The 72,089-nt window shown below is 30.5% G+C and overlaps 3 protein-coding genes and 3 non-coding genes across 10 annotated transcripts; 1 reads left to right on the plus strand and 5 right to left on the minus strand.

Moving 5' to 3' along the window:
* Positions 1-10,674: 10,674 nt before the first annotated feature.
* On the minus strand, positions 10,675-12,105 carry LOC124942440. Of its 3 annotated transcripts, none has more exons than XM_047482952.1 (2): positions 11,963-12,105; positions 10,675-11,327 (listed from the first exon to the last, which is right to left on the minus strand). In XM_047482952.1, the coding sequence occupies exon 2, from the start codon at positions 11,266-11,268 to the stop codon at positions 10,867-10,869; it is 402 nt and encodes a 133-aa protein (XP_047338908.1). In that variant the 5' UTR covers positions 11,269-11,327; positions 11,963-12,105; the 3' UTR covers positions 10,675-10,866. The 3 variants fall into 3 exon arrangements, with proteins under 3 accessions (XP_047338908.1, XP_047338910.1, XP_047338909.1); XM_047482954.1 differs by having other exon boundaries at positions 12,013-12,071; XM_047482953.1 differs by having other exon boundaries at positions 11,943-12,046.
* A 2,712-nt stretch (positions 12,106-14,817) lies between these two features.
* On the plus strand, positions 14,818-17,354 carry LOC124941442 (protein EMSY-LIKE 3-like). 3 transcript variants are annotated; one of them, XM_047481772.1, is made up of 9 exons: positions 14,818-15,018; positions 15,296-15,399; positions 15,466-15,575; positions 15,674-15,875; positions 15,947-16,036; positions 16,141-16,209; positions 16,763-16,918; positions 16,995-17,063; positions 17,140-17,354. In XM_047481772.1, the coding sequence occupies exons 2-9, from the start codon at positions 15,313-15,315 to the stop codon at positions 17,227-17,229; spliced, it is 873 nt and encodes a 290-aa protein (XP_047337728.1). In that variant the 5' UTR covers positions 14,818-15,018; positions 15,296-15,312; the 3' UTR covers positions 17,230-17,354. The 3 variants fall into 3 exon arrangements, with proteins under 3 accessions (XP_047337728.1, XP_047337726.1, XP_047337727.1); XM_047481770.1 differs by having other exon boundaries at positions 15,665-15,875; positions 17,140-17,351; XM_047481771.1 differs by lacking the exon at positions 14,818-15,018 and having other exon boundaries at positions 15,150-15,399; positions 15,665-15,875; positions 17,140-17,351.
* Positions 17,355-17,918: 564 nt separating this feature from the next.
* Positions 17,919-20,156, minus strand: LOC124941441. Its single transcript, XM_047481769.1, has 3 exons — positions 19,788-20,156; positions 19,088-19,667; positions 17,919-19,013 (listed from the first exon to the last, which is right to left on the minus strand). The coding sequence occupies exons 1-3, from the start codon at positions 20,114-20,116 to the stop codon at positions 18,078-18,080; spliced, it is 1,845 nt and encodes a 614-aa protein (XP_047337725.1). The 5' UTR covers positions 20,117-20,156; the 3' UTR covers positions 17,919-18,077.
* A 12,518-nt stretch (positions 20,157-32,674) lies between these two features.
* LOC124944226 lies at positions 32,675-32,790 on the minus strand. Its single transcript, XR_007099867.1, has one exon. It is a non-coding gene; the product is annotated as a U5 spliceosomal RNA (small nuclear RNA).
* A 1,755-nt stretch (positions 32,791-34,545) lies between these two features.
* Positions 34,546-34,661, minus strand: LOC124944225. The gene has a single exon (XR_007099866.1). It is a non-coding gene; the product is annotated as a U5 spliceosomal RNA (small nuclear RNA).
* Positions 34,662-36,417: 1,756 nt separating this feature from the next.
* LOC124944224 lies at positions 36,418-36,533 on the minus strand. The gene has a single exon (XR_007099865.1). It is a non-coding gene; the product is annotated as a U5 spliceosomal RNA (small nuclear RNA).
* Positions 36,534-72,089: the final 35,556 nt, after the last annotated feature.

Raw genomic sequence — 72,089 nt, forward strand, 5'->3', positions numbered from 1 at the left:
ATAAAAGGACAATGTATATATTCTTGTTGGGCACCAAACATCAACATGAATTAACTTGAAAAAAATTGAGTACTTGTTGAACTGTTTTGAAAAGGAAATTTGTGCATTTTAGATTTATTGCATACTTCACAGTGAATTAAACTAGAAATATAATCTAAAAATAAATGTTTTAGAACAATATCGGATGGATAACCAAACTTAGAATGCAATAATTCCTATTAAAATTTGCAGTACAAATTGTATTATTCATGTTATTGAAACTAATATTGTCAATATTACAAGAATCTAAAACATAGAGAGAATTCAAAATATATTAAATGCCTAAATTTTTCCATTTTCAAGATCCTGCATTTTGCAAGAAGTAGAATCAAATATACATTGTATTTTACTTGCTTTATCATTTTTGAAATTTATATTAAATTGTATTAGAATTTTGGTGAAAAAAATAGGTTCTGAGATAATTTTATGTGTTAAGTGAAATTAACATATACTCTCTAGTCTTGGTCTTATTTGGAAGATAAAAAGAATTTGATCCTTTAATGTTTTAATTTCAAGCATTTTTTCTTTTTAAAAACAAACATGATTGATTTCACCTGTACCGATAATCCATAACGGATTCTTTTTAAAACTTTGGTTAAACTTTTAACAATTATGTATATTAGAAAATAAGTTAAAACAGACTTATCAACGCGGTTTTTTCTAGAAGATGCTTCAAAAGAACTTTGATTGAACATAATGCTCAGCATCTGTATAGCTTCATCCGAGTATCTTTTTGTGAAATATTCTGCTTTTGATCTTCACAATTCATATAAAGAGGAGGAATGTCATGTTCATAGAGCTCTTTCCTTTTGAATCTCGATTACCCTTCCACCACCAATCCGGATACCCAATAAGTTTGAAACACCCTTCTTGGAGATGTACAGTACCCTTGCAGTTTAGACAATAAAGATTGGCTTTCGAACATGAATTTCCTCCCTTAGACTTTTTATCATTCCTTTTCTATATCCTCCTCCTGACTTAATAGACATATCAGCATGATCCACCTTTTCTTGTCCGACATTACTAATTTGTCTTTGTTTTTGAACAAACAAAAGTGAAGCATAAACTCTATCAATATCTGGTGGAAGTTCAAAAACCATAATTTGACTTTTCTCATAGTTAAAAGTAAAATAAAGTCCTATAAAAAATTTCCCTAATCTTCTTTGGACATCTTATTCTTCAACAGGATCTAAAATCTAGCAAAATTTGTTTACCCTTACTTTACAATCACATCTTGAAAGTGGATTAAGGGCATGTAACATATCTCATAATATGTTCATTTTAGAGTAATATGCCTCTAGTTCTTCAACATTATGTTTCATTGAATTGATTTTAGTTTGTAATTAAAATGAAGACTGCTCATTCTTAACTTGGTATCTTTTCTTGATACCCTCCCATAGTTCAAGAGTTGTCTCAGTATGTACCAAATCCTCTTTAATTTCAGAAATTAAAGAATTAAGCACCCAAGATGGAATCTACTTTAATCCATCTAGCATAATAAACATCATCTTTAGTACAAATGATTGAACTATCAACAAAACCTTGTTTCGATTTTGTTGTCAATGTTATCCTAATACTTCTACTCCAACTAATGTAGTTTTTTTAGAGAAAAGTGTTGTAAAAATAAACATACTAGGGTTATCATGATATGATACATGCAAAGGATCATCCACGCCTTACACCATTCTTCCTTTTGTAGTCGTTGTCGATTTCTCTCCACCTTCTTGCAAATTTATTACAGTTCTTGCCGGACATTTTTCAATTTCTTTTCTGGTCATTTGCGTTCGCCGAAATCTCTTCACCCATAATTAAATATCTTTCTTGATCTAATACCATGGAAAATCTTGAAGATATTTTAGTAGAAGAATAACTAGAAGCAAGCTAGAGAGAAATTAGGTTCGGATGAATTGAAAATTATCAAAAAAGTGACAGATCCTAAGACACTGTCTCCCTTATATATATATATATCAAAATATTACATTAGTCCCTATTATTTTAGATAATGTATAAACTAAATATATAATTAATATTTTTTTTATAACTTAGCAACAAACATTTACAATAATAATTTATAAATTATATTCAAACATAATTTAATTACAGACTCAATGAACATATGTATACCTATGGAAACATAAAATACATTTAACAATACATCAATCAATAAAATCAGAAATATCTGACTTTGAGTTGACGGAGAGAGTGTTCGGATGCTAGAAGCATGGGAAGTTATCGGTATGGGATCAGGTGTCCGACCCACACACTTTCGTGAGGATCTTCGAAGTGTCAACAATTCACAATGAGCCACTGATCGATTGTTTGAGGATAATCAAAGAATGGCGATGGAACTGGAGGAATTGAAAAAGAGGGATGAAGAAAAAACTCAAACGATTAATTAAATACAAGCGGAAAAGGTATAATTGATTTCAAGAATGGATAGGGAAAGTGCAAAACGGGAGAAGGAAATGTTAGAAATTAATGCAAGAATAGAGAGTTTTGAAATGTTTATGAGGCAATATCAACCACCCCTCATCCCCCACCATCTAATTCTAGTATGTTTCGACTGAAAATGGGTTTATGAATTGATTGAATATGTTTTAATTTTAATGTAAAACATGTTGTTTGGATGACTGGTTTGGTTGTGAATTTTGGAATGATCATTTGCTTTATGAATGTCATTTATTTTATGAATTGATATTGGTTTGGCTGAACAGGTTTCGGTTGAGAACATAACAATCGGGCTATTTTTTACATTTTATAGGGAAAAACCGAAAGTTAAATGGAATCTTTCGGTTTTTCTTGAAAAGGAAAAACCGAGAGTTCTTCATATACCTCTCGATTTATTTGAAAATGAAAAACCGAGAAATATGTGGAAAACTTTCGGTTTAGATACCCGAGAGAAAAAATGAAAGTTAATTAGTAAACTTTCGGTTTTTTTCTCTAAAGAAAAACCGAAAGTTACCTAACCGAAAGTTTTGCAATTAACTTTCGGTTTTTCTCTCGGGTATCTAAACCGAAAACTCTACGATAACTCTCAGTAAACGCCCAATTGTTTTTAACGAAAGAGTCAATGCCGAGGAATAGCAAGAGTCACTTACACTTTCGGTATTAGGTCTATACCGAAAGATATAGGGTCAAAACCGAGAGTTTTTACACTCGTTTTTTACCTCTTTTTCACCAGTGTAACGCATGGACTCTTCAATTAACTAGCATTGAATGTCTAACATTGTATTTTACCAAATTAACGCAACGATGTTAATTAGTTATGGACTAATTGATAAATTAATGAGCAATATTCATTGTTAATAATTGGATGGTTTTATTTGAAGATTTAATTATCATTAATATATACTCAATCTTTATTCATTTCACAAAACCACTTCATCCTTGATTATTTTCTCACTCTAGAATTCCAAAGGCCCTCTTCTTGTTTTGTGAGTGTTCTTCGAGGTCTTCGCTCAATATTTTCTGTTGAAACCCGGTGATAGTTCAGGTACTTTATCAAGTTGTTGCGTAGTGATTTTGGTGGTGAATCACTACTAGCAGATTCGTTGTACCTTAGGAGACAATCATCTGTGATAAGCTCCGGCACAAGGGGAGACGGTGGAACTATTTTAAGGGAAATGTGTTAAGCACGTGCCTCGAATCAACATTATATTTGGTGATTTCATTCTTCTTTATATTTTATTTATTTTATTTATTTGTAACGTCATTATATATATTTTCTCTTTATTTAAAGACAAGATTTCTAACAATCTTAAAACAGTTTCTTTGTGCTAAGCTATTTAAGAGCTTGCGCCATCGATTTTTTTTTTGTCTTTGATGTTTCAAAAATTCGAGTTACGGTGTTGCGAAAGAGATGATACTCATTTCGAAAATATGAAAATGATTCATTTTAAGTCTTTATTGTATATAAATATGTTGATTATTAACACATTTGTTTTTATGCTGCTAAAACTTAATTTTATAAGCTAATATATTTTGATATAAAAAAATTTCTCAAGAAACATTAATATGTATATTCATTATACAAATTATATAGAAAATAAATTAGAACACAATAATTTAATTTGTTCTAGTTTTAATTAAAGATTTATTTAGTTATTAAAATTATTAATAATTATGAATGAAAATAAGAAAATATTAGCTTCCAATTTTCAAAAAATTAATGATAATAAAATTAATTATAATTGAAACTTATGGTTTCAGTTTTAAAATAATTAATTATAATATATATATACATTCTTAAATTAATTAAGTTTGATAATTAAAAGAAGATAATATGTGATATTATGATTAATAACTAAGATAATATATTATATATTTATATATATATATTATCTTATATATTATATTTTGATTATGATGTTAAGTTATTATTTTAAATAATGTGCATATTATTTTAATTGTGCATATATTCATTTTGATTGGTAAAATATTTGTCATGTTTATTTTAATATTTTTATATTTAAAAAGATCAAAATTAAACACAAAAGTATAAATAAAAAATAAATTTCAAATAAATCCTTAAGGATTTAACAAAAATATATATTTGTGATCAAGTGGCCAAAACCAAAATAATTTGTTACAGCGCACGCAAGGACCATCGGATAAGCACTGGATTTTCATTCAGCGCCCAGGAGAGAGCAGCGTAGCCGGTTGTAGCCAAAGCAACGCGTGGCCGGGCAACAGCGGAACGGTTAATGCCTTGTTAGCCATGATGCTAACGAAACTCCCAGACGCAACGTCGCCTGGACAGAACGCCAAAGGAGCATTCCAACGCGCTCAAAACAACGTCGTTTAGAGCCCCACCTTCTTCTTCGTCATGACACCATCTGGATAAGGATGAAAAATTGTGGATGATTTCTCCAACTTGGAACTCATCCATTAGGCCACCATTTAGGCTCATTTAAAGCATCGAATGATCACCTTACGATGGTGATCATTTCTACCTAGGTTTTGGATTTTTCGAAAATTTGTTTGAGGCCTTAAATCTTGGATTTGTGCATTCAGAAAACTTCCCAAGGATCAAGGACTATTCTCCAATCCTTGATAAGGCTTCAATCACCCTATATTTTATATTATAGTTTGAATTTAAAAAAAAATTATATTTCAAATTTTATAAGCTTTTATGCTTGTTGTTTTTGGTGATTTATGGATACAAACCAATCTTATGATTATTTAGAAATTATTTGGATATGATAGAGCTGATCAATCGATTTAAACAACAAAACTCCAAATTTGAATTTTCAAAATTAAAAAAACGAGTGTGCTATTTTTTAGTTAATTTTGTTGAATCACAGTCTAAAAAGTTTGCCAACATGATTGTAATGATGTTGGGCAACTATTTGAATCATGTTTGATCCATCTCAATCATGTTTGATCAAAATTAAAATTTTCAAAATAAATTAAAATTTTTGAGTTCTTGAATTGGTCAAAACGAACAACAAGTAGTTTTGTTTTTGTACCAATCAAGTATATTGGATAACTCCTTACACTTTAAAATCAAAAACTCATTTTTTATCACAAACTGTTTTGAACAAATTGATCATCATCTAAGTCGATTGATACCTTGAGATGATCATCAACATATTCCTGAGTTAGATCAAAAAAATTGGAGTTAAAAAAATGAATTTAAAAAACCTACACTTGGTGTTCTTGAGGACCAAGGCTCGTTAGCTTAGGACCGAGAGATCCAACCAAGGATCCTCGGTCTAGACCGAGACAAAAGATTGATAAAATTGAACTTAGGACCGATGTTCTTGAGTTAGGACCGAGACCTAGGACTGATGTGCTTGAGCCAAGATCGAGAGATTCGGCTGAGGATTTTTACCTAGGACCAAGTGTCCTAACCTAAGGATCGAGAGTTTTAACCTTGGGACCGAGACTCCTTAACCTTAGAATCGAGAGTCCTTACCCTATGACCGAGAGTTCTAACTTTGGAACCAAGACTCCCTAACCCTAGGACTGAGAGTTCTAATATTTGGACCGCAAATCTTAAGCTTAGGACTGAAAGCTCCTTAACTAGGACCAATGAACTTAGCCCATAGCTAACCTAGGATCGAGAAGTTTATACACCTCGGCCGAGAAACTAAGCCCCAAGCTAATCCAAGACTAATAGGTTTATACACCTAGATCGGTAAGATCAACTAAGGACTGAGAGTCCTTAGTACCTCGACCAAGGGACTTCAGTCCTTAGACCGAAGATCCCGAACCTCGACCCGGACCGAGAGTTTTTGACCTTGACCGATAAAAACGAACCCCAGGCTTAGGAGTCCGGTCTTAAGGCTTGTTTGATTCCACTTTTAAAAATCCAAAATTATTTTTATAATTTTGGAACTCCAAATCATTTTCTAAAAATCCTGAAATATTAGAAAATGCATTTTAAATATTTTTAGGATATTTCCAAAAAAATATTTTAACAACAACTTGTTTGTTGTTTTTTCTAAACCTTAATGCCTATTAAAATTGACTGATATTCTTTAGGTATTTCCTCCATAGTTATCATCCACAATAGATATCAGCATTTAAATATTGATGTTTCAATATTTTAATAACGCTAAACATAGAAGCATGATTAGGACCAGAATAATAAACGGTTAAAACTCAAACATTATACAACCAATTTTCAAAAGTCAATTTTATAAGTAGATACCGTTTTTAAAATGGGTACGGAGGATGAAATGCGAAAGCCCTTTTCCCGAGTATCAGCAAACTATGAACTAAAAGAAAACTATGGTCAATAAGTTTGTATACATATGCCAACTCTTATTGATTTTCAAAAAAAACAATTAGCGACTCTGTTTCAAAATAAATAATCTTTTAAATTAATTATGTTTAATTAATTTAAATTAAAATATTTCTAAAAAAATTAAATTGTGGTCTGAATACCATAAATCCCCGGATTATTTAAAATTGAAGCTCGAAATTAATTAATTTTAATTAATTTCAAAAAGTTGTCAGGAATCAACGACATCTTTTAAAAATAATGTTTTATTTTAAAAGAAAATTTATAACACACAAACCGAGGTTATATTTCACGAACCTCGAGCTTTTCTGGAGCCAAGGTTTTTCCGGAGTTATAGTTATCAAATCATCTTTATCAACTTGAATAGCATAAGAAAAACTATTATCATCAGACTATTTTTGCAAATATTCTAAAACACCTCATGTATCCTCAACCATCATATTTCTTGTTCTTTTTTATTGCAAATAATTTCTGTAATCTTCAAAATAAAGCCTACAAACTTCTTCACACCCACTTGTCTCGTGATTAGATCATAAGATGCTTTTTGGGTGACTTTGGCATCACTTGTTATCTCAATCTGTATTTTGACTAAAAAAATATTTTTTTTTTTGTGTGTCTTCTATGTAGGTAGGTTTTGTTTGAACTTGAAAGATAATGATTATGCTCTTTTATAAATTGTACCACAATAAACCTATCATTTGTTCGATTATAGATCTTCATTTTAGTTTACAACCAAATCTTGTTCAGATCGACTATTTTTAACAAAACCCACTCGTTAATCCTTCCCCTCTTACCTTCCTAATTGTCACTATGACTACTAGATATTCTTGTGTCAAAACCGACCATCTTAACATATGACAAATAAAGTTTATAAGTTTTTTCTTCAGTCTCAAACTATCTCAAACTACATTTTTAATTGTGGTACAAAGTCTTCTATGCTAACTGAATTATTTTTATCTAAATTTATATCAAGTAGAAAATAGTCTCTCATTAAATCAATTAATATGTTAACTTAAAACGTTGTAAATTGACAAAATAAACTAAAAGTGATTCTAACCTTTATTAATAACATCAAAGTCATTTTCTCCATTGTCTTTGTTTGCTTCGAAATTCAATCGTAGATTCGCCCTAAATAAATATTACTATAATCTTGAAAAGAAAATCCATATTTTATTGTTTAATACCAAAATATCCAAATCATCAAAATCCAAATAATTCAAATTTGAATTTCTGAGTGTCCAAAAATTAAGAAAATTGAATGAGTATAATTTTTGTCATGCTAATGCTAAGTTTTCAATTCAATATCTAAATAACTCAATTAGTTAGAGAACATGACTCATTGCAAATCAAATCAAATCAAATGAAGATATTGTCATCAACTCCATACTAAATATACATCAAATGACAAAGGGATAATTAAATTTTACAATCCAGGCCATTTCTTCTGACAGTTTGGTTTAATTCAAATATGTTTTATTTTTAATCAGACATTTCATATGCTAGTTCATCTTATACAAAATCCAAAACATCTAATATAAACCCTCAAATTGATCAATTTTGAAAAAGTCCTTTTAACTATTACTTTTTCATATAAACTATGAATTCATTTCTTCATATATGAACTCTTTTTAAGTTGAAACAAAAACAATTCTAATGATGTTCAGAGTTTTTTTTTTTTTTTAATTCAACTATAATCAAAATTATTTCATCATTTCTTTAGTCAATCAAATCAAATCATTTAATTTATTAACCAAAATATTAAAATCATTTCTATTATTTTTATTTCATTATTTATTATTATAAATTAATATATTTAAAGTTATTTTATCAAAAAAAAAAATCCTCTCAAAATCAACATCAATTAACGTTTTTTTAAATAAATTGCAATAGAACAAGCTAGAGTTTGACAAAAAAAAATCAATTAATTTATTTTTAGAAAAAACATTATCGCCTAAACATAGTTCACTTTCAAAATAACTTCATTGTTAAAGTGCCTATCTTAAAAACAAATAGTTTAAAAGGCTAATTTCAAAATTAACAAATACTTTAAGGGCTTATCTAGCTGTAAAAAAAATATTATTATCAGTCATGAGAACAAGCAAGCCCACATGGTATTAGGATGGCAATTGGGGTAGGACAGGCTCGGATGATGGGCTCTTGTCATTGTTCTATTCTCTACCCCACTCTAATAATAATGATCTTATTCCCTTTCAAGAAAAAGAAAATTATTTGTAAAAAAAATTCTCAAATTAAAACTCTCGCATTTAAGTGTGGCTCCACCAGAGTAGTCCTAGAAGGTTGTTCTCAGTGTACTTATATTGTCGCACTTTTTAAAACTCATTAAGGTAGTTCGAATAAATCTTACATTGTAAAAATGTGTCCACAATGGGTAAACAAATAGCCCGTAATGACACTTAACAATTTAACTAAATATGGAACTGATCGTCCGACAAGCTCGAACCCATGACATCTTAAAAAAATTGGGAATATTCATCTTTTGTTATTGTTAGACAATAAATGGAAATAATAGTCTTACATTGTAAGTCAATTGTTTCATGTTGAATTAACACTAAAATTTTATAACTAGAAGGGATTGACCTAGGTACCTAATTAATTAGATTTAGGTAAAAAAATATTATCTTATCTAAATTAACCGAGATATATAACCAAAATAAAATATTTTATCAAAGAAATTTATTAATATTTTTGTATCCAAATTCAGTCTCAAATCTAATTATAGGCTATAAAGTTTTTTTAAATGAATCCTAAACTAGATTAAAAATAATGGAGTTTAAAATTTAAAAACATAAAGAAAGGTCTTGTTCTTTTTGAATTAAAAAAAAAATTAAAAAAAATTATTTTTTTAATTAATCACTTTTAAACAATTAAATCACTCCTTTTATTAACCAAAATACTAAAATATTTTTTATTTTAAATTATTAATTTTAATTTTATTTATATATATATCAATATCATTTAATTTTTTTTATAAAAAATAATCATCCAATAATTATATTTTTTTCCTCTAAAATTTTTAAAAAACCAATCCGAACAAGCTTAACAAGCTACACCTGCCCCCAACTTCAAGACCATTTTAAGTCCAATCAAATCAACAACTTACAGCTTCTTAAAATTAAAATTGTAAAATTCCTAAGAATTATTCTTTGTTGAGTTATATATTATTATTATTTATATATATATATATATATATATATATATATAATTAAAAAAACTTGTATATCTTCACCATTTTCAAATAAATATATAATTCACACCTGCGATCATTCAATAATAATAATAATTAAATTATATTATAAAAAATTATATTTACAAAATTAATTACATTAAGTTATTTATTTAAATAAATAATAACTTTATTTATTTATATATATTCAACTTTTTTTATTATAATATCGTAAAATTAAAAATATTTATAATCTCATAATACCTTGCATATCACAAATTTAAAATCAAAATAGCTTTAATTGAAATCTTAAATTTTAAGTCATCCTCAAACATTTGATGAGTTTAAAAACTATAACAAATTGTCATCAATATCTATGTCATTAAAACTGTTGACTGGTTTAGAAGAATAATGAGATAACAAACAACTTCAATTTATTAAAGGTGCAACTTATAAAAGATTCAAAATCATTTGATAAATGGCCATGCCCTCTCTTGTTTCAATTCTTTTTCATTTCTTCTATTTCATCATCCCCATTCGGATCTTCTTGAAGATGAAGAAAGTCTATAAAGTAGCAAGAGTGTCACTTAGTTGAGTTGTGCTAAAAGCTAACCCTAATGCTCTCATAAAAAAACAGAGTATTTTCTTGGTTCTTGCCCTTGTTGCATGCATAATAACACAAATATGAATAAACCATTAGTTGTTTTTAGAAAAGGGAAACCGATATAAGTGATTGCCATTCATTATGTCCCACCTGCCCAACAAGAAACTAACATGAATCTCGGGCTGAGTAGTTAGGAAATACAACAAATCAAATACAAAAATCAAGAACATCATTTCTGTTTGTGTATGTAGTAATAGCTAGAAATCAAGCAAACAAAAAGCATAGAAAGCCTCAATTGCATTCAACACCCACTTCAGCAGCTCGACGAGGCTTATTTTTTCTCCTGCTCCCGTTTTGTCTGAATCCAACTGTTCTCGATGAATCATCATTATCCGCCCCATTCTTTTCCCCACCATTTGAATCAGCAGGAGGAGTTTCCTTAACAATAGAAGACCTCTTCCTCTTCCTTCCATTAACCGTGGTTGAATTCTTCAATTCATTACTAGTACTAATACTGATGGAGCTCTTTGCATTTTCAGAATCTCCTACATTTTCAACCTCTTTTTCCTGAACTTCACCTTTCAACGATTTCAATGGACGCCCTCTTCTCCTCTGTACTGGAACCACCTTCTTTTCATCCTCGCTGCCAATGTCCATCTGTTTCTTCCCCACCTTTCCTTTACCTCTGACCATAACTTCAATGCTGTTGTTCGATATATAGCAAGTAATATTCAAGCATAAAGTGATGATTCCTGCAATATAATTAACCTTAGGGATTCAAATTTCAGAATTTCTTAGAGGGTAATGAAATGATCTGAAAATTAACATCATCAAATAGACAAATAGTGTAGAATTTGAGCTAATAAAGATCAAGTGTCAGGTGAAAACAACAAATAGAGAATTCGAGTTTTGTATGAGAATCAAGACTGAAAACACCTTAATCCAATCCTCTTGACAATTGGGTTCAGAGGACAACAATCAAAACAAAATAGGGATCCACAACATTCACTTAATGAGGATTCAACATGAAGAAGAATTTTATGGGCGAGATTCAAAAATCAAACCCCATGAGCAAATCAAAGGGATCCATAAGAACTAATCCCTCTTATGTTACCAATTTGCGATTGAATCCATATAAATCCCCAACAACCTTAAGATGAACAGCGGCCATTTTGCATCTTCATCAAGAAAAGAAAAGAAAAAAAACCCATTTCTCAGAAACTATAAATCAATCACGCCAGTACAGAAACTACAAATAATAATCAAATCGAAGAATCTAATTCATATCAAAGGAAGAAACGAGCAAAACGAGAGAAAAAGTGATTTTCAAGATACAATAGATGAATCAAGTAATAATAAAAGAATACCAGATCAAAAGGGTACATACATAAATCGATATTGTTTGTAATCAAAGATGAAAAAGTCTGATCTTTTTACATTAGAGGATGAAGAAGATACTGCTAGCCATGGAGATGAAGAGAGACAGAGGGAGGCAAGAAGACTGATACAAGTGGGAAAGAAAAATATATGAGTACGGTACAAATAGACTTTGGAGGCTGCTTGCATCATCTCTCTACTTCTGGCATTTTTTATTTTTACTGAAAGTAAATTATTTTTATCTTAAAAGATATTTAACGCCCTAATTAACTTCTTATTCTTTTTACCACTATCTCATATATTTACTTTGGGAAATTTGAGGAGATGACTTCACTAATAGGTCTAATAGCGGAAAATGCATAGTTTAAAAATAAAATCGTTGGTGACCCTTTTATTGTTTTTGGACGAAAATGTTTGTGTCACGCAATTTATTCTATTTTTTAAAAAATTTAATTATGAATTTTTTTTGGACGAAAATGCTCCAGTTACGTCACACAACCGTGAGACGAAAAAAAAATTGAAAAAAATAAAAATTCTGGTTGCGTCACGCAACTGGAGTTGCATTACGCAAGGGTATAATTATCATTAAAAAAAATGGTCACCAACGCTATTTAAATTATGCGCTTACACTATGCTCATTTAGGCATATCAGTATGTCATTTCCTCAAATTTCCCTTTACTTTTATCATAATGAAACATTTATATTTTATTATTATTATTGTTATTTTGTTCATAAATATTATTCATTTATTTATTATTTGAAATTAATTATAAATTATAATGTATAATACTTACTATTTTATGATAGTTTCCAAATTTTCTTATATTAATATAGAGTAATCTAATTAATTTGAAATGTTTTTTTTATTTGGTTGTATCAATATTATTATATACATTCAAGTTAGTACAATAAATCATGATGAATCTCAAACAATATATATAGTAATAAAATGAGTCCAAAGAAAAAAATCATTTATAATATTAAAATGATAATTTAAAATGAAGAAAATAAATGAAAATTTACAAAATTTATAGTGGTGTAATTCATGGTGGAAAAGAAAAGACTCATTTTAAGTTACTATATGCAAAGTTTTTATTGTAAGTTTTTATTTTTTGAATGATTTGTGGAAGACATTATATAAAATGAAAATAATGTCAAAATTATTTTAAAAAAATGAAAGAATAAGATGACAAATGAAATTAAATTTAAGTTTTTGTTTGGAAAGAGAGTAAGGACAAAGGGGACTTAGTAAAAATGACAACAAATCAGATGGCAAATAAAAATTAGATTCGGCAAAAACTTGTCATTTTAGAGAAAATTATGTGGAATAATAAATAAATAAAATTATACAATTTTTTTTGATAAATTTTCATATCTGTTTTATTAATTTTTAAAACTTGCCATTTAAGGTTCCAAAGTGAAAGTATTAATTTTAATTAAAAATTATTCAAAATGCATAGTTGATGGATTGGTCCAACCTTGACATATTTTAACTTTTTTTCCTTCTTGAAAATGATATTTTTTACAATTAAATAAGAATATTTCTTTTTTCTTTGACTCATAAAAAATAATACAATTTCTCCTAGTTATATTCCATAACAATATCAAATTAAACTATGATATCAAAGATCCAATAATAATTTTTGAACCATCAATATACCATTCTAATTAAACATTATTTATTCAATCTTCTTTCTTTATAGCAAATAGTCAATATTAATTTATGAACCCCCCCAATATACCATCCTTTATAATTTATAACCATATAAAATTAAACATTATTTATTCAATCTTCATATGGTTAGCTAATAATAGTTTTTGAATCATCAATATACTATTCCTTGTATAGTGTATAATAGCTTATAATTTACCTAGTGCTATTTTATTTTTTTCAATAAATATTTACACATTCTTAAATGTTTTTTTATCTCTTTATTATTGTATTTTTAGATAAAAAAAAATTTATTAATTTTTTTAAGTCATAAAAACAGTTTATAATTAAATACATCATAAATAGAAATTTGGGACTAATTTAGTTATTTTTAACATATATTTTACCTACTATAAAAAAAATAAATTATCCAACTTTTACACAAATTGAAAATTTAAATTTTAAAATATTCCAAAACATTTATTTGTTTGAAGATATTTATAATTGATCAAAATATGTCTGGTTTGGATTTAGATTATTTAAATAATTTGATTTGAGATTATAAAAAATAAATTATCGAGTAAGGGGATTTATAGTATATTAATATTTGATAAAAAAAAAAAACAATATATTTTAAAAATATATAAAATATTTTAATTAATAAATTATTAAATTAATTGATAAAGTAACATTGCTTTTTTAAAACTATTTAATTAAGATTGACAATTACTAAGCCCAAAGAAATAGAAAATCTAAGTTTGATATTTGTAAGTTTATAAAATCTGAGTTTTTTTTTTTTTTTTTTTTTTTTTTAAATAATAAGAGTTTACCTTAATAGAATATTAGTTATATATTATTATTATTTATATATAAAATTAATTTAAAAAATAATACTAAAATAAGTTATAATAAAATTTTAATTACATTACTTTATTTGAATACAGTAATACTTTTTTACTATATAACATAAATTTATTTTTATAAAATTAAAATAATTTATAAACTCTAAAATTAAATAATTTATAAACTTAAAATAGTAAAATTTTGAGACTATAAATTTAAAATGGTAACAATTTAAATAATATAAATTTTTCCTAAAATTATTATTCATTTTTTTTATAATATTTGTAAAATCAAAATATTTTAATAGATAATTTCATATATGAAGTACTTGGTCCAAACTGTTTTAATTTATTATTTGTTTTCATTTTTCCTCCGATCAGCCAAAGTGAACACACGCCCTTCGCCGCCGACCGCCGACCGCCGACCGCCGGTTAATCTCAAAGACGCCTTTTTACGTAGATCAAAACCTCGATCTTTTCCCACTTCTCACTTATCACAACTATTTATTGTTCTTCATCTCGGCCTCAACCTCATCTTGCAGTTGCCACCACTCGGAGGATAACAAATAAAGGTAACCCATTTGTTAATTAGTTTCGTCACTTTATGATCTGCATAAGAGTATTATGATTACTCGTTTTCTGTTTTCACGTATTTAAAATGTGTCTGAATCTTTGATGACAGTAGGGTTCTTAAGTATATTGCCCTTTTTCTTATCTGTTGTTAATATTTGATCCTAGAAACCAGTTGTTTTCAAGCATTTTCGCTTTCATTGCGATTAGATTGATTCCTTTTTTCCAAATGTATTCATTCCCCTGAACTTGATTTGGTTGATTTGAGATGTCCTCCAGTTTACATATACAGTGTTATGGAATCAAAACTTCATCAACTTGAAAAAGAAGCTTACAGATCAGTGTTGGCAGCTTTTAAGGCACAATCTGATACCATAACTTGGGTATGCATCAACTTCAATCTATTGCATTTGATTCATGTATATTCTCAACATCAACTGTTATGACAGGAGAAGGAAGGGTTAGTAACAGAACTTAGGAAAGAACTAAGAGTTTCTTCCGACGAACACAGAGAACTACTAGCAAGAGTTAATTCGAATGAACTCATCCATAGAATAAGGTTTTCCCATTGTTATATTTCTTTCTGTGATATCATTCGAAAAGATAAAAGGTGTTTTCATCATTGCATCTTCTTTTGGTAACTGTCAGGGAATATAGACAAAGAGGTAGTGGGCAGGTTGATCCCATAATCAACAGTGTTCAAGATTCATCATCATACAAAAGGAAGAAATCTGTCCAGCAAATTTCTATGTCTTTTGATGTCCCATCAGGAATTTTACATTCTCAATCTGTCACCACTTTACAATCACCTAAGATTGTAACAAGACCTGCACAAGGAAATGGAGATTGGCCTAAACTTGTATGTTGATTGGTTGGTTATTCAACTTAAAATCAAGAAACATTTCTTTATTTCTATCTTTACTTGTTCAGGATACTTTAATTGGGAGAAGGTTGATGACGAAATGGCCTGGAGACAATACCTTTTATGAAGCTGTCATTAGGGATTACAGATCGGATGAGGTATAGTAGATTTCGATTACTCTTTTTTATCTCATAGATATATTACTCTCTTCTAAAGTAAGTACACAATTTTGGTAAAAAAGGTAACATTTTTTCTCATTCAGGGTCGATATGGTTTGGTATACGACGAAGGTACGTCTAAGGAAACATGGGAATGGGTGGATCTTAAAGAGGTTAGTTTCAATACTTGCATCCTTTTATTCTTGAATTTCTATATTACTTCATTTAGCATAAGATTTTATAAGTTTAAAATACTGCAAACCACATTTAAGACCTTGTTTGATCTAGGATTATTTGAATAACCAAAGTCATTATTTTCAAATAACCTTGTTTGATGTAGGTTACAGAAAATTAAGTTATAAATATATAGGTGATATATTTGTATTTTAGTTGATGATTTAAACGAAGTGATTGATTGATGTGTAAATTGTTGATTATGTTATTTGAAATTAATACAACTCACATCAAACAAGCCCTAATAAACCTATAGTAATCACATTATTATTATTATTTATTTAACAATTCAACATGAAACATAAAGGCTAGTTTATACTCGGAGGGTAGAGCAATGTTCATGGCTTACCAGGTCATGGATTTGAGCTTTCATGACAATTTTTTTTTTTTTTAAATTCAATGTGATTTGGTTAGATAGTTGAGTTATTTTAGCTAATGTGACAACTTTATTATTACAAACTTTATTCGTCAAGTCCTATTGCTAAATTTCAGATCTCACCGGATTACATTAGATGGATTAGTAGAGACCCGTTAATAGATATCTCAACTTTGGATAATAATAAGAAAGAATCAAGGCCATCAACAACCGGGCAAGCAAATACGATAGACAAGTTTGAGATACTACACACAGAAACCTTGATACACGAGGTAGGTGGAGAATATTGTGAACTTATTCAAAAGTCTTGTAGTTATTTTTTTCTCACTCTCTTATCATCATCAACAGGTGGAAAAAGTCATTAGTTCGAGTAATCCAAATCTATTCAAGATTGAAAAGGCAAAGAAGATGCTCAAGGTAATTAGTTTATTGAATATATGCCATAGTTTATTTATTTATTTATGTTTTATGTCTAATCGAGCATCTAATGCAGGAGCACGAACAATCGTTGATCAAGGTGATAGATATGCTTGTAAATGCATCCAACAGCGATAGCGAAAGTAGCAATAACGTTCATAGATGAGATTACAACCATTATTCTCAGGCTGTTAAATTACTTTTAGTCAGGAGAATACGATTTTGTTCTAAGAACTCTCAAACTAATTACCAACAATTTAGTTGTGTTAAAATTTGAAGTAAATTATTGTCAATTATAGAAGTTATTTATATTTTGTCACAATCACTTTAATACTATTCTTAAAAATTATCAAGTGATTTTGTTTATATTTGCTAAAAAAAAATATGTGATTGAATTAGTGGAAATTTATTTAAAGTAAAGAATGAATGAAAAAAGTGATATATTTTTACAAAATTTTAGATTACACTACAATTTTACCAAACAAGTATTTCTTTTTATGAATTTTGACAAATGTAAAAGTCAAAGTTATGGATTTGTTTTGTTTGCTATTTAGTTAAAAATTGGTTTAAACATGGTTGCAATCAGATGAAAATAATCAATTCTTGTATGACCAAACTCCAAAGTGACAAAAATTACACAAATCACACTTTATAACACAATCAATCTCCTTCTACAATATTTTACACATTTTACATTAAAAAATGAAAGTTCAATTTTTAAGTATTTTTACAAGTAATTGATGATAAATTAGCCCCATAGCTCCAACTTCAATGCCAAGAGGGATATGAAATGATTGTAACACTTAAACCTCTTAATTCTATTATGTAATGCACTGATTTGTGGATGAATTGCAGTAAAGAGAATCCATGATGTTTCTTTCTGTATCTTAATTCCCATTTACTCAATTGTTATACAATATAACCACAAATCAAAAAGGGAACTAAGAGAATCATTCCTTTAAAGGAAATGAGTACATAAATTAGGTACCTTTTTTTCTTGGGAGAAGAATGTGTTTACTTTCTTGGTCTCTTCTTGGGCTGTTTTGAAGCTGCGGCCTGATTATCACCACCTTCCCTTCCCCTTTTGCCAGACAAATTCGATAGGTTTGCAGGTGCTGCTAATGGCTTTTGTTGTTTCGTTAGACATTCTTTTTCCTTAACTTGTCCCCAATTGGTACTAATCTTAGAAGCTTGCCCTTTACTTCCATTGCCTTTACCATTCCTTTTCTGGTCACCTCCTCCCGATTTACTATTGTCTGAAATGGACGACAGATTCTTGAGCCTGTCAAGTGATAACCCGTCGTCTATGGACGAGTTTCTCTTACTTCTGTTTACAGAAATGGTAGGATTTTGTTTCTTCAAGTTTGTGTTTGTGTTATTTCCTTTGGCAAGTGTCGGATTTGGCTGCTTCACCAGTGAAGATGATCCCTTACCCGTGCGTTGCTGGCTGGATTTATTGTCTTTTACCTTCTTTTTTGTTTGTTCTTCTTCAATCTGGCTGAATTTAGTGTCTTTTATCTTCTTTTTTGTTTGTTCTTCTTCAATCTTAGAACTGGGTTTAGCTTGTTTCTGATTGATGCTCGGTTTGCCCTTGAGTGATGTTGTGTCTTTCGATGAAGTTGACGGTTTTGCACTGATTGAGCTGCGTTTTCGACATACTATAATGGGAGTAGGAGATTTTGGTTTCTGAATCAGTACTGCATCTTTTTGTTCAAGCTCCTCTGATGACAGTCCCTTTGACATCTCTTTTAAGACTAGAGATAAAAGCTCAATGGAAGCGGGATATTCTGTGGATTTCTTGCCGAAGAATACAAAAGCATTACCGATTATAAGAAGGAGATCGCGGAAGAACTTGTTGCTCGTGTCTGCGTACCATCCTTCATTGAGTCTGGATCTGATTGTTTCCAAATCCATATGTTGCTTAATCAAGCTTCTATAATGGAGAGTTTCCTAATATACAATGATGTGATTAATCAGTCAAAAATGGAAGGGAAGGGCAGGAAATAGTGAGAACTTTGATTTACCTGACTCTTTAACCGACGTTCAAACATGGAGAAGAGCTTGTTTGATCGGATAATCTCGAGAAAGTCGATTAATCGCTTGGATTTTATGGAGACGCCGGTGATAACCGGAGATTGATCATCCTTCTCGGGTTCATCGCCGGCTAAGCTTTGTTCATCATTGCTGCTGTTATCCGTCGAATCTTCAACCCTACCACCATCGGCTCCTTCGGCACCATCACCATCCTTCGATTCAGCCACAGATTCAAGTAATTCCGTTTCGATCTTCGTCGATTCAATAACAGGTTCCTTCTCAACGCTATCTGAGCTTCCGTTGCACGAATTATCTTCAATTTTATCTACGCCCTTGCTGGATTCGCGCTTAATGATCCTTTGATCTGTGGAATTTGACCCGTTTACAGATTGATTGCATCGGTCTATCTTGTCCACAGACGGATTCTCGTTTGGCGATCTATCAATTCCATCTCCGTCACCTCTCATTTCCTTGTTCTTCTCCAGATCCGACTTGCGTTCATCTTCATTAACCTCCTTCAAACTCTGTTCGTGTTCTTCTTTCAATTTTTTCACTTTCAACTGCAAAGACCTGAACAACAGCAAATACACATCCATAGCCAAAAATCTTCAGATCTTAGCTAAAAGCAAAAAGATCCTGTATTATATACTCCATCAGGAATATAGACAATTCTAAAGTGCTGAGATTTACGCGATCGAGATGTCGTAGCGTTCGACTTCTTTCCTCAGTTCAGCGACTCGTAATTTTCGCAATTCCTCGAGCCAGGGGATCTCAGTGTCAGCTCTATCTTCATCATCGCCAGGCGTGTAACGTCGTCTGAGGTCAAGGTATCGTCGTTCGCAGTTTATGGGAGTGAGAAGGTGGCCGGGGACGGTGATTCGCTTCCGGATTTCGTAGGCGACGGAATCCCAGCAATTGATACCGTGACGGTGGACGGCGCTTGCTAGAAGAAGCTCCTCCCATGTTCCCCATGTCAATTGTATCTCTTCTTCTTCTTCTCTCTCGTCCGGTTTTGCCATTTGTGTCCTGGTTCTTACGAATCCTCATCTCGCCGTTTGCGTGCCGCGGTTTATATTGGACCGGAAACAAATTCTCACCCTTAAACTTGTGCAAGATTTTCATTTTTCCTCTTAAACTCAAAATTTGTCTCTACATTCAATTTGAAATCCAAATTTTTGCAATATTTTCAACACTTATTTAACTTAAAAGAAATATGGTTACTAATAGGAATTGGACATATCTATAGATTAAAGGTTGGGTGAACTTCAAATTAAATATAATCTTGAACTTCAATTCTAATTTTTTCATTTTAAGAGTAGTTATTAAGAACTTCCTCGTTAGATTGAAAGTGGAAATTTGAAAAGGTTTCAATAAATTGATTTTGGAGTGTAGAGATAGTAGGGAAAGATTTCACCCAGAGAAAGATGTCTTCGGTTTGATTAGATATAAAAAGGAATATCGAAAATTGATTTCAATAGTTCGATCTCTCTTAATAAAATGAAGATATTAATGTTTTTTCTTTCTTAATGTTATGGAACAAAAGATCCTCTCCAGCAGAGTCACTTGACCCCAGAGATAGACGGTGTTTCCACAGCCTTAATTAAATCAATGCATTAATTTGACGGAAAAACCTCCTTTTGTTTGGCCCATGAGGATACTTGAACTCTACTTGCTCTTGTTGCCTGCTCCTCCGTCTTCCGCTTGTCACGAAAGATTATGCCTTTCAGAATGAACGACCGAGAGTTTTGTTGGGGAACACCAAGGAGATTTGAGTACAATTATCATTAAGATGTATGATGGGGTTGTTAGAACCTTGGAGTGGAGGTACGACATGTTCCAGAAGACAGTCAGAACTTAATATCTTTGAATTTTAAGATAAAATAAATTATTTAAGTTAAATGAGTATTTTATTAAAAAAAATTGAAATGTAAAGACAAGAAAACGGAAGAAGAAGATGAAAAAACTAATATTTTATCAAACGGATGAAGTACAAGTAAGATAAAAAAATAGAAAGGAGAATTAGAAAAAAAATTAAGTAGAATGAGATTTTATATCATTGAAAATTTAAAAAAATATACATTAAGAAGTTAGATGAAAATGAGGGAATTAATAAAATAAAATCTAGGCATCTATTTGTAAAGAAAACTAGAAAAATAATAAGTGGTGGAACAAAGGAAGAATTATGGTAATACTTGCATTATAAAATGAATTTTGTTTTCTTCGTGGTTACTAAACTATCAAACTGCTCTAAAATGTGTGAAATCAAACTGCTCTAAAATGTGTGAAATCAAACTTAGGCTTCCTAATGAAGAGTATAGAGTGACAAAAAGAAACAGACAAATATAGAAAACTATATAGGAATTTGTGCGTTTGATTGATTATTTATAGTAAAAAAATTCTAACTTAGATAAAAAAAAACTCATAGTCAAAATTGATACTTGAACTTTTAGTTATAATGTTAAGTACAATTTTAATTGAAAAGATTATAAATTAACTTAATTTACAAATATAATTATATTATAGATTCAATTTGCTACTTCTTATAAGTCTTTTAATTTTTCTAAAGTGTCATCCTTCTACATTGTATGATCATTTTTCAGCCTGGATATTTTTTTGTTAACTTTTTAAATCTCTTTATTATTGTCTATTTATATGTATGTCTAAAATGTTTGAAATCAAACTTAGGATTTTTAATGAAGTCTAGAGTGACGAAAAGGAACAGACAAATATAGAAAACTATATAGGAATTTGTACGTCCTTCTACATTGTATGATCATTTTTCTGTCGGGATATTTTTTGTTAAATTTTTTTTAATCTATTTATATGTATTTATATGTGCCTAAAATGTGTGAAATCAAACTTTGGGTTCTTGATGAAGAGTCTAGAGTGACTAAAAGGAACAGACAAATATAAAAAACTATGAATTTGTGCGATTGATTGATTATTTATATTTTTTTTAAATGGAAATTTTGTTTGAATAATAATTATATTTTATTAATAATAAACATTAACTACTCACCTCGCATCATTATAAAGAAGAAACATTAATTAATTTTTAGACAATACCAAAGTTTAGGTGATTATGAATGACTTGTTTTCAAAAACATAACACATGAATAAAAAACATGGCATTCAATTTTATACCATATTGTATATATAAAGAATTGTTACTGATCATATATAAATATTTCAAATTTAAAATATAAGAGTTTTTGTTGAATATTATAGATACTTTAAATTAAAAATAGAAAATTTTTGTTAAATTATTTATTTTGGAATTATAATTAAACACTTGATGAACGACTTGAATAGACAATATTAGATAATCAAGATAATTTGAGATATCTTCATCTTCAATTTCTTTTAAACAACCGAAGATATCTCAGATAAGATTAATGATCATTGAGAAAATTATTATAGAGAAACGAGATAGGAGCGTGCTAAGTGACTACATGATTTTGTTTCTCCTTATGATCTTCAACCAATGTGCTCTTAACAATATGCAATCGAGTGCTTTTTAGATATCTTCAATTTTCTTTTAACATATTGAAGATTTAAATATCTTAGAAAAACCCGAATTAAATATTGGTTAAAAGAAAATCAGTAGTTTAGAATAATCTATCTCAAATTCATTATGGAGAGAAACGAAAACATTCTATTTGTAGGCTTTGAAAATTATTTGGCAAAGACTATCAACGACGACATTTGTCAGTTGGTCGTTGATATTTTAAATAAAGAAGTATATGTAACGACATTCAAATCACGGTTACACATACTTATATACTACTATAATGACATTCAAAAATAACTGTTACATATATATCATGTGTTTTCTCTGTTTAGCGAAATAAAGGTATCTGTAACGGTTATACAAAAAACAATTACTAATTGCTTATAAGTTTCTGTAACGGTTCTTTGCATCACTGTTATAGATACCATGGTTTTCTCCATTTTTGAAATAAGGGTAACTCTAACGGTTATACAAAGAACCGTTACTAATTGTTTATCAGTTTGTGTAATGGTTATACAAAGAATCGTTACAGATACCATAATTTCTCGCCGTTTTTCGAAATAAGGGTATCTGTAACGGTTATACAAAGAACTGTTATTGATTGTTTATAAGTTTCTATAACGGTCTTACTTAGAGTCGTTATAAATACCTTTATTTTGAAAAACAGAGAGAAAACTAGTTTTCAGTAACGACTCTTCCTTATAGTCGTTACTGATAGATAGTATCAGTAACGGTCATATAGAATTGTTACTGATACAAAATTTCAGTAACGGTTCTATAACACCGTTACTAACTTTCGTTACAGAAGACCATTTTTCTACTATGTTGACACTTGTCTGTTATTCCTAATGTATCAACATGAAGATTGCTCGCAAGCCAGTTGTTGTCGACAAACTTGCTCGATCTTTAATAAGGAAGAACTAACGCAATAGTGCACCACAAGGCATGAACAATTCACCAAAAGAAAACTAAGAATACAAGATTTCCAACGGTGGTAACCTCAACCCATCACTCAACGCGTGTAGGTCTATGTAAACCCTATAACATTTGGCCCAAATATCTTAGTTGGTTAATAGCTTAGACTAGGGTTATCTATTTACGTCTATTTTTCTCCCACAACTTAAACTAAGTATAACATACTTGAGAGAGATGAGAGCCTCTAAAACTAAAACTTTTTGTACAAGAAATCGCCATTCTCAATCGAGACCTTCGCTAAAGTTCTAACCTCTCCTAGGGAGCCACCACCAATACTTATTGTTCACATAATTAATCCTTAGTTACTTGTTAAGCGTTTGATTGTGTTTAATATCTTATTTGATTGGAGAATTTGCGATTTCGTTTTCTGCCAAGAAACTTCGACGTTGTTCTTGAGCTCTAATGTAACATAAATCTCTTCCTAATTGATTAGAAGTAGTTTAGAATTAATGAATAATTCGGATGAATAACAATTAATTATTTGATTAGGTTATATGCTGTTTACTTGATTTTTTTTTTTTATCAATTATTGAATCTCTAATTAACTTATACAGAATCAAATGAATGCTAAAAATCAACCGTATAAATATGCAATCGAATCTTATATATGTAGTCGAATCTGACAGATCGTCTGGATATTGTCGCAGGGATGTTGTGTGTTGATGCTGCTCGCAACCTCTCATCCAGGGACGGATCCAGGATTTTGAACTGGGGTGGGCTTGAAAAAAATTTAAGGTAGACTTAAAATAATAACGAGAAAATTTTGAAAAAAACAAGTATATAAAAATAAAATTTTACTATTTTTTTAATAATTAGATAAAAAAACAACGAATTATATTAATTTTTTTTAAGAAATTAAGGGTAATGTCATATTTCTATTGTAAAAAAAAAAAAATTCTTTTTTTTTGGAGTGGGCTTGAGCCCACCCGAACCCCTACATAAATTCGTCCCTGCTCTCATCCGCTTATAACTCCAAACTAATGGTGATCTATAAGGCTGGTAGGTATAGTGTGTTGTAGGTATCATGTGTTGAACGACCGAGAGTTGGAACAATCGAAGAATCAGATCGAACATACACAACCTGAAGCAAGAAATCCGTTTTTACCGAATTAGCTGATCTATGTGGCTAACTAAGTTTACAATCTATCTAGGTGGGAAGAGATTTTTTTGATTAAAAATGATCTACATGGAGTTCGATCTTTGTGTACCACAACCAAAACCACATCGTTTTATTCTTTTAATTTCGTTTTATTCCTTTTAATTTTTGACTTGCATCATTTTTACCTCTATCATTTCTATATCTACTTTTATTTTATTTACCGCTCATCATCTTCTTCCTCATGTCTCTCTAATAACATATCAAACTTTCTCTATCTACTCCAATGCATTTCCAAACACTGCAAAATTTACTTGAAAATTTGCAAATGGACATGAAAAACTCCAACACTCCTGATTCAATGTTTCAGTCTTCTACTACATTAGGATAATTTTGTGGTTAGCAGTCATTTGGCTCGACCAATTGGGCTCATCGCTGTTTATCCAACTAAAAGTTTTCAATCTACTGTAATCAAATTATCAAAATTTATCTTGTTCAGTTTTCTGCTTCAAACACAATTGTTTCAGATAATTGAAAGGGAAAATATTTAAATGAATCTAGTAATACATACTACACTCTTGACTATTGAAAATGGAAGGTTGAACATTCAAGTAGATCATCCTAATAGTGGAATATCAAGAAGTCTAAATTATATGACTCCACGACAGATATCTGCTCTAAAAAAGTTTCCATCAAACATTAAAAGTTTGATATTATGTAAAGTTTTTGTTGGAGTAAACACATTTTACCCATTCAACTTTTTTTTTTCTTCTTCTTCTTCAGGATAACCAATTATCAAGTCACTTGGTTAATATGCGGGATGGAGTAATTGCAAATTTAAAATTGTAAAATATATATATATATATATATATATATATATATATATATATATATATATATATATATATATAATGATAGGGAACGTGGGTCCGCGAAAATAGAATATTCCTATAAAACACCGAATATTTTCTCTCCTCTTATTAATTAATTTATCTTTCCTTTATTAATTAATTTTCTATACGAATTAATTAATTTATCACTCTTTCTCTCTCATTAATTAATTAATTTATCTCTCATTACTTTATTTAAAACATAAACTCTAAACCCTAAATTCTAAATCCTAAATCTTAAACCTTAATTAATATCTCTTATTTTTATTTAGTTGAATTATGAATAGTGAAAAAATTAATTAATTAAAAAATAATTAATCGTGAGAATAGAAATATTAGATAAACATTTATAAGTAATAAAACTAAAAAAATATGAAAAAAATAATAAGAAAAAAGAAAGAAAAGAGAGTTTAGGGTTTAGAATTTAGGATTTAAAATTTAAAATTTAGGGTTTAGAGTTTAGGATTTAGAATTTAGGGTTTAGGGTTTAGGGGTTAGAGATTAGGGTTTAGCAAAAAAAGAAATTAATTAATAAATATAACATATTATGTTTTATTTAATCATATTATTAAAATATTTAATATGAGAATTTGTTGTAAAGTGTTGAATTATTTTACTAGTTAAAGTTAAATGAGAGATAATAAATATCAAAGATAAATTAATTAATAGAAATAGAGATAAATTAATTCATAAGAGATAAGAGGAGAGAGAATATTCGGTGTTTAAAAAGAATATTCTATTTTCGCAGACTTTCGCGGTCCCAGATTCGCGTTTCCTATCATTACTCTCTCTCTATATATTTTGTTAAAGCTAATTAACGTAGAAATCACCTCCAAAGTTCTCATATTGTGTGTTGCATATGAGAGGTTGAAAAAAAAGATAGAAGGTAAAATGATGATGCAAGAAAGAAATTAAAAAGGATCCAACGATGTCGTTGAAGTTGTTGTCCTACCGATCCAGACTATCTACATGGAGACGATTGTATATTTTTATTGAGGAGTGATAAACTCAACGAAAGATTCAACGAAAGCAGGTCCACGAATCCGACGTGGCTTGGCAGGTTGTCCCCACCTCCTGAAAACGCTCCTTTCGGGTCCCGAAACCACCCATTTCGGGTCCTGAAATCACCCATTTCAGGTTCCGAAACGGTCATTTCGGAAAGAAAATAATAATAATATATTTTTTAATCCTGAAATAGCTGTTTCGGGACCCAAAATGACCGTTTCGGGATTCGAAATGACCGTTTCGGGACATTATGAAGCCGTTTCAAGACTTGAAATAAGCGTTTCGGAACATTTTGAAAATTTTCTCTCTCCTACCCATATGTCATGCCACGTTGATTCGTAGACCTGTTTTCATTGAATCTTTTGTTTTTATCATTTTTCATTTCCATTTTTTCCATTAATGTTTGGTTTGAAAAAAATAAGGAATTGTGGAGGCCATGATTTGAACCCTTGACCTCCTCCTCTTAGCTTCGGACCGTGCCAACTTTGTCTGGTAGGAGGCGATTCCCGAAGACATCTAATGGATCCGAGCCTCCGTCAAAGCTCTCAAAGCGGCCATCCATGCCCGTACCGAATTCCAAAGATAATTCATGATCCCGAGCCCACGTCTAGGCCTCTTTTAAGGCTCGTTTGTTCTCTTTTTAATTTTTTTAAACCTTTTTTCAATTCTAAATATTTGAAATGATTTTCTAAAAATCTTATAAAATATAAAATAATTTTCTTAACTAAAATAAATAATTTACAATTTCTAGGATTTGTTTGAAATATATTTCTTAAATTTCTTAAATTTTGAGAGCTCATAACTTTTTAGTTATACAACTTAAAAAATTATGAAAAAAATCTTAAATGATTCTTACCACTTATGCAACATTGTTATGTTATGTTCCCACTAAGGCTGAATTATGCAACTTATGATTCTTGATAATATAAGGACTTTCCCATTGAGCCTGGAATTTTTCTATTGGATCTCATAGTTATTGAGTTTTCTTTTAGACTAAACCCCTTCTCATAAATTTCTACACTTTTGTTGAATATTGATAATAAAATAGTTAAGTAAGATAAAAATCTGAAATTATCTCAAATTTCAAATCAATATCTAGAATGGTCAAATAAAATATTAGAACCGTATATAAATTTTTATTATATTTTTTTGGAGTTATAAGACATAAACTATGTGCTCGAAAAGTTGAATATAATATAGAAAATATTCCAATCGACTCTAAAAATTAAACAAATTTCCTAGTCAATTAAGAAAAATATTTTAAACAATTTTATACTTTTCCTAGTATTTTAAAAAGTCATTTGATGCATTTAAAATAGAAAATAGAATAAGGAATTAAATTGTTCAAACAAACAAAACCCAGAACCATCTTAGGACTTAGGCTTGAGTGAGATAAGAAGCTTAGAAGAAAAGGCTGGAGGGAAGTAAGGGTTTGAATCCCGACCTCCCATTTATTTATTTATTTTTATTTTTATCTATTATCGGAAGCATTTAGAACATCCCCACGTGGTTCTTGACCCGTCAATAACATAGAAAAGCTAGTCAGAATGTGACCGGATTGTTGGATTTAATGGGTTTAATGGAAAATTGGGCATAAATTTAATTGTCTGCAAAAAGTGGAAGGATGCAAATTAAGGGTTGATTTGTAAATTGAGAGAGTCCTTCCACATACCTGGTAATAAATGTGGAAGACAGAAAATTCCTTCAACATACCTTAGTAATGAATGTGAAAGGCATTGAGCTTTCCACATGCCCAAAACCTTTGGATTACCAGCTGCCCTTATGAAGACCTATAAATAGGTGAGTCCAAACATTTTGAAAAACACCCATTTGAAAGAACATTCCTGTCGTCCTATTTCATATATTCTCTTTGTTTTCGATCCTCTAGGTCTGTATTAGTATTGATTTTCAGGTATATATTCAGTTTGACTAAGTAATACTTTTATGCTAAGTAATTACTGGCTTTCCCCGTTGTATCATGAGAAACAGACATCCGTTTAATCCTCGAAGCACAACCAGAGGGGGGACGAATCTGTTTTAAGTTTCTAAACTGTACAGGCCTCGGTCTGGAATTTTTTATTCACGTTTTGAATTTATTGGCATAGTTTTCTAATAGTTTTAAAACATAATCACTTTCTTCTACTCATTATGTATTATTGATTTTCAGTTATAGCTACTAATTTTCAGTTATGGCTACTAAACCAAATGATGTTAGCGTTCAAGAGAAAAATAATATCGTTGCATGTTCTGCTGTGATTCATGCGCATAACACCCTTGGTGAAAAAAAGAAAAGTTCTTTAGTGTGGGTTACAAGAGTTGACAACCGAAGATACTCTAAACTTGGCTAGATTTCTCATTGAGGATACTCCTATACTCCAAGAGGGTGAGAGTAGTGTGAGTCCATCGGTACGTTAGATCGGTACGTTAGATGTGCATGGAAACATTCTGATTTCCTTTGCCGAAATTACTTATTAAATGGACTAGCTGATTCATTGTACAATGTGTATTTTGAATGGAAGATGACTAAACAAATATGAATCTCCCTATATAAGAAATATAAAACTAAAGATGCTGGGATAATAAATTTCTTGTGGGTCGCTTCCTTGATTTTAAGATGGTGGATTATCCGGTATGAACCAAACTCAAGAAATCCAAGTTATTCTTCATGAGATTCACACAAAGAAATGAATGTGGAAGGACTTATTGATAGACTTCGTATCGAGGAAGATAACAAGAGTTCTGAGAAAAAAAAATTAATTTCTCCATATGCTGCTAAGGCAAACGTTATTGAGTATGGTCAAAGCTTTAATTAAAAGGAGAAACTTTAATCTTTCAAGCAAAAGGACAAAGCTCGGACCAAGGGCATGCATTTCAAAGAGGAAACTCTTGGGGTGGGGGGTAATGATACAACTCTAATGGTATTGGCCAGTGGTGGTTTGACACTGGAGCCACCAAAATTGAAATGTCCCATCCTCATGACACCACACTGGATCCGTCACATACACTTATAAGTAATTTGGCCATTCGGTTTGAATAGAGAGAGAAAACATCTTATTCTTCAACATTGTCACCATCACAATTAGGTTAGCGCTTCCGTCTCGTAGCCAAAAATTGCGATCCTTCATTAAAATTTGGTAGCCTCTTTCCATGAGTTTCTCCAAACTCAAAATATTATTCTTTAATTTGGGGACATAATACATATCGAATATAAATTTGTGTGTACCATCCTTCAACCGAATCAAAATGATACATTTGTTTTAAATCTGGATTTTCGAAGCATCTCCAAACGTGATATTTTCGGTTGCTTTTTTCTCTCAATCTTAATGAAATTTTACTTGTCGCCACATATGTGGTTACACGCACCGTTGTTAAGATACCATTGACTTTTTAGTCTAATAAATCCTTGATTTAGCGCCAACAAAAACGTTGCTTCCTCTGTTTCTTTCGCTTCTATCATATTGATTTCTACTTTTACATCTTCGACATACCAGTAGTCACAAACATACTGACCCAATTTGTGATAATTGGAGCACTAAATGTGCAATTTTTCGTATCCCTTCTCGTATCCGTCACTTCATTGTTTTCGTCTGTGTCTTCTTTCTCTTCCTCTACCTCCTGGATTTTCTCGAGACTTTTCATCATTTTCTCTCTTGATGTCTCGATTTTTTCCATGGCCTCGACCGCCACCACGAGAATAATCTCAATCTCGACCGCGGTCTCGATGAGCTACGCTCCCCTTTTCACCAAACAAATTCTTGACTAGAAGGGCTTGCTCCAAAGTCTCTTTCTTATGTTCGTTCATCCATTCCTCGTGCACCCGTAATGATCCATTTAATTCGTCGATTAAAAGTTTCTTCAATTCTATTCTCTTTGATTGCAGTCACTACATGGTCAAATCTTTGATGTAGAGAACATAAAATTTTCTTGATTACTCGAACGTCTTCTATGCTTTCTCCCATTCGCTTCATTTGGTTGACGATAGATAAAATCTGCGTGAAATACTCTGAAACAGACTTTGATGTTTCCTAATAAAGAGCATCATACTCTCCCCACAAAATCTAAAGTCATACCCTTTTTACCTTAACAACTCCTTTGTGAGAATTTTCCATGCCTCCTTCGACGTTGAGGCATTATCTACTTTCTCAAAAAACAACATTATCTAGACACTGGTGGAGGATAGAAAGGGCATACTGATCATTCTTTTTATTATTCTCGAACGTTTTAATCAGGGTCAACGTCGTATTTTTATCAGGTTCGACAATCCCACCGATTATGATTTCCCATGCACCTTAAGAACCATGTAACGTCTTTACTCGGATAGACCAACTATCATAGTTGTCCTTCACAAGACGCGGATATTAAAATATCAAAGACATACTTGCTCTGATACCACTTTGTTGAAAACGTATTCTCTCACAAATTCAACATAATAAGAATAAAAAAAGGGGAAGGAAATTTTATTTACTCTTAAAAGCACAAAATTAATGATAATTATGACACCTACTAAAAAAGATAATAACGTATAATATTAAGATACATATTAAACAAAAGACAATAACGTCTAATTTTTAATATCTTAATTAATTTTATTTTGGTAGTCATTTTTTTAAGGAAAATGTTGCGTCCGTTGAAATGTTTCATTTTCTTTGGCAACTTTAAAAGATCAACGAGCCCATTGGACTTTTTGGCTTTGTGCTGAACACATGGTTGTGTATTCTGATCTTCATGAACTCGTTGATACATAAGGCCTAATTCTAAGGTAATGTTGTTTTTTTATGTGTGACAAATTCTTTTGTCCGTTTTTCAGCTGACGTAGTAAAAAAGGAAGAAAGATAATTTTAAGTTATGTTTATTAAAATCATAAAATGAAATAAGTGTTTCTTTTAAGTCGGTCTTTATATTAAAAGCTCAATATCAGATTTGTTGAATCAATTTTCAAAATTTTAGATAATTGGTTACTCGGTTATATATAAGGTTGGTTCATTTGGTTTGTCGGTTTTAATCGTTAAATAATAGACGAAACTTAATTTAGAGAAAAACTGGATAAATTCAAAAATTACAGGGCACTTGGGTTTAAAGGCAAATTCTCATTATTGTTTGTTATAGGTCTACTATGTATGTAAGCTTTAGTCTCCTAAAGTTTTTATCTTTTTGTTTGTACCATGACAAGATACCCATATTCATTACTTTAGAAATGCGTTTTTCAATAAAATTGGCTACCTTGTTTGGCCTTAGGATTAAAACTTAGTGAGTTGGTAGTTGAAGGGTTTCTTTTTGTTTGGGAGCTTTAAAAGATCAATGAGCCCATGGACTTTTTGAATAGTATAACCACTATTTCTAGGATGTTAATGATAAACAATAATCAACACTTTAAAACTATATAAATATAATTAAGAACTAAAATTAATTATTAAATACTAGTTTAACAGTAATAACTTATTTGTTTTTATGAAGGATACAACTTATTTCATTGTTCCACTTAATTACCAAGATTACAATCTAATGGTGCAAATTACATCAAAATAAATTAGTTCAAGTTAGGACATTATTTGTAACTAAATTGAGAAGAAATGTCAAATACTATCAATTTGATAAAGATTTATGATGGATAATTTGGTTGGAGAGGAATCATAAAACTAGCAACAATTTAAGTCGTCGTTACGGATCATACACAATGCTATATTCTTTGAATTATATGGTGTTTGATCTAGATAACACATTTCCCTTTTGGTGGATCTTCAAATACATTAATTTTTGTTTGATTTCTCTCCACTAATTTATGTTATTTTCATTTTATTAAAATAATTGTCTGTTTTATAATATAATTGCACTAACCATTAAAAATAACGATGAGTAGTGAAATATTAAATTCTTGAAATGCTTATTTTTGTTTTATATTTTTATCATCATTATCCAACGTTGCATAGTCGAATGTAACATGTGCATATGCAAATAAGAGGATATAATTCTTGAAATTTTCCTCGACGTCACCTTACACATTAACTTCATATCTTTAATTGAAATATTTGGACATCCATAACACATTCGTTGTCGTTATATTAATCATATTTCATTTTTAATCTGATGATTTGTTAGAAGCAACCCCAAAGAGGAAGTCTCTTCCAAAGATACACATGTGTCACTATTTACGACAAGCACAGATTATTCTTTAGTAAAATGCGAAAGAATAATTGGCTTTGTGCTTAACACGTGACTGTGTGTTTTGTAATCTTCATGAACTCATTAATATATAAGCCCTAGTTCTAAGGTAATGTTGTTTTTGGATGTGGGACAAAGCGATTTTCAACTGACTGACTTGTCTATTAATAATAGTTATTTTAAAAGATAAAGTATTTTGAAGTAGTACGATAGGAAGAGAGAAAAATTTAATTTATGTTTATTACAATCATAAAATGAAATAAGTGTTTCTTTTAAATCGGTCTTTTTAATAAAAACTCAATATCAGATTTTCAAAATCTTTGATAATGGGATGCTCTGTTATATTATAAGGTTGGTTTATTTGGTTTGTCGGTTTTAATAGTTAAATAATAGATCAAACTTAATTTACAGAAATGTTGGATAAATTCAAAAATTACACGTCACTTGGGTTTAAAGGCAAATTATCATTATTGTTTGTTATAGGTCTACAATGTATGTAAGCTTTAGTCTCCTAAAGTTTCTATCTTTTGGTTTGTACCATGACAAGATACCCATATTCATTACCTTAAAAATGTGTTTTTCAATTAAATTAATGGCTATGTTTGGCCTTAGGATTAAAACTTAGTGAGTTGGTAGTCATTTGTTTTTTTAAGGAAAATGTAGTCATTTGTGGATGAGTTTCTTTTAGTTTGGGAACTTTAAAAGATAATGAGCCCATGGACATTTTGAGTAGTTTAACCACTATTTCTAGGATGTTAATGAGAAACAATAATCAACACTTTAAAACTATCTAATTATAAGACCTAAAATCAATTATTAAATACTAGTTTAACAGTAATAACTTATTTGTTATCATGAAGAATACTATTTATTTCATTGATACACTTAATTGCCAAGATTACAATCTAGTGGTGCAAAGTACATAAAATATATTAGTTCAAGTTATGACATTATTTGTAACTAAATTGAGAATAAATGTCAATAATATTACATTGATAAAGATTTATGATGGATAGATCGGTTGGAGAGGAATTATAAAACTTTCAACAATGTATGTCATTGTTGCGGATCATACACAATTATATCATCTTTGTATTATATGGGGTTTGATCTAGATAACCGAAAGATTCGTTCGTAGATATCATTGCCCTTTTGGTGGATCTTCAAATACATTAACTTTTGTTTGATTTCTCTCCACCAATTTTATGGTATTTTCATTTAATTAAAATAACTATCTATTTCATAATATAATTGTACTAGCCATACTATTACTTTGATAAAGAATTATTGTGGATAATTTGGTTAGAGAGGAAATATAAAACATCCAACAATGTAAGTAGTTGTTGCGGACCATACACTATACTATATATCATCTTTGTATTATATATGGGGTTTGATCTAGATAACCAAAAGATTCTGTTAGTAGATCTCATTTCCCTTTTGATGGATCTTCATACATATTAATTTTTGTTTCATTTCTCTCCACCAATTTTATGTTATTTTCATTTTATTAAAATAATTATCAATTACATAATATAATTGCACAAATCATATAAAATAACGATTTATGGTGAAATATTCAATTCTTGAAGTGCTTGTTTTTGTTTCATATTTTGATCATCATTATCCAATGTTGCATAATCGAATGAAAACATATGCATCTGCCACTAAGATGGATATAATTCTTGAACTTTTCATCAATGTCACCTTACACATTAACTTCATATCTTTAATTGAAATGGGTGGACATTCATAACAAATTCATAGACATTATATTAGTCATATTTTATTTTTAAACTGATGATTTGTTAGAGGCAACCCAAAGATGAAGTCTTCCAAAAATAGGCATATGCCACTATTTGCGACAAGCACACAATATTCTTTAGTAAAAGGCGAAAGAATAATCACTTTGTGCTTCACACATGGCTGTGTGTTCTGTAATCTTCATGAACTTGATGATATATTAAGGCCCTAGTTCTAAGGTTATGTTGTTTTTGGATGTGGGAAAAATTCTTTTGTCCGTTTTTCAATTGTGTCTATTAATAATAGTTGTTTTAAAACATAATGTATTAAGATAGGAAGAGTGATAGATTTAATTTATGTTTATTACAATCATAAAATGAAATAAGCGTTTCTTTTAAGTCGGTCTTTTTAATAAAAACTCAATATCAGATTGGTTGAATCAATTTTCAAAATATTTGATAATGAGTTGCTTGGTTATATTATAATGTTGGTTCTTTTGTTTTTTCGGTTTTAATCGTTAAATAATAGATCAAACTTAATTTAGAGAAATGCTGGATAAATACAAAAATTACACGACACTTGGGTTTAAAGGAAAATTTTTATTATTGTTTGTTATAGGTCTACAATGTATGTAAGCTTGAGTCTCCTAAACTTTCCATCTTTTGGTTTGTACCATGACAAGATACCCATATTCATTACCATAAAAATGTGTTTTTCAATTAAATTAGCTATGTGTGGCCTTAGGATTAAAACTTAGTGAGTTGGTAGGTATTTGTCTTTTGTAAGGAAAATGTAGTCATTTGTTGAAGGGTTTCTTTTAATTTGGAAGCTTTAAAAGATAACGAGCCCATGGACATTTTGAATAGTTTAACCACCATTTCTAGGATGTTAATGAGAAACAATAATCAACACTTTAAAACTATCTAAATATAAGACCTAAAATCAATTAATAAATACTAGTTTAACAGTAATAACTTATTTGTTTTCAAGAAGAATACTATTTATTTCATTGATCCACTTAATTGCCAAGATTAAAATCTAATGGTGCAAAGTACATAAAAAATATTAGTTAAGTTATGACATTATTTGTAACTAAATTGAGAAGAAATGTCAAATACTATTACATTGACAAAGACTTATGATGGATAGTTTAGTTGGAGAGGAATTATAAAACTTTCAACAATGTAAGTCATTGTTAAGGATCATACACAATTATTTCATCTTTGTATTATATGGGCTTTGATATAGATAACCGAAACATTCATTTGTAGATCTCATTGCCATTTTAGTGGATCTTGAAATACATTAACTTTTGTTTCATTTCTCTCCACCAATTTTATGGTATTTTCATTTAATTAAAAGAACTATTTATTGCATAATATAACTCCACTAACCATTCTATCACTTGGATAAGATTTACTGTGGATAATTTGGTTGGAGAGGAAATATAAAACTTTCAACAATATAAGTCGTTGTTGCGGATCATTCACTATACTATCATCTTTGTATTATATATGGGGTTTGATCTAGATAACCGAAAGATTAGGTTCGTAGATTTCATTGCCCTTTTGGTGGATCATCATATACATTAATTTTTGTTTCATTTCTCTCCATCAATTTTATGTTATTTTCATTTTTTTAAATAACTATATATTTCATAATATAATTGAACAAACCATCATTATAAAATAACGATTTGTAGTGAAATTTTCAATTCTTGAAGTGCTTGTTTTTGTTTTATATTTTGATCATCATTATTTGCATAATCGAATGAAAACATATGCATCTGCAACTACGATGGACATAATTCTTGAACTTTTCTTCAACGTCACCTTACACATTAACTTCATATCTTCAATCAAAATGTCTGGACAATCATAACAAATTCATAGACATTATATCAGTCATATTTTATTTTCAAACTGATGATTTGTTAGAGGCAACCTCAAAGAGGAAGTCTCTTCTAAAAATAGGCATATGCCACTATTTGCGTCAAGCACACGAGATTCTTTAGTAAAAGGCGAAAGAATAATTCGATTTATGTTTAACACATACTATGTGTTAGGTAATCTTCATGAACTCGTTGATATATTAGGCCCTAGTGTTGTATTAAATTAAACAAAGAAAAGAGAAAATTAATTAAGAAGGAAATAATTATTTAAATAAAAAAAAAATATATATCATAATTTTTATGATGTGGTTTGAATAAAACTAAGTTGGGTTATTTGTCGTTGTGTAGGTACAGATCTAAAGAAGATTGTATTTTTAGACGTTTTCTAACTCCTTTAGACGCGGTCTAAAGAAGAAGCGTAGTTAGAAGTCGTCTAATTCTATTAGACGTGGTCTAAGGAATGCGCAGTTAGACGTATTCTAACTCATTTAGATGTGGTCTTAAGGGATGCGCAGGTAGACGTCATCTAACCTTCTTAGACGCGGTCTGAAGAAGAAGCGCAGTTAGACGCTGTTTAACCTTTAGACGCGGTCTGAAGAAGAAGCGCATTTAGACGTCGTCTAACCTTCTTAGACGCGGTCTGAAGAAGAAGCGTAGTTATATGTCGTCTAACCTTCTTAGACGTGGTCTGAAGAAAGAGTGCGGTTAGACATCGTTTAACCTTTAGACGCGGTCTGAAGAAGAAGCACGCAGTTAGACATCGTTTAACCTTCTTAGACGCGGTCTGAAGAAGAAACAATGTCAGACGTCATCTAACCTTCTTAGATGCGGTCTAAAGAAGAAGCGCAGTCAGATGTTGTCCAACCTTCTTAGACACGATCTGAAGAAGAAGCGCAGTTAGACGTTGTCTAACCTTCTTAGACGCGATCTAAAGAAGAAGCGCAGTTAGACGCCGTCTAACCTTTAGATGCGGTCTGAAGAAGAAGTGTAGTTATATGTTGTCTAACCTTCATAAGACGTCTGAAGAAGCGTCTAACTACGTTCTCATCTCATCTGGAATTCTCGTTATCAGTAGTCTAACAAGCCAACTGATTTCAACAAATGAACGACTGCCACATATACGTCTATCATTCAAATTGCCCTTGTTGTACTCTTCCAGTACAACACAATATCAAAGAATATACGACGCACTACCTATTTGGTATGACCACGATTCCAACGATTATATTCCTGCTGTACTTCTATACTATGGGCGGCCATCCAACAAAAGGAGGACACGTGTCCAAGGAGAAGATTCGACCGTTGGCCTACTTCAAGTATAAATATTTACTCAAGCACAACGGACGAAGTGGAAACAAGCTATTGAATGGAATTGATAACTTGATTACTCAACTCACGAGCTTACTCTAACTTACTACTTCTTATCAAGCTACTTACAAGTTCTTGATCTAATTCTCTCTAAAGCGTTGTGTTTATATTTTCTAGAGAGAATTCTTTAATTCATTCACTGTTCTTTATATGTGAAACTTCAGTGTTGTAAGTTGAAAAAAGGCTGTTCTGTTCAACAAAGAGTTAAATAGAAGTTCATAATCAGGCAGTTGTTAAGTCATTAGATTCTAACTAGGTTTGTGTAGTGTGATCTATACCAATCAAAGTCTTCTAGTGAATATCCTTCCCTTTGAGGAAGAAGGGATGACGTAGGAGATTTATCTCCGAACATCCATAAAACTCCTTGTGTTCTTTACTTTCTATTGCTTGCATTCACCCATTAGACGCTTCAAATCCAACAAGTTGTTCCGCACTTAAACTTGTTCAAGAGCTTGCGAAGATTTGTGAAAAATAGAAACAAATTTTAACTTCTGACAGAGTTAAAATCGATTTGAAAGTCATTAACTGCCAACAATAGCCAAACCCCGTTTCTATTGTCAACACCGAACCTAATAAGTGGTATCAGAGCAGTGTTTTCTATTCTCAAACATCCTCAGATTCCTGAATCATGTCTATGGCTATCACCAACAAGATTCCTATGTTCTCTAAGAAAAACTACAACGAATAGAAAGTTAGAGTGCAAGCTCATCTATCTTTCATAAATGATGACATGTGGTATGTCATCACCGATGGTCCGATAAAGATAATGAAGGCCAGTTCCACTATTAACCCCGATGGTACTCCTATGATGAAGGAGAAGCCAAGATCTGAGTGGACCAGTGAAGATAAGAGGTAGAATAACCTCGACAACATGGTAAAAGACATCATCTACAAGACATTGACGATAACATGTTCAATAAAATAATAACATGCCCCTCTGCCAAAGAAATATGGGAGAGGCTGACTCAACTGTGTGAGAGCAATGAGCAAACAAAAGAAAACATACTCATGGTTACCACACAACAGTTCGATAACATCAAGATGTGTCCTAGAGAGACGATGACTGAATTCGATAGATTTAGTTAAATTATTACTACTCTCTCCACTCTTGGAAAGACATACAAAAACACAGAAGTTATGATCAAAGTCATGCGAGCGCTGCCCAAAGAGTGGAATATTAAGACGATGTCTATGAGGGAGTTCAAAGACGTCAACAAGATAGAGATCTATGTTTTTCTAGCCTATCTAAAGGCCTACGAGTTTGAGATAAACTCTAGGAACGAAAAGGAGCCATCCACATAGTCTATCATTACCAAGGCGCTGGTGACTACTAAGGAGTCACCCTAATGTTGTGAAGTCTGCTGCAAAACAAATCAGCAGCGATGTCATGACTCTTTTTGTGAAAAAATTCGGAAAATTCATGAAGAAGAATAATCCTAACTCAAGATCTTCAAATATTAATACCAACTCTAAGAGTGATTACAAGGCTAACTTGAAATATTTTAATTGTGATAAACTAGGACACTTCAAGGCTAAATGCAGAAAACCTAAGCGAGATGAGAAAAAGAAAGACGAGAAGAAGAACAAGAAAGAGTTGAAGGCTCTCATGGCTTCTGATAGCAAAGCCAAATGGGCACAAAGCGACTAAGATGATTCATCATCTAGCGACATCGATGATGAAGAAGTTACCTACTTCATGGCAGAGGAAGAATCTGAGGTACAACATGTCAGTTGCCTGGAGGAATCCATCTGGTATCTAGACAGTGGATGTTTTAGACACATGACCGGAGATAGACGACTGCTGACTGAAGTGACAAAGTGCACTGGACCTAAAATCACCTTTGGAGACAACAACAAGGCTAAGATCGTGGGTAAGGGTAAGATTATCTATGGTAGCTTCTCTATAAATGATGTGCTACTAGTTGAAAACATATGTTATAACTTGATCAATATCTTCCAATTGTGTGACAATGGCTATATTATTAATTTTCAAAAATATGCCTGCCTGGTTAAGGATTAGCATGGCAACACCCTGTTGACCGGAAGAAGAGTAGGAAATTCTTACAAAATGAATTGGAAAAACAGGACGTCTGATCCTTTATGTATGGTAGCCAAAAATGATCAAAATTGACTATAGAATAAAAGATTAAACCACCTGAATTTTAAAGCCACAACATCTGTTCAAATGACTTAGTTTTTGGAATGTCAAATTAAAGTTTTCAAAAGACAAGGTCTGTCTTACTTGCCAGATGGGCAAACATGTTAGATCAACTTTTAAAAGTAAAGGGAATTCTCAATCCGACCGATGCCTGTAACTATTACACAGGATCTGTTTGGTCCAATTCCAATAAAAAACTTGGGAGGAAAGAGATACACTCTTGTCATGATTGATGATTTTTCAAGATTTATTTGGGTTATATTTTTACATTCTAAGGATCAAACTGCTGAAAATTTTATTAAAACCCTTAGAAGACTTTAAAACGAAAATATTTAAGTATCATCAAAATTAGAAGTGACTAGGGAATCGAGTTCACCAACAGACGTTAGTCTTTTTACCTTGAGGAGACAGGTATTAGACACGAGTTGTCTAGTTTCAGGACTCCACAACAAAACGGTGTTGCTGAAAGGAGAAACAAAATACTGAAGGAAGCAAACGAGATCTATGCTAGCTGACTCAAGTGCGTCTCAAAGATTTTGGGCATAGGCCATAAATACAACATGTTACACGCAAAACAGATCAATGATTAATAAACATTTTAATAAAACACCTTACGGATTTTTTTATGGAAGAGCTCCTACAGTTTCATATTTTAGGATCTTTGGATGTAAGTGTTTTTATCCATAATAATGCGAAAAATTATTTGACTGCCTTTGATGCTAAGGCTAATGCTGGAATTATGTTAGACTATTTATCAGTTAGTAAGTCTTATAGAGTATAGAATAAACGAACTCTAACTGTTGAAGAATCTCTCCATGTTGTTTTTGATGTGTCTATTGAAAGTAACTCTAACGAGAACATTGAAATTGCCAACAGATTAGAAATGAATAGTCTTCAATCTGATAGTGATGATGAAGGTCCGGTCGACAGGAACAAACCATCTGATCAGATGGCTGACCTAGTTGATATTCAACCAGACGTCCAGACAAGTTAGTGGACGGCTGATAGTCCGGACGTCACGGGGCTGTCTAACTAGATGTCTATTCTTTTAGGATCAAGTTTCAAATAGAACATAAATCATCCACCTGAATTAATAATTGGTAATCATAATGCTCCTCTTAGGACTAAACGCCAATTAATGGATGATATTACAAACTCATCATTTATTTCTCAAATTGAGCCAAAGAAATCGATGAAGCATTGCTCGATCCATATTGGATTAATGATATGTAAGAGGAGCATAATCAATTTGAAAGAAATAAAGTATGGCATCTGACTCCAAGACCGACTGATCAATTGATCAATTGAACCAGATGAGTTTTTCGGAACAAGTTTAGTGAAGATGGCTTAGTTATGAGAATTAAAGCCCGATTGGTTGCTCAAGGATATAGGCATGAGGAAGGAATTGACTTTGAGGAGTCATTCGCCCCTGTTGCTAGACTTGAAGTAATTAGAATCTTCCTAGCTTATGCATCCTTTAAAAATTTTAAAGTATATCAAATGGATGTAAAAAGTGCATGTTTAAATGAAATTTTAAATGAGGATGTGTATGTTGAACAAACAACTGGCTTTTAAGATAACTCCCTACCTAATCATGTTTTTAAACTTGAAAAAGCTTTATATGGTCTTAAAAAATCTCCTAGAGCTTGGTATGACACTATAAAAAAATTCATATTTGACCATGATTTTGTTATTGGCACAGTTGATAAAACTTTGTTTAGATTTGAAAAGTTTCTCATATATTAGTTGTTCAAATATATGTTGATGATATCATATTTGGGTCAACTAACCCTAAATTATGTGTGAAATTTTCTAAGTTGACGCATGACAAATTCGAGATGAGTATGATGGGAGAATTGATATTCTTCCTTGGTCTTCAAGTTTGTCAACTTGAAGATGACATATTCATCAATCAAAATAAGAACACCAGTGAGCTTTTAAATTTTTTTTGAATGGAAAGCTGTTCAGCTGCAGCTACTCTAATGAACTTTTCCAGCAAGCTCGACAAGCATGAAGATAGCCAGAGTGTCAATATCACTACATACAAAGGGATCATTGGTTATTTGCTCTACTTAACAGCTAGCCGGCAAGACATCATGTTTGCGGTCGACGTCTGTGGAAGATTTCAGGATAATCCTAAACAATCTCATTATATTGCTTCTAAGCGTATCTTGAAGTATTTAAATGTGGGATTATGGTATCCGAAAGATTCCAGTTTCAATTTAATTAGTTATTCTGATGCAAATTATGTAGGTGGTAATGTTGATTGGAACTTCATCATCACTATCAAATTAGAGAATAGTAGCTTCTAACCTGTTAGCAACTTCAATGACTTCATTAGAATTGCTTTCAACAGATTCATCAAAAACTATATCGGTAGATTCTTCAACATTTAGAATTTGTTTATTAAACACTCTATAAGCTTTACTAACTGATGAATAGCCTACCATAATACCAGCATCAACCTTAGCATCAAAAAAGTCAAATAATTTTTACCATTGTTATGATTAAAACACTTATAGAGATTTTAGGGACTTTACCATGAAAGATTTCGTAAGGTATTTTATTAAAACGTTTAATAATCATTGATCTGTTTTGAGTATAACAAGTTGTATTAATGACTTCCGCCCACAATTTTTGAGAAACACTGGAGTCAGCTAACGTAGATCATACTACTTCCTTCAATGTTCTATTTCTCCTTTCAAAAACACAATTTTGCCGTGGAGTTCTAGCACTAGACAACTCATGTCTAATACCCGATTCCTTACGGAATTAAGACATATATTTTTTTGGTGAACTCAGTTCCTCTATCACTTCTAATTTTTATAACATTTAAAGATTTTTTATTTTGAAGTCTTCTAAGGATCTTAATCAAATTATCAGCTATTTGATCCTTAGATGCTAAAAATATAACCCAAGTAAATCTAGAAAAATCATCAATAATGACAAGGGTATATTTCATCCCCCTAGACTAGTTACTAGAATTGGACCAAATAGATCCATGTGCAATAATTCTAGGCACCTGTCAGATTGAGTATTCCCTTTAATTTTAAAAGTTGATCGGACCTGTTTTCCCATCTGGTAAGTAAGACAGACCTTATCTTTGGAAAACTTTAATTTAGGAATACTAGAAACTAAATCTTTAGATCAAATGTTGTTTATTGTTTTAAATTTCAAATGATTTGATCTTTTATGCCAAAGCCAGTTCTAGTCATTATTAGCTATCATTTATACAAGATCAGACGTCTGGTTTTTCTAGTTCATTTTATAAGAATTACCTACTCTACTTCCTGTCAATAGGGTATTACCCTGCTGATCCTTAACTAGGCATGCATATTTTTGAAAATCAACAGTAGAGCCATTGTCACACGTGGCTGATACTGATCATATTATAGCACAAGTTTTCTATAAGTATCATGTTATTAATAGTAAGGTTACCGTAAATAATCTTACCCTTACTCACGATTTTACATTTATTGTTGTCACCAAATGTGATCTTAGGCCCCGTGCACTTCGTCACTTCAGACAACAACCGTTTGTTGCATGTCATGTTTCAGGAATAGCCGATATCCAGATACTAGACAGACTCTTCCAAGAAGCTGACTTGATGTACCTAAAAATATACATATTTACAATTTTGGTACCCATATTCACTTGGGTCCGTGGTTGATCAGTCCCTTGGGGATCCATATTTGGGTTATTTTGATGGATCTCCCATTTTGAGTTATGAGCAGTGCGTATGATTTAGGGTCGGTAGACGTCTTCCTGTCATCCGCTGATCTGTTAACTTTAGAGGATGGTTTTTGTCGAAAACTTCTTGACTATCTGTCAAGTTTTTGTTTTCCAGACTTGCTGGCTGCCCTCTTCTTGGGTTTCAGTGAGCTTGAAGTTAGCTTTACATACTTAATCTCATCATTTGAAGTTAAATAATCACAGCTGTGATTAGTTCCAATTTCAGTTAAATGTGCATTGACAAATCTTATAGACTTTAGTTCGCCTTTTACTGGGTTGAACTTTTGTTGGACTTATCTGTGTTGCCATAATCAAATTCTTAATCGGATTTACATCCGGAAGGTCTTAGCTGAGTTATCAACTGTCAGACGACATCCCCAGATTTCATCCAAGAACTAATCACATAGTTTAACCATTAGTTTTCAGAAGAAAGAGTTTGAATCATCTCCTTGAGCTTCTCATTCTCAGATAAGAGCTCAGATATTTTCAAAACTTCTTGTTCAGTGACTTGAGATTAAGAAGATAGGCTATCAAACTTGTTTTTCAAATTTAGCTCATTAAAAGAGTCTGATAGCTTCTTGTACTCAATGACCATGTCATTGAGTGCAATGGTTAAGTCATCTCGTGTGAAATCGTTTTAGGAGAAGTAAAATACCTCAGAGTCTTCATGTGACATGAAGCACTTGACGACTTCATCATCACTCTCACTTGATGAGCTGTAGTCAGAGTCACTGTAGGCCCACTTGCCTTTGCATCCTCGGCTAGGAGAGCTTTTTGTTCCTTCTTGTCCTGGTGCTTCTTGTAATCCCTTTTTGGTTTTCTGTATTCTGCCCTGAAGTGTCATAGTTTATCATAGTTAAAACACTTCAAGTTAGCCTTGGAATCACTCTTATGATGAATGATCTCCCTACTGTGTTTGAAGTTGTAACTGGTTCTACTAAGAAGCGACAACAAACTGATAAATTTTTGATCACTAACCGAAACAGCAACAAGTCAAACTCCAAAATGGTAAGTCCATTTTTTGAATATAATTTAATTTTTCCTCATGGATTCTTTTACACTTATGCAATATCTCATTAGCCTTGTCCTCTCCTGTAAATGTCAAAGTACTTATGTTATGTGCGCTATCTAGAATTTTATTTGTCTCAATGATTTGGCTTCATTTGGTATAATGATTAATTTTCAGAATTATTTTGTTATTTTTTATTTCATTAGGTATAGTTATATTTAATAGTATAATTATGATATTTTCATACATAATAAATGTAGATTTTTATGAATCATAATCAAGATGAAACAAAACGCATGCCCAAACAACTCATTAAAGGTATTTTGGTGTAATGATTTGCTAGAGTGTACCTGAGAACTGTCTTTAATTATCCCCTCTATGGATTGTTATCCACTTTTCCTTTCTTCGAGATAACATGTATATTTAAAACATCTCACTGTAATCTTTATTTTTGAGTTTACCTAACAAAATTTAGCATGACTATATTACAAATATGTACTATTGGCTAAACACAATCATTAATAGCCTTGATACTTACAGGGGCTTAGGGTTGTTGTTGGCGCCATATCCCGCATCAGGATTGTCAAGGAAGCTATTTGTCAATTTATGACCCGTCTGCCCTACCATTTCAGGTTTTTTTATTTATTTATTTTAAGTTTAAAAATAACTCAATTCGAAAAATATCTTTGTTTCATATCATTGTACTTGTCATTTCTATTTTGATTGTCTTGTTTTAAGTTTTATAGTCTTTACAATACCCTAGATTTACTAATTATTTACTAACACTAGTGGTCATCCACAGACCCTATTGTTGAATCAATGATCATGAGATGATGATGAGAATAAACCAAATAATGATGATAATTGATTATAATATATATATATATACATTGGTGATGACAGATATTTCAACACCATGATTTGATTCTTTGAATACATGTGTACTTACAAGTTCAATTACATTCTTTGAATACATGTGTACTTACAAGTTCAATTACATTCTTTCTCCATGCCAAATTACATACCTATTACCAATCATTCACTTCAGATTGAATTGGAATTGGATTTGGATGTTTAATCATAATAAGAAAGGTATTTTACCTGACTTCATGTATCAATACTATTGACTTGATTTCTATTTTAAGTATTCAAAAACCGAATTCATAGATCAACTATTCCACCACCCGAAGCTAGAAGACTAGACTGATGGGGAGACCAAGTTATGGCCTAAACTACAACCGTATGCTCTGTTAATTTTATAACTAGTTGTTGTGATTGCAGGTTTCAAACCAGAAGTTGTTTCATTCATCTTCTTCTTAAAGATTCATATGACCATTTCAATCTACATACCTAATTCATTACATTAAAATTAGACCCATTATAACAAAATTCATATGCAAACTCTATGTTCTATTATTGATTTATTCTCTGGTTTGTATGTAGAGCAAACAATGAGGCACTTAAAAATGAAATAGATCAGTCTCTAGTCTCTGTTGTCGGGCTCAGAAGACAACAAATATGATAAAGACAGCGATGATGAAAGTGAAGAAGATTCAGTGTAATCTCATCTACCAGCCAATTCTATTGGATCGACGTATATATATTTACTTAATTGTTTTGTCTTTAAGTATACAAATTTGTTAGTCTTGTTTTCTTAAACCATTGGAACATCATTAAAAACTTGTAATATATATATATATATATATGATTTTATAAGATAATATTGTTTAGAGGATTTATGTTTTTTTTATTATTATTTAAAATGTTAATAATTGGTATGTATGATTTTCTAAATGTTCTTTTTAAAGATTATTTAATTTTAAAATAAATAAAAAATAAAAATTCAGATAAAATTGTCAAAACAAACTGAAATTAAATTTAAAAATAAAATAGTCTTTTGGAAACGTTTAAATGAATGTTACCAATGCTTAAATAAGCGTTGCTAAAACTTACGCCCATCCTGCTTTTGGCTACATAAGAATAATGGTCGGTGATCTTTTTGGCTACGCTTTTAAGGGTTATTAGAAGTCTTTTTAAGCGTCGCCGAAAGTCCTTTTTTTGTAGTGGCAAAAATAAATTTCCTCATTATGATGTGTTTAGATGAGGGAATTTATCAAAACCAAACAAAATCTCTAGAGTTTGAGATGAAGAGCAAGAGAAAACAAGAAGACATAATTACCAGAAAAAAAGTGATGACGCATAGGGGTCATCACCCATTTTATTGATTGATGAATAAAGTAAACAATTGTTTCTATTCTTTATATATCTATTATCTTAATAATACTTATATATTAAGCTTAGATTAAACTTATGGCTAAACCTATTTTAAGACATCTATGAATATAAATATAAATTAAAACTCTATAATGGGAAATCTTATATTTACAGACTCTATCATAATGGGCATTCCCATGTTTACATTAATTATAAAATTATTTTAACATTCCCTTCTCAAGGTGAACATCCTTAAGGTTAAACATGGACAACAATTTCTGAAATTGATTTATCTTCAAAGCTTTTATAAAAACAAAATATGCCATTTGTAAGTGAGTATAAATGTGCTTCGTGACAATGAAACATTCTTTGAACTTGTCCTTGGCAAGATGATAATCTATTTCTAGATGTTTCGTCTTATCGTGAAAAATTGGATTATTAGTTATAAGCATTGTTGTTTGATTATCACACTATAAAGTAATAGGAAAATGCACATATTATTTTAATTCAGTTAGAATATATGAAATCCAAGAAAGTTCACATTACCGAATAAGCAAGACTACGATATCCTGCTTCAGCATTTGATCCCAAAAAAATTGTTTGTTTTTTGTTTTCCAAGATATAATTGAATCTCCCAATTTAATAAAAACTTGTTAAAGATTTACGATTGTTTGACGAATTTGCTCAATTTGTATTTGTATAACATTTGATGATTTTGTTAGTTTTTTAGGGTTAAAAATACCAATTGATAAATTACCTTTAAGGTATTGCAGAACTCTTAAAGTTAATTTTCATTGGAGTACATTTGGTTGATGCCCATGTATTGGCTAAGCTGTTTAATAGAAAATCAATATTTGGTCGTGTAAAATTTAGATAAATAAGTTTAACAACAAGTCTTATGTATTTTTTAGGATCTTTTAAAAGATCATAACTAAATTTTTCTAACCCGAGTCTTTTAGAAAAAAAATAATTTTCTGAGTTGGAACTAAGTAAACCTGTCAGTTAAAATATTAATGATATATTTACGTTGACAATACCTGCTTTATTTCTACTAATTTATTGATCAATAAAATATTTTGCTTCATTTAAGTCCTTAATAGAAAAAAAGTCATCCAAAAACATTTTAATTCTAGAAATTTCAATCAGGTCTTTTCTAAAATGAGCATATAATAAACATATACAACTAAAATAATAATTTTATCTTTTTTATGATGAACAAACAATTATCATCCCAAGACTGTTTAAAACTAAAAAAAATTAATTAGTTTGTAAATTCAGTATTCCATTGTCTAGATGATTGTTTGATATCGTACTTCTTTTTAAAAGTTTAAATTTTTTCCATTTTTAGACTTAGAATAATCTTCGGATATTGTCATATATATATATATATTTTTTTTTTTCATCAATTATACAATGAAGAAATACATTATTGACATCTATCAATTTTGATGTAGATGCAAATTATCTACAGTAGTTAGAGTTAAAATTAAAATAAGTCTTATAGTAACAACCTTTCTTATGGAGCAAAACTATGTTTATAATTTATTCATTTTCTTTGATTATATCCCTTTCTAATAAGTATTGTTTTAATTTTTAAACTGCATCATCAGGATTAATTTAGTCTTGAATATCCATCTACAACATATGATTTCTTTTGCTTTTGGAAGATCAACCATTTTTCATGTTTCATTATTTTCTATTGTTCCATGTCATTTATCCAACAATCATTCATAGAAGATTCTTTGTATGAAAATTGGTTCGTTTATTTTTTAATGTTCATTAAGAATTTTTCCTTATTTAAATCATTTAAGTTTTTTTAAAAAGAAAAAGTTTTAGAAACATAATGACTTTTATTAATATTCATAATATAATCTTTTGTCCATATTGGTTTTCTTATAATTCTATCACTTTTTCTTATTTGTTTTTGAAAATTATCTAAAATAATATCATCAAAATTTAATGATTCTTCTTCAATTTAATTAAGTTAAAATTTTCTTGTTGTTCATTTTATATCAAGTTATCTTGTAAAAATTCTCAGTTAAAACAATAATTTTTGGACGGTTTTGATTAGGCATCATTTCTTTAAAATCATCACAAAAATTATTTTTAACTTTAACATAAATATGATTTTAAATATCTTTAAATTAATATTTATTTTCATCAAATTGAAAGATACTTTCATAAAAGTTTAAGTAAAATTATATTATTTTCAAAGTCATACAATTTATATGTTTTTTTTTGACCAATTTGATATCCTAAAAAAATTGATATTATTCCCCTAATATCAAACATGTTTTTTTTGAGCTATAACAAAGACATCAAAATGTCTTTATATCTGCTAAAACTGATTTATTGTATTTTAAAATTTCAAATCGAAATTTCCAACCTAAATTTTTAGATGGAAATCTATTAATAAGATGTGTTTCCAAAAGATGAAAAAGGCCCAAAATTTTATTGGTAAAAGGGATTGAAACATTAAAGATCTTGCAACTTTTAGTATGTTTCTATGTTTTTTTTTCTGCAACCCCATTTTGTTGTGGGATGTAGACACAAGTCGTTTGATGCAAAAAAATGATTTGAAAAAGATTTACACTTTGAATTAACAAAGTTTGTACCTGTTCGAATTATTTTGATATTAACATCATATTGAGTTTTCACAATTTCATAAAACTCAATAATCTTATAAAAAACAACTTCATTATTTTCAATTAGGAATGTCGAAGTGAATTTACTAAAACTAACAACTATAGTAAACATAAATAGACAATTAACGAAACATTGTTTCTCTATAAGAATTTTGAGCTATTAGTTTTACTATATGAAAAATGCAGTTTATGCATTTTAGATTTGTTACACACTTCACAGTGTTTTAGTTTTGAAATGTAATTAAAATAATTTTGTTTCAATACAAAATCAGATGGATGTCCAAATTTAAAATGCAAAAGATCATAATAAACAACATTTGTACAAATTGAATTTCTCGTCTTATTCAAAACAATATCGTTCTTACTTTAAGAGATAGTATCTAAAATATATACTGAATTCAAAATATAACCAATAGCTAAGATGTCACAAGAATCATGGTAATGCATTTTGCAACATGAAGAATAAAAAAACATTTTTTTTGGTTGTAACAGTTTTGAAACATACATCAAATTAAACTCAAAGGAAAACATTTTCATGTATACTTTTGTTTGAAATTTTCATTTTACCCATGAAATTAACAAACACTTTGTTATGTTTGGTAGATATACGTAGACTAGTTCAAACAATGCGTTAACCTCAAACATATTTTGTTTTTCAAAACACACATGATTACCAACACTAGTGTCAATAATTATAATTGTTCTTTGAATCTTAAATCATTGTCAGCACAATAAACAACATTGAGATGACTTCTTGAGTATATTACCGTTGAGAGTTGTTATAATTCTGATCATCATCGATGTAGTTGAGAGGAGTGGACGCCATGTTAATATGATTTTTCATTTTCTTTCCATCTTTGTTCCCTTTCCACTAGTTAGGGTACCAAATAATTTTGAAACATTCAACTTGTAAATGACCATTTCCTCGACAAAATTTGTAGTAGATGTTTCCTTTTGAGCTTCCCCTTTAGTGATTTTATTTTCTGTCCTGATCTTTCCTCGACTACTTCTTTCTCCAAAATTTAACGCCATTGCAAAATGTTCTATAATCTCCTTTCCAATTTGACTGAATTCCCTTTTCTTTTGGACCGATAGAATAAAAGCATATGCTCTATCAAGATCTGACTCTAATTCAAACACAAGAATCTGACTCTTTAAAAAGTCATAAGAATCATTTAAACCTGTAAAGAATTGACACAATCACCTCTTAACATTAACTTTTTTCAACTTCTTCTAAAATTTTATAGCACATATTAACCATAATCTTACTGTCACATCTTGATAGTGAGTTTAATACTCTTGACAGTGAGTTTAATACTCTAAACTTATCCCATAATCAAATCATCTTGGAATAATAAGGTTCAATTATTCTTGATCCCTACTTCATTAAAATAATCACTTTCTGAATTTGGAAAGATGATTGCTCATTATTTACTTGATACTGTTTCTTGATTCCTTCCCATAGATCCATTGTAATCTCAGTGTGTATAAAATTTTATTTCTGGTAAGAATTTGATCCGTCTATAAACCCTTATTTGGACTTAGTCGTGAGTGCGATATGCACACTTCGATTGCTACTCATATAGTTATTTTTATTGAATAGAGTAGTAACAATGAACATACCAAGATTGTTGTGTGTGCGCAGATAAGTATAGATTAGCGTTCACTAGTTGTGTCATTCTTTTTTTGACTTCAATCAGCGACTTCCCTGTAGAAGAATTTTCAAACTTTGTTTCGATATCCCTTGAATTACTTCTTCATCTATAAGTAGATTTTTCACCTTGTTCTTGCACCTGTCTATCATACCATATCCAAAAAAACAAAATATATTAGATTTGAGATGAAGAGCAAGACAAAACAAGAAGAAATAATTATCAGAAAAAAGTAATGATGCATATGGGTCATCTCTCGTATTAATGATTGATGAATAAAGTAAATAATAGTCCATATTCTTTATATATTTATCAATTTAAGTATCTTAATAATATTTGTGTATTATGTTTAGACTAAAGTTATTTCTAAACCTATTTTAATATATCTATCAATATACATTATAAATTACAACACTATATATGGCATTCCAATATTTACAAACTCTATCATAATGGGCATTCTCATGTTCACATAAATTATACATTTATTTTAACAGAATTTCAAATCAATAAAAATCGATATTGTATTACAGTTCAATACCTATATTTGGAAAAATTATGAAATTGTAAGTCCCAATTGTTTGTTTGATATTTTTCTTCTTTTTTCATACTTAATATAACTGAAATTGTAAACATTAGATTATGAATACTACTAATTCTCTGTTTATAGCTTTATAATAAAACAACGTTGATAATTTTTCATATTTAGTATACTAGGTATGAACTAAAATGAAGGTTACCATTTAGATCGTTGGTTTTCACCACAAATGCATGTGGTATAATATGATAAGCTGATAAAAATATCAATATCGAATTCCTAGAAATCTTGAGAATACCTACAGTGAATTTCAATGATTTATTGCCTGGTAAACTATAAATATAGATAATCACGCATTTCTACTTCATATCATGCGCATAAGCGTACACTTACTTACAATTAATTTTCTAACTCTTTCAAACATTAAAAAATAACAAAGGAGAATACATAAACTTTTTGCTACACAAAATTCAATATACCTGAGCATAATTTGATTATATCATTTTCCAATGTTTCATGTGTGCATACAAATTTTCCTATAGAGAATGGTTGAAGTGAATAATTCAACATTTCTGCAAAAGAACAATTGACTTTCAACAAATGTTTTCAAAAAACTATAATTTCCTTAAAAATGTATCTAAGTAACATACTTACAATGAATGGATTAGAATGCATGTCAACATATTGGCGATAACAAAAAGAATCAGCCAAAGCAAGGTAGTCCTAGAGTATTTAGAAGAGTTCTTACATTGGGAGAGGATTCATCTTTTGATACATATAACCAATATAATCCAAATATGACTCTAAAAGATATCATAGAGTCCCTATAACAAATAGTAAGTGTTAAAGTGATCAAAAAATTAGACAATTAAAAGAAATATATTATTGATATAAAAAATTATAATGAATTGTCTACTTTATTTAAATATTACGTACTACATCAATCATATATTATATTTCTTTTGAAAATATGGAAAATTTTAAACAAGTTAAGAAAAAACTTCCACCATTAACTTCAAACACAAACGAGCAGTAGTCTAACCTTTATTTCCTTCCTCTTTGTCGGGATATATTTTTCAAACTGGATGGTATTTTTTTTCTAATCACTCAATCATTTTTAATCATGAATGAGAAACTTTTAAATTTCTTGATTAAAGATCAAGCCATAGAATTAGGACAGATGATTAAAAACGTGAAAATCCAGATATGCCTATTTGACTTTTAATCTAGTATTTATATTATATTAAAATATTACAATAGTCCTTGTATTTTATCCATACATTCAAAATGAATATAAAACTAATTATTTACTTTATTTTACATCCCCTCCTCAAGATGGACATCTCTCAAGTTCATCTTGTCTCGGAGGCTGAAAAATAAACCACGATCTAAAGCTTTTGTGAATATGTCAGCTTCTTGCATCTTTGAATAGACATGTAGAGGTATAATAAAACCTTGTTTAAAGTTATCTCTAACAAGATGACAGTCTATATTTAAATGTTTTGTTCTCTCGTGGAAGACTAGATTTTTAGCAATATGAATGGCAGCTTCATTACCACATCGAAGTAGAATCGGCAAACTCACTTTATTGTTAAAATCGTTCAACAAATAAGATATCCACTTTAGCTCACTAACTGTAGTGGCCATACACTGGTATTCTGCCTCAGCAGTCGACTGTGATACTGTAGTTTGTTTTTTTGTCTTCCATGACAGCAAAGCTCCTCCAAGTTGAATGCAATAACATGTGAGAGATCTTCGACTATCTGTACATGTTTCCCAATCGGCATCTGAAAAACCCTCAATCATATAGTTATAATTACAAGGGTAAGAAAGTCCTAGTGAAGGCATGTCCTTTAAGTATTTAACTACATGTAAAGTGGCCTCCCAATGAACTTTTAATGGTTTATGCATATATTGACTCAGCTGTTGAACACTAAAACCAATATCTGGTCGAGAGCAGTTTAGCTAGGTAAATCATTCGTCCAATTAGTTTTCTAAATTTTTCTAGTTCGACTAATTCTGGACTGTTCAATTCATTAAACTTTATCCCATTTTTTATGGGAATTTCAACTGGTTTGTACCCAGATAATTATGAGTTAGCTAGTATGTCAAGTGTATACTTGTGTTGATTTACAAACAAACCAGCACAAGTGCGTTATAATTCTAGTACAAGGAAATACTTAGCATTACCTAAATCTTTGATTGTGAATTTTGAATCTAGATATTTTTTACCGCTATTAATAGTTTGTAAACAATTTACAGCAACAAGTATGTCATCTACATATACTAATAAGGCAGTAAATGTTTTTCAGTTTTCAATATAAATAAACAATTATCATTTATTGACTGAATAAAGCCAAATTCAATCAATTTTTTTTGAAAACACTTAATTATTCCACTACATTGATGATTGTTTTAAGCCATAAAGGCTTTTATTAAGATGGCATACCTGATTTTATTTTGATCCAATTAGCTCTTTTGAAATGTGCATGTATACATCTTCATCTAGGTCACCGTGGAGAAAAGCAATGTTAATGTCAAACTACTGTAAAAACCAATTGTTAGAGGCTGTAAAAGCGAGTAAAATTCTATCGTGACAGCTTTTATAAATGGAGAGAAGCTATCGTAGAAGTCAATCCCATCTCTTTGGTTGTATTCCTTTGCTACTAGCCTCGCTTTGTACTTTGCCACTGTTCCATTTGGATTTAATTTCGTCTTGTAAATCCATCTACATCCAATTGGTTTTATCCCATTTGGAAGTATAATTAGATTCCGAGTAGTATTGTTTTTTAAGGCAGTTAGTTCCTCATTCATGGCAATCAGCCAATGTTTAATTTTTTTCAACTTTTTTGTAAGATTGTGGTTCTTTAACTATGGAAATAGTTCCTAAAATATCTATGTGTTCATTATTAATGCATTTAGTTTTATATGGAAAAGTATTTGGAGTATAAGAAGTTCCACTTTTAAGATTTGTATTTGAATTAACAACATAATTATCATGCCAAACAGGGTCTTCTTTTCCCTATTACTTTTTCTTTGTTGATTTTGTAAAACATTGGTTTCACTTGGTTGTATAAAAGAGTTTTGTTTAAAGTTTTCACAAAAAATTGAATCATGATCAGCATTATCATTTATAAAAGTTGAATCTCCTATAATTGAGTCTTCTGATTCTTCATCAGATTCATCAAAATGATCTATATTTATAGAATCATTTATCTTTTCTGTAATTTTTATTTTCTTTTGATATGAAAAGATATTTTCATAAAAAATAATATATCTTGTGACAAAAATATTTTTAGTTGCAGTGTCAAAAACTCTATATCTTTTTTGTCCTAGACAATATCCAATGAAAACACATTTTTCCCTCTTGATTCAAATTTAGTTTTGTGAGTAGTGTTGTTTTTGGCATAGCACAAACATCAAAAACTCTTAACTGTGAAAAATTTGGTTTTTTTTATAGTTAAAAAAATTGAGTTTTCTAATTTAAAATTTGTGTGGGAGTCGTATTAACAATATGTGTTTCCGTTAGGATTGAAAAGACCAAAAAATGAAAGTAAACTTGCTTGAAATAGAATAGAACGGACAATTTGAAGAAGGTGCTGGTGTTTTCGTTCTACCACCCCATTTTGTTGTGGGGTGTAAGGGCAAGATTTTTGATTCAATATTCCATTTGTTTTGAAAAAATTCTAACATTCAAAACTTAAGAACTCACTTCCATTATCAGTTCTTATAGTTTTAATGAACAATTCAAATTGTGTTTTGACCATAGCATAGAAATCAAAAAATATTTGACAAACAAGATTTTTAGTTTTGAGCATGTATGTCCAAAAAAACCTACTATAGTCATCTACAATTGTAAGTATATAAGGGCAATCGATGAAAGATTTTTTTATATGGGCCTCAAATGTCCATATGAATCAATTTGAAACACTTAGTGGTTTTAGATCGACTATTATTGAAAGCTAATCTTTTTATTTTTGAAATTGGACATACAATACAATAAAATTCTCATTTTTATCTAAATTGAAAATATATTTTAAAGCAATATCAGAAAGATGACTACATCTTCTATGCAGTAAACTAAAATCAGTACATGTATTAAAGATTTTGTTCCCTAAATCAGTTTCTAATAGGTACAGGTTTTGAGAAAAGTCTCCTCTGCCTATGATTGTATTGTCTTTAACATCCTGCTATAGACAACCAATAGAAGAAAATTGACAATTAATATTGTTTATTGTAGTAAGTTTTGAAACTATAATTAGGTTATAAGTAAAGTCTTTTACATACATTACATCATATAATATCACGTTTTTTTCCTATGTTTCTAGTTAATCTAACATTATTTACTTCTCTAAGATCAGTCATCATACTCAAATCAGCACAAATGTGACAACTAGCACCGTTGTCTATTACCCAAACAAGTTTATCCTTAGAGTTATTATATATATTCAAACTACAAGTATTAGAAAGGTTTTTAGTGTTAGGATTTGTATCTCCCAAATCCGACATGCTTGAAAACAATCTGTAAAAACACAAGATTTATAGTGGTTCACTCAAATTGAGTTGCATCCACTTCAGCCACCACCAGATTTACTATGAAGAAGAAGAAGGAATACAAAGTTTTTGCCTCACACTTTATCTCTCTAAAATTCTGTCTTAACAATGTAAACCCTTAATAATCACATATTTATAGGGTAAACATTCAGGTAATAAACCTAAATAACTTTGGTCAGGCCCAAGCCCAAAAGCAAAAAGAAAACCCAATAAACTCTAATTAACAATGTAGAGTTTATTATAAGTGTAGGCTCCATAACTCAACAAACTCCCACTTGGAGACTAAATTCATCATCTCTCGATCGATAATGGCTTTCCATTCGGTGTCTTAACGAAGAAGACCAACTGAAGTTGCACACAACTTCAGTTTCTCATTTGTCACAGCTTTCGTCAACATATCAGCTGGATTCTCACTCCCGAGAATCTTCTCAAGAGCTAATACTCCATCTTCTAAAGCTGACCGGATGAAATGATAACGAACATGTATATGCTTTGTCCTGCCATGATAAACAGGATTCTTTGCCAAATGAATGGCACTCTTACTGTCGCATCGCAACACACTTCTATCACAGTCTTGACCCAATTCTCGCAAAAAGGGTTGTAACCACATCATCTCCTTAGCAGCTTCTATCACAGCAACATACTCTGCCTCACAACTAGAAAGAGCAACAATCTTCTTCAATTTTGAAACCCAACTGATTGTAGTACCTCCCAAAGTACAAATATACCCTGTTGTGCTCTTCCTACTATCAACATCACCACCATTTTCAGCATCAACATATCCTTCCAAACCCATATTAGACTTTCGAAAACAAAAAGCGAGACCCGTACTTCCTCTTAAGTATCGTAGTATCCACTTTACTGCTTCCCAATGTTGTCTACCCGAATTTCTCATGAATCTGCTAACAACTCTCACTGCATGTGTTATATATGTCTGGTCTTATGTAAACCATCGCATACATAATACAACCAATGGAAGAGACATACGGAACAGTTGTCATGTAATTTTTCTCCTCCTCTGTTGAAGGAGACTGATCTTTAGATAGTTTGAAGTGACTAGCTAAGGGGTAGTAACTGGTTTTGCATCATACAAGTTAAACCTGCTAAGAAATTTCTTCACGTATTCTTCTTGTGAAAGATTGAGAACTTCTTCATCCCTGAAAATTCTCATCCCAATAATTTGTTTAGCAGCACCCAAATCCTTCATTACAAACTTTTCAGACAACTCTTTCTTGAGCTTGTTAATCTCATACAAGCTTGCTCCAGCAATCAACATGTCATCAACGTAGAGAAGAAGAATAATGTACGATTTATCAAACCTCTTGATATAACAGCAATGATCAGCTTCACACCTCAAAAAATTGTTACTTTTTATAAAGCTATCGAACTTCTTGTACCATTGTCTTGGAGCATGTTTCAAGCCATACAGACTCTTCTGAAACTTACACACAAGCTCATCTTTTCCTTTGATTTCAAATCCTTCTGGTTGTCGCATATAAAAATCTCTTGATCTAAATCACCATGAATAAAACCAGTTTTGACATCCATTTGTTGAAGATGAAGGTCTTCTTTCACAACCAAACTCAAAATAGTTCTGATTGTCATCAATTTAACTACTTGAGAGAAGATTTCATTGTAGTCAATACCTTCTTTCTGTTGAAATCCTTTCACAACCAACCTTGCCTTGTACCTCATGGTTTTATCATGTACTTCTTTAATCCTGAAGATCCATTTGTTGTGAAGTGCTTTCTTTCCCTTTCGCAGCTTAGTGAGCTCCCAAGTCTGATTCAACGTCAAAGAGTCCATCTCATCTTTCATCACAGACTCCCACTTAACTGATTCATTATATTTTATTGCTTCCTAAAAGCATTCAGGTTCACCTCTATCTGTCAACAAGATATAGTTTAGAGATGGAGACCACCTCTCAACTAGTTTTCGATTCCTTGACGATCTTCTCAACTGTATAACCGGTATTTGCTGATTTACCTCTGGGGCCACATTCTCAACAATTTCATCTTCAACAACACATTGTTCTTCTTCGACAGTCGGTATATATTCATCTGAAAAATCTCTCAAATCGACTATATCAGTCTCTTCCAACTTGGAATCAACATTTGATGTCTTCCCAACACAATCTTTGTAGAGAACCTTTTTATTGCTCCAGGCTTCTTCAGGAATTCTAAATTCAAGAGGAATAGAGGGTCCCCTGTTTATCAAATAGGCAGCAGTATTAATAGCTTCTGCCCAGAAGGTTTTAGGCAGCCCTACATGCAATCTCATGCTTCTAGCATGCTCGTTCAATGTTCGATTCATTCATTCATCTACTCCATTCTCTTGAGGCGTTCGGAGAACAGTCTTCACCATACTGATCCCATTCACAGCACAATACTCTTTGAAATCTGAATTGATATATTCACCTCCGTTGTTGGATCTCAAGCACTTAACTTTCTGATTTGTTTCATTTTCAACCAAAGTCTTCCATTTCTTGAAAATAGCAAATATTTCAGACTTGTGCTTCATAAAATATACTCATACCTTTCTTGTTGAATCATCTATAAATGTCATGTAGTATTGTGATCCGCCAATAGAAGAAACAGGTGCAGATCCCCACACATTAGTGTGTACCAACTCTAGCCTTTCTTTCTTGAGCTCCTTCCCAATTTTTAAGAAACTCACTCATTTCTGTTTTCCAAGAATGCAGGTTTCACATAACTGATGTTCAATAGACTTCAGTTCTGGAATCTGTCCATTCTTCAAAAGAATTTTCATCCCTTTTTCACTCATATGGCCCAACCTGCAATGACACAGCTCACTGTTCTTCTAGTCATCAACTACAGTAGCAACTGATTCTCTACAAGTTGAAGTCGTGTATAATGTTCCTATTTTGTGACATCGAGCAACAACTATTACTCCTTTAGACACCTTCCACGCACCATTTCCACAACTGAAATTGTGACCTTCTTCATCAAGTTGTATAATAGAGATCAAATTGCGCATTAAACCTGAAATGTGTCTCACCTTATTAATCTTCCAAACAGAACCATTTGCCATCTTCAATTTGATGTCTCCCATGAAAACAATATCTAGTGGCTCACCATCTGCGAGATAAACTTTCCCACAGTTTCCAGCCACATAATTCTCCATTAATTCTTTGTGGGCAGTGGTGTGGAAAGACGCTCCTGAGTCCAAAACCCATGAATTTATTGGGCTATCAACAGACAGAAGTAATGTATCAGTGACAGATTCTGTAACAACGTTGGCTGCATCATTTTTATCATCACCGTTTTTCTTCGGTGCTTTGCAGTTCCTCTTCTAATGACCCTGTTTACCACAATTCCAGCACTCAAATGTCCGCCCAGACTTGGACTGACTCCTCTTGCTCCTCGACATAGATCTGCTCTTACCTCGGTTGAAATTTCTATCATTACCTCTGCCCCTATTTTCCACATTCAGAGCTGAACCTTTGAACGTTTCACCAGAATCAATTTTATGAACCTCTTCAGCAAGAATACGATCTCTAACTTCAACAAATTTCAGTTTAGCATTTCTAACTGAATTACTAATTGCTGCCCTCATAGGTTCCCAGCTATTTGGTAGAGATGCTAACAAAATCAGGGCACTAACTTCATCCCCAAAATCAATCCCAACAGATATTAATTGATTCACAATTGTATTGAATTCATTCAAATGAGTAGTGATAGAAGTACCATTAACCATTCTTAAGTAAAAGAGCCTTTTCATTAAGTGTACCTTGTTGTTAGCAGATGGTTTCTCATACATATCAGAAAGAGCTTTCATCAGACCCATGGTGGTCTTCTCCTTTGCTACATTGTGAGCAACTATCTTGGCTAGCGTCAATCGGACAACTCCCAAAACCTGTCTATATAGGAATTTCCATTCAGCTTCATCCATCTTTTCTGGTTTCTCACTCAAAGGAACATTAAGCTTCTTTCCATAGAGATAATCTTCAATCTGCATTCTCCAGAAGGCATAATCTGTCCCATCAAATCTTCCAATCTCATGTCATATACTGTTCTCACTTGCCATTGTTTCCAATGCTCAAATCTAGCCTAGCTGCTCTAATACAATTTGTTATGATTTGTATCTCCCAAATCCGACCTGCTTGAAAACAATCTGTAAAAACACAAAAAAAAGAACACAAGAACACACAGATTTATAGTAGTTCACTCAAATTGAACTACATCCACTTCAGCCACCACCAAAATTACTATGAAGAAGAAGAAGGAATACAGAATTCTTGCCTCACACTTTATTTCTCTAAAATTATGTCTTAACAATGTAAACCTTTAATAATCACATATTTATAGGGTAAACATTCAGGTATTAAACCTAAATAACTTTGGTCAGGCCCAAGCCCAAAACCAAAAAGAAAACAAAATAAACTCTAATTAACAATGTAGAGTTTATTATAAGTGTAGGCTCCATAACTCAGCATTTAGAAGAAAACATACCTTCGTAATACTTTTCTTTACCCTTGCCTTTTATTTGTTGTCCTTTCATAACTTCTTTCACCACTGCTTCAATGTCTATGTTTGGAGCTTATTTGATGAGGACTCATGTTGTTCATCGCAATATGTATGAGAAGGGATTGTTAGTTGTTACATTTTTTTTCTAGAAATTTTGTTTTTCACCATTCTAGATATCTAATAATCTTGAAACATCCTTGTTGGTTATGCCCTTCCATTTTATAATGAGTACAAAACAGATTTTGTGTTCCCTTCCCATTTCTTCATTTCTTGTTTCCTCCCCTTCCTCTATTGTTTCTTGAACTATTTTGACCCCTTTGTTGATATGAACTATCTTTCATTAGCATTGCAAAATTATCAGTCTTTTCAGACATTAATATTTGAACTTCCTGTTGTCTTTCAATGCTCAACAACATTGCATAGGCTTTGTTCAGACTTGATTTTGGATCCATAAGAATGATCTGTTTTCTTGCATTATCGAAATATTCGTTCAGTCTCATTAGAAATTGTGTAGGCTTGTTAGAAGTATATAACTCAATTACTAACTTTTTTATTCTGCAACAACAATGAGTTCTTGGATCACATTCACAAGTAGACAATGGTTCAAGAACTATCAGTTCATCCCATAGATTCTTTAAGTTGGAAAAATACTTTGCAGAAGTATAATTTCCTTGTCGTAGATTACTAATGGCCTTCTGGATTTGATATGTTTGTGGGCCATTATTTTCTTGATATCTTTCCTTGATATTTGTCCACAAATTCAAGGTTGCGGTCGTGGAGGAGTAGTTAGCATTGCTTTCATCCGACACCGTATTTAGAATCCAAGATCAAACTAGACAGTCCATCTTTTTCCATCGATCGAAGTCATCTGCTTCTCTTGGATCTATTAATGACCCATCTATAAACCCTAATTTCGATTTTGCTTCTAGGGCTAAACGAACACCACTACTCGAACCTATATAATTTCTACCATTTAAAACAATTGTACAAATTATCGCACATGTATTATCAGAGTTACGCATAGTGTAAAGATCATTGTCGTGTTTCTTCATTCTGTCCATTCTTGTAGTTGTATCTCTCAAACAATTTGATGAGGATGATGAAGATTCAGGAGATTCATATTTTTCTTTTGACTATTCTTCTACAACTTCTTGATCACTTTGATCGGTTGATAAAGACTCTGAAGATTCAGCTTCTTCGGGCTCTTCTTCTACAACTTCTTGATTACTTTGTTCTCCTCGCTCTGATACCATGTAAATTTCTTGATTAAAGATATAAACATAGTATTATAGCAGATGATTGAAAACGTGAAAATTCAGATATACCTAGTTAGCTTTTAATCTGGTATTTATATTATATTAAAATATTACAATAGTCCCGGTATTTTATCAATACATTCAAAATGAATATAAAACTAACTGTTTTTACATTATTTTACTAAACTCATCTAATAATTTGATATTTATTAGACGATCTGGATTTTTTGCTGTGATAACAGCTGATTGAAGCCTAGTAAAATGGAACCAAAAGCTTATTAATTTTTATCATTTAGTCTCAAGAATAATATTGTTATATTATATTATTTATTATTCTATATTATTATTATATTTATTAATGTAATTCATGTATAAATAACTTTATCATCTTAAATATATATGCATAATATTATTCTATTTCTCTTTCTTCTAACATGGTATTAAAGTTTTTTTTTAGAACGTTGGGTTCCGCTTCTCCTATGAAGTGCGACTAACTCCCACGAGTTAAGCATATAGCCCGCAATAGTATCAAATTTTAGGATTTATATTAGGATTGGGTACAACGATAGAGACGGGGGTCTGACTAGGGGTATTCAATATTTGGTCTGAACCGAATATACGACTGAATTCAAATTCACCGAATTCGAATAAACCAAATTCGAATTTCATTTTCGGTTTTCGAATCGAATTTCAAACCAATTCGAATTGAAATACGACTTTTGAATTGGTTTTCGAGTTTAGGTTTCAACTCGAAAACTAAATCAAAAACCGAATTCATTTTTTATTATTTATTTTTGAAACTTAGCTTAAGATAAAGTTTAAAATAATCAAATTAGAATATTTTGAATTTAAAATTTAATAATAAAGAAAAAAGAAAAAAAGCACTAGTGGTCTAGTGGTAGAATAGTACCCTGCCACGGTACAGACCCGGGTTCAATTCCCAACTGGTTCAATTAAAATTTATTCAAATTCGGTTCAGTTTTCGAATTGGCTACGAAAAATAATAATTCGAATAAACCGAATAGAGGAACATGAATAACCCAATAACCGAACCAATAAATACCCATAGGTCTGACTATGTTGGACGCTTACACACACTTCTATTTAATTTTAACTCTGTTAGAAGTTAATATACATTTCTATTGTATGTGTTAGGTAAAATAGGTAATTAACTATTAATTAAGAACTTAATTAAGTTAATTTTGTGCAGATTAAAGAAAACTGGGAGGAAAGTTGATGGGTATTTTATCAAGTCGGCTCAGCTTTCTACTTCAGCACTTAAAGAAATCGATTATCTCAATTATCGGTATTTTGCACATCTGTCTTAACGGAATCGGTAAATCAAACATATCGGCTTCATGCAAAAGCGTAACCGGTAGTAGACATTGGTTTCATAAAGAAGCATAGCCGGTAGTAGACATTGGTTTCCTAAAGAAGCGTAACCGGTAGTAGACATCGATTTCTGAAGAAGCGTAACCAGTAGTAGACATCGGTTCCTGAAGAAGCGTAACCAGTAGTAGACATGAGTTTCTTGAAGAAGCGTAACCGGTAGTAGACATCGATTTCCTAAAGAAGCGTAACCGGTAGTAGACATCAGTTTCCTGAAAATGCGTAACCGGTAGTAGACATCAGTTTCCTGAAGAAGCGTAATTGATAGTAGACATCGATTTCCTGAAGAAGCGTAACCGGTAGTAGACATCGGTTTCTTAAAGAAGCGTAACCGGTAGTAAACATCGGTTTCCTGAACAAGCGTAACCGGTAGTAGACATTGGTTTCCTAAATAAGCATAACCAGTAGTAGACACCGGTTTCCTAAAGAAGAGTAACTAGTAGTAAACATCGGTTTCCTAAAGAAGCGTAACCGGTAGTAGATGAAATTGGTTTTACTACTTCTCAAAATATAAATACATTTCTGGCAGCGGTAGAAATCAGCTTTATGCTACATCAGGATTTTATTTCTATTTTGGTGCAAGTCTGAGGAAAACCTTTTGATAGCAGTTGTCTCTACCAACACAGCTCGGACTGTCAAGAGCACCAAAGACAAATTATCCTTGTTGCATGCTCCTAGGAAATCATAATCCAATTAATGTCATCTTGACTTATTATAATCAAAGTACAGACAAGATCAAAGGATATCCTATCCAATGTACTTTTTTGGACTTCATCCATTCAAGATTAAGAAAGGTGTCCTATGAAGCAAAATGTATCTGTTGAAGAAGAAAAATATGTCTGTTGACATTTACCTATTTAAGAGAACAAAGCTCAATCAAATTCACCACCTTTACCTTTTGAACAAATTTTTCTCGAACTTCAATCGATTGTAATACAAATCTTTAAAGCGATCTTTTCAAGTTTCACTAAGAATTCTAAGTGTGTTAAATTTCCAAGTGTGTATTACAATACTACCTATTTTTTGTGAGTGATGAGTATTGTAAGTTGACAGAATTTGTTTCTGTTCAACAAGAGTGTGTGTTAGGAGTTCAAAAGTAAGCAACAACTAGGTCATGGTTGTTCGAATGGGTTGTATACGAGTATTGTATTCAATCAAATCTTCTAGTGGATATTCTTCTCAAAGTTTGAGAAGAAGGGGTGACATAGGTGTTTTACTCCGAACATCCATAAACATTGGGTTGTGTCTTTTTTCTTCCTCATTATCCTCTAAACCGACCATCTGTTGCTTCAAGTTGAAACAAACACTTCCGCACTTGAACTCGGTTCAAGAGTTTGTGACAACTTGTATAGAGTAGAAACGAGATAATCAACCTCTTATAGGGTTATTATCAACCTGTGTGTGTGTAATCATTCAACTTTACGAGACCTTAGTCTCCTTCGGCGATCCCGATCCTAACACTACTCAAGTCTTCACAAGCTCTTGAACTGAGTCAAGTGCGGAACTATTTGTTTAGATTTGAAGCGACAAATAAAGGGTTATAAGAGTAGGGAAGAAAATAACGCAAGACACAGAGTTTGTTTATGGATGTTCAGAGTAAAAGCTCCTATGTCACCCCTTCTTCTCAACCTTGAGAAGGATATTCACTAGAAGATTGGTTTAATACAACACTTGTACTAACTCAGTCGGATAACCAGGACTTAGACACTGCCTGTTTCCGAACTCATAGCACGCAATTACTATGTTGAACAGAAACAAATTCTGTCAACTTACAACACTGAATATTCACCTAGAATAAGCAGTATCTAATACAACTTTAACACTTTAGCAAGCTTATAAGCTCTTAGGACTTGAGAGCTTGAGAGAGTAGTGAGAAAAACCTGTGTAAAGGTAAGTTAATAATTGATTAGTGCAAGTATGAATCGGTCTCAATTGATATGTCTAAGGCTTGAAAGTTATCAAACAATAATCCAAATTGAACTATGTCTTCTCCTTATGTAGGCAATATGCAATGGATATGCAACGCACATATTTGACACATGTCCTAATTTGATTGGCTGAGTTTCAGAATAGTACATCAGAGAAAATTCTCATTTGATCTTGTCTGTACTAGATTTGATAGTAAGTCAAATATTCATTAATGGGATTACGATGTACGAGGAACGTACAAATCAGAGGGTTTGGCTTGTCTTGGTTCATAATAGTCTTTTATAGGTTTGATTTTGCTGTTGTGTCAGTCTGCCCATAACTAATACTTAATCGGGAGCTAAGATTGATCAGGTACTTGAAAGCACTTATCCAAAATTACCGAACATGGAAAATACCGGATGCGCCTTTTTAGAACCGAATTGGTAAAATACCGGAGATGTTTATCCAAAAACCGATTTGGATAAACTACCGACCAATGAGGCTAAAGAGTGAGAAGTCTTAGACTCCAAGAGCTGAAATGCATATCTAGTCTAATTAATAGGTTTCCGCCGTTTACCGGGGCTTCCATTCAAAGCTAGGTGCGCCTCTTGATAAAATACCGATCTCATAAAAAACGGACACGCTCCATAAAATACCGAAGTCATATAAAACTGGAAGCTCTTCTTTATAAAACTGATCTCATATAATATCGGACGTGTATTAACATAAAACCGAAGTTATAAAATATAGGACGCGTTCCAATTTAAAATCGAAGTTATAAAATACCGGAAGCGTCTTTTAAAAAACCAATCTTGATCGTAAAACCGGACAACTTTCTGTTTTGGTTTTCTTCATTTTGATCCTACAAAATTAAAGACATAATTCAGTTTTATTTATACACTGAAACTTAATAGAAAACTTTATTTTAACACTTTAGGTTTTATAGTCGTTTAGGGTTTATGTATTTATTTCTTAATATTAATATTCACATTAATTCAACCTGGCAATCTGGACACTTTGGAATTAAGCATCATTGTATATATATCATCTTTAAAGATAATACATACTTTTGAATGCATTCTATAGTGAGATTTTTTAACCAAAATTTAGTATCTTTCTTATAATACACTAACTAAATGAAATAACAGGTTATGCAAAAAAAAGTGTAAATAATGTAAAATTTTAGTCAAATTGACAATCTAAAGATTAAATGAGTTTAATTAACACAAAAAAAGTTGTGGCAAAATGGTGCATCTAGTTATCTAGTTATATATAGATGATTAATGTTTTGACATTTTAACTTAATTTTTCATCATTATCAGTCTTCTTTTCCTATCAGGGACAAAAAAAAAAGTTGGTATGAAATTTGGCATTGGTATTTATGGTTATATTTACTGGAACTATTTATGGATTTATTGTCATTTGATATTTCACTTCATTTGAAAAGGCTTTTCATAAAATTTAGTTGATTTTTAGTTCTCCTTAATTTAGCCACTTTTAGTGTCAATATATTTATTATGTCTCAAAATAAGAGAGACCATTAGTAGTAACACTCGTACTTTACTATTATATGTTAGGATTACAAAAGTTTTAAAGCCTTGTAAATATAAAAATATTTATCTAAATGTGTATAAGAAATGGTATGTGAATATATAATATAGCTAAAATATGTTTGATGAAAATTTTGGTTTGATAGAAATACATTATAAAGCACAAAATCAACCATTTTACATTACATATTAACTAATAGGGATTTCCCAATATTTGTTATCAATTTATCATTATTTAATAACATAAAAATAAATATAGTGTTTTGATAAAAAAAAAGTCTCAAATAAATCAAAATTCATTGAATTTTTATATCATATAGATCACACATATCTCATTTATTGATAAATTTTGTAAATTATTTGTACAAAATCAAAATTAGCCCCTCACAGACCTTACGATTGTGTGATAGGTGGAAGTTAAAATTAAAGAACATTCAACGCAAGATAGTGTAATAGCATATGATGTTGTTCCATGTTAGGCAAATGCCTTCCAAATTATTTTTGTACATATTGTATTTAGAAAAATAACGCTATATTTCTATTTAAAATTTAGTGTGTCATATATTAATATATTAATATATATATATATATATATATGTATATATATATATATATAACACTTATCTTAAAATAGTATAAAAGATATATTATAGAATAAAAACACTAATTAATATAGTGAGATTCAAACAAAACAGTTTTTAGAGATATATATATTTTTTTAGATAATACCTCAATATTATTACCACTAATTCATCAAATCCAATATAAACTTTTTTTTTCGTGCAAAAACGGTTAAAACCATTTCATTAAAATTCCAAAAGTGGGAAGGTCATAAATCAAATCTAGACAAACCCTAACTAGGATTAAGGATGACAATCAAAAGACCTTGAAAAAACTGATTAATAACATTCATACATTCTAAAAAAATAAATATTATAAACAGAAAAGACTACATTCAAACATAACTATCATAGTTTGGGATTTTCGCATGTCATTTATCTTCATTGAAAGGTCTTCTTCCCCTTCCTCTTCCTCTTCCTCTTCCCCTTCTCTAACGATGTAAGGAGATTGTATTAAAGAGGACGATGAGTATTGTTATTTCTCATTTTTAATTCTCACTTTGTACGAGCCCGTTCTGATTTGATAGAAAAAGTTATTTCTTAGAATTTCACGGTTTTTACATTTATTATCTTCAACTTTAATTTATGTGTTTTTGTCTTCCTTATGTTCGGCTTCAGCTTCAGACTCCACATTGGTTGTAGAATCTTTTTTATCCGCTTTTGAATTCACTATTTTAGCTTTGAAATTCTGGGTGTCTTCCTCTTGAGTTTCATCAACAACAACTTGAAGTTCATCTTCCATTTTCTTTATGATCCATCGCATTACAGAAAATTTTCTTTTCCTCTTCACCTTGATTCCTTTTACTTTCTTTCCTTCATTGTTTTCCTTTTTTCCAGAATTATTCTTTCTTCTACAACTGTTTGATCTTTGAGTTTGACCTTCTCTGTTTTCTTTTTTTTCTTTTCTTCTTTCTGACTTTTCCAGTTTTTTTTCTCTTCTTCTTTAGCTTTATCACATTTATTGTGTAGGAAATATTATAGAAAGCACACTTGTTTGGTTTCCATTCATAAAAAATCTCCATGATATTGTGTTTTCCTTTTCTGTCAACAACTGTCATTTTCATTGGCAGGACACTTTTAGGATGCACTTTAATGTTAATTCTAGCAAATGACAAGTGATCTCCTCCTTCAGTTATTGGGTCCATATATAATGGTTTCTCAATTATACATGCAAAATGACTAATTGCTTCAGCATTGTACATGTGGGCCGGAATGTTCCAAAGCTTGAACCAAATCTGGGCTGTTTTCTTTGGTTTACTTTGTAGATTCATCTCTTCTAACCACTTTTCCAACTTCATGCAATTTGATCACATGTAAGTATGCTTTTTCTTTAAGATTTCTTTCAGATTTAAGCATTTTTGAACTGCATTACACCAAACGTATGATAGAATCTTAATTCTTTAATTAATATCTAAAAAAAATTAAATTAAAAGTCTCTCTATTAAAGTGACACGATAACTCAATTATCTTGGTAGAGGTTGTTGTATAGTCTACATGTTCTAGTTTGAATGTATCCAATCCTAGATCAATACTCTTCCGCTTGTGTCAATTACATACTTTTTTTCTTTTAGATAAGCTCTAGAAAAGGTTCTGGAAATTATTATTTATTATCATGCGCAATCATTACTCAGACATGACTTTGGGTGGGCAAGGGATGTACAATTTTTTATTAAAGATAAAATAATATATTTCGACTAAAAAAATAATTTTTGTTCACATATAACTTATCAAGTTTATTTAGATGTATATAATATAAAAATAAAATAAAAATTGGTTCACATATAAATTATCAAGTTTATTTAGATGTATATAATATAAAAATTCACAAATTTAATTTTTTAGAACTCTTTAAATTGAATTGAATCGAAGTCATGACTTTAAGAATGATAGTAGATTCCTACAATATATATATTTGTTCATTTAGCCTCTTATCCATTTAAAGTTATTAATCTTGTTAATTTTATATATATATATATATATATATATATATATTATTTTTCATGTATAGTCATTAAACTAATCATTTTATAAAAAAAAATCGTTTTAATTTAAATTTAAATTGATTTATATTTCAAAAGTTATTTTATTGAATATTATAAAATATTTTGATAAATAAATTAGTTGTAAAACAATCCAAACAAAAAATAATAACATTATCTTCTATATTAATTATAATTATAGATTTATTTTATTGTCACATCAAAATTTAACTTGTGATTTATTCCTGAAGTTAACATGCATATTTTTTGTCAAAATTATTTTAGTTATGCCTCAAAATAGAAGAGATCATTATTAAATAACTCTAATATTTTACTATTATATGCTTTGTATCACAAATGATTTAATTTTAAAATCCTTATATGTTTAAATATGAATCTTGATCAAAAACTTCATTAATTCAGAAATGGTCAATGATTTTTTATATAGATTGAAATATGTTTTATACTAAATGGATATGTTAATATATATATATATATATATATATATATATATATATATATTATTTGTTATCTATATATATAATGATGTTTAATTTTTAAAGTGTCCGGATTGTCAGGTCGAGTGTTGTGGTTAATTTGGATTTATATATATATATATGTGAGTAAATGGATACTTGGGTCGGATTGTAGGTTGACCCGCCCATAAAATATAAAATGGTTAAAAATAAAATTAAAAATACTATATGTATGTTTCGAATTTACAATCGAATAAAACAAGTACAACCCTTTAACCAACTAGGCTAATAACACTTTATATTTTAAATTCAGCACCAAATTAGATAAACGCAGGACATTTTAACAATATAAGTTCAACCTTTTAACTAACTAATATATATATATATAATGATGCTTAATTTAAAGTGTCTGGATTGTCGGGTCGAGAGCTGTAGTTAATTTGGATATATATGTGAGAGTAAATTGATACTTGAGTCAGATTATGGGTTGACCCGCCCATAAACTTAAAACAGTTAAAAATAAAATTAAAAATATTATATGTATGTTTCGAACTTGTAACTTAACCAAAATGTATATATACATACACAAAATTATAAAATTATTTCAATAATCATAAACGGTCTAGCGGTTAAAGTGTTAACATTTCATACTAATGATTAGGGTTCGAATCCCTACGTAAGAAATAATTATTATATGCAAGTGCGCAAATCTTGGTGCCAGCTTAAAGTAAAGCAACATTAGAGAAAAAGTCTAAGTGTTCGTCGACGGAGTGGATCATGTTTAAGAATGCACCCTCGATTTAAAGATTTGTTTTATCGAAATTATTTTTATTTTCACATAATGAATGTTTTCAATTTATACAATTTTGGATATGTTTAATTAAATAACAAAATAATTTTAAATAAAACGAGTGGATAAAAGTAAGTTTTGTCATATTTTTTAATAATTACATAAAAAAAAATATTGAATTAAATTATAAAGTTACATTTTTAACATAATTTTTTTCTTCAATTTTTATCTACATTAGTTTAAATAATAATAATATTTATCTTTATGATCTTTTTTGTGATTCTTAATTATGAATTCTTTTTTCTTTAAGTTGAGGAATTATATATCTTGAAGAGATTGCTCTTCTCATAGTTGTGAAATATATAAATTACGTCCATATAAAAGAGATTTTGGGATCAATAATTAACAAAATAAAGTAAATCATTATATAATTGACGTCAAAGCTGAATAAAGTAAATCATTATATAATTGACGTCCATATTAAAAGCTGAATAAAGTAAATCATTATATAATTGACGTCCATATTAAAGCTGAATAATGACATTTGTCTAGCTGAATAAAGTAAATCATTATATAATTGACGTCCATATTAAAAGTCCTTTTTTATATCCATTTCGACCTATTAATAAATAATAAAGAAATTATTCAAATCAATACCATATATTTTAAAGGTCCATATTAGAAATAATATTAGCAAGATATGATAAAAAAAATAGACAAGAACTGAAATAGATAATAACTCTCAACATCATTATGAATACCTAGAATCAAAATAAACTTTTTTTCTTTCATATAAGTTTGTTTTTGGGACCCTTATTTTCATGAATACTTTACATCCAACTAATTTGTATTTCATTTTGTTTTATTATTTTTATTTTCATCTTGTATTTTTATGTCATGTTTTAAACATTATTATCCAACCAAAAAAATGTCTTTTATTTGTCTAAATATATATAAAACTTTTAAGATAAATGTTTCGTTTGAATTATTCGAATTAGATCATAATTTAAATTATGAGAAATTAAATTGAAGGATAATGTATAACTTAATTTGTAATAACAAATCTTCTCTTGTAATGAAAATATTCTCTAATTTTCTTTTTCTTTAGACTTTCTTTAGATGAACTTCCAATTGATGAGTACGTCAAATTAGTTTCTTTCTGTTAATGGGGACACAAAGAAAAAATCAATTGTACCTCAAATATGGACGAACTAACTAACATGTTAGTTATTTTGGTTTGAATAATTCTAATTTAGTCCTACATAAAATTAGAAATATCACTTAAGGTATCCTCATTTTATATTTATGACAAATACACTCATAAATTATAAACTTAATTTCACATTAGATAAAATTATTTTGTTTATATTAAAGATGACATTTGCATAATTATTTAT

Source organism: Impatiens glandulifera, chromosome 6 (genome assembly GCF_907164915.1).
Source record: "Impatiens glandulifera chromosome 6, dImpGla2.1, whole genome shotgun sequence".
NCBI classification, from domain to species: Eukaryota; Viridiplantae; Streptophyta; class Magnoliopsida; order Ericales; family Balsaminaceae; genus Impatiens; species Impatiens glandulifera.

Bases quoted from the DNA above. Each gene is read 5' to 3' on its own strand.
- LOC124941442 (XM_047481770.1), top strand. From the start codon at position 15,313: ATGGAATCAAAACTTCATCAACTTGAAAAAGAAGCTTACAGATCAGTG. The intron at 15,876-15,946 runs GTATGTTGATTG...TTACTTGTTCAG, and splicing joins ATGGAGATTGGCCTAAACTT to GATACTTTAATTGGGAGAAG. The intron at 16,037-16,140 runs GTATAGTAGATT...TTTCTCATTCAG, and splicing joins GGGATTACAGATCGGATGAG to GGTCGATATGGTTTGGTATA.
- LOC124942440 (XM_047482952.1), bottom strand. From the start codon at position 11,268: ATGGTCAGAGGTAAAGGAAAGGTGGGGAAGAAACAGATGGACATTGGC.
- LOC124941441 (XM_047481769.1), bottom strand. From the start codon at position 20,116: ATGGCAAAACCGGACGAGAGAGAAGAAGAAGAAGAGATACAATTGACA. The intron at 19,668-19,787 runs GTAAATCTCAGC...GCTGTTGTTCAG, and splicing joins CGCTACGACATCTCGATCGC to GTCTTTGCAGTTGAAAGTGA. The intron at 19,014-19,087 runs GTAAATCAAAGT...ATTGTATATTAG, and splicing joins AACGTCGGTTAAAGAGTCAG to GAAACTCTCCATTATAGAAG.